The sequence below is a fragment of the Phaseolus vulgaris genome, chromosome 2 (assembly GCF_000499845.2).
Source record: "Phaseolus vulgaris cultivar G19833 chromosome 2, P. vulgaris v2.0, whole genome shotgun sequence".
Classification (NCBI taxonomy): Eukaryota; Viridiplantae; Streptophyta; class Magnoliopsida; order Fabales; family Fabaceae; genus Phaseolus; species Phaseolus vulgaris.
In genome coordinates this window covers 28,394,867-28,466,955 of record NC_023758.2, presented here as the reverse complement: position 1 = coordinate 28,466,955, position 72,089 = coordinate 28,394,867, and the positions used below count along the sequence as shown (strand labels likewise).

At 30.0% G+C, this 72,089-nt stretch overlaps 6 protein-coding genes and 1 pseudogene across 11 annotated transcripts; 5 read left to right on the top strand and 2 right to left on the bottom strand.

The window, feature by feature from the left end:
- The first annotated feature begins 4,985 nt into the window (after positions 1-4,985).
- LOC137809678 (uncharacterized) lies at positions 4,986-8,893 on the top strand (annotated as a pseudogene).
- A 17,853-nt stretch (positions 8,894-26,746) lies between these two features.
- LOC137811247 (uncharacterized) lies at positions 26,747-32,629 on the top strand. Its single transcript, XM_068612915.1, is given in 8 exon segments — positions 26,747-27,325; positions 27,897-27,971; positions 28,076-28,592; positions 29,523-29,908; positions 31,085-31,320; positions 31,431-31,578; positions 32,173-32,202; positions 32,204-32,629. Coding segments are annotated over 8 exon segments (1,977 nt in total). The 5' UTR covers positions 26,747-26,857; the 3' UTR covers positions 32,321-32,629.
- A 4,782-nt stretch (positions 32,630-37,411) lies between these two features.
- Positions 37,412-43,758, top strand: LOC137811246 (pentatricopeptide repeat-containing protein At3g22470, mitochondrial-like). Of its 4 annotated transcripts, none has more exons than XM_068612911.1 (6): positions 37,412-40,050; positions 40,226-40,301; positions 40,961-41,216; positions 42,662-42,857; positions 42,970-43,117; positions 43,474-43,758. In XM_068612911.1, the coding sequence occupies exons 1-2, from the start codon at positions 37,609-37,611 to the stop codon at positions 40,277-40,279; spliced, it is 2,496 nt and encodes an 831-aa protein (XP_068469012.1). In that variant the 5' UTR covers positions 37,412-37,608; the 3' UTR covers positions 40,280-40,301; positions 40,961-41,216; positions 42,662-42,857; positions 42,970-43,117; positions 43,474-43,758. The 4 variants fall into 4 exon arrangements, with proteins under 4 accessions (XP_068469012.1, XP_068469014.1, XP_068469013.1 ...); XM_068612913.1 differs by having other exon boundaries at positions 37,422-40,050; positions 43,469-43,758; XM_068612912.1 differs by having other exon boundaries at positions 37,422-40,050; positions 43,254-43,758.
- Positions 43,759-47,626: 3,868 nt separating this feature from the next.
- LOC137811245 (heat shock factor protein HSF8) lies at positions 47,627-51,748 on the top strand. 2 transcript variants are annotated; one of them, XM_068612908.1, is made up of 2 exons: positions 47,627-48,146; positions 50,180-51,629. In XM_068612908.1, exons 1-2 carry the CDS (start codon positions 47,910-47,912, stop codon positions 51,413-51,415), a joined length of 1,473 nt encoding a protein of 490 aa, XP_068469009.1. In that variant the 5' UTR covers positions 47,627-47,909; the 3' UTR covers positions 51,416-51,629. The 2 variants fall into 2 exon arrangements, with proteins under 2 accessions (XP_068469009.1, XP_068469011.1); XM_068612910.1 differs by lacking the exon at positions 47,627-48,146 and adding an exon at positions 48,302-48,441 and having other exon boundaries at positions 50,180-51,748.
- A 4,006-nt stretch (positions 51,749-55,754) lies between these two features.
- LOC137809676 (mitogen-activated protein kinase kinase 10) lies at positions 55,755-56,999 on the top strand. The gene has a single exon (XM_068610777.1). The coding sequence runs from the start codon at positions 55,770-55,772 to the stop codon at positions 56,793-56,795; it is 1,026 nt and encodes a 341-aa protein (XP_068466878.1). The 5' UTR covers positions 55,755-55,769; the 3' UTR covers positions 56,796-56,999.
- A 1,954-nt stretch (positions 57,000-58,953) lies between these two features.
- Positions 58,954-61,645, bottom strand: LOC137811244 (protein SAMBA). Of its 2 annotated transcripts, none has more exons than XM_068612907.1 (3): positions 61,257-61,645; positions 60,557-60,655; positions 58,954-59,392 (listed from the first exon to the last, which is right to left on the bottom strand). In XM_068612907.1, exons 1-3 carry the CDS (start codon positions 61,417-61,419, stop codon positions 59,331-59,333), a joined length of 324 nt encoding a protein of 107 aa, XP_068469008.1. In that variant the 5' UTR covers positions 61,420-61,645; the 3' UTR covers positions 58,954-59,330. The 2 variants fall into 2 exon arrangements, with proteins under 2 accessions (XP_068469008.1, XP_068469007.1); XM_068612906.1 differs by having other exon boundaries at positions 60,557-60,667; positions 61,257-61,643.
- Positions 61,646-66,751: 5,106 nt separating this feature from the next.
- LOC137811240 (syntaxin-22) lies at positions 66,752-70,105 on the bottom strand. The gene is made up of 7 exons (XM_068612903.1): positions 69,668-70,105; positions 69,403-69,496; positions 68,966-69,105; positions 68,391-68,465; positions 67,799-67,956; positions 67,583-67,683; positions 66,752-67,116 (listed from the first exon to the last, which is right to left on the bottom strand). The coding sequence occupies exons 1-7, from the start codon at positions 69,853-69,855 to the stop codon at positions 67,051-67,053; spliced, it is 822 nt and encodes a 273-aa protein (XP_068469004.1). The 5' UTR covers positions 69,856-70,105; the 3' UTR covers positions 66,752-67,050.
- Between the last annotated feature and the right edge of the window lie 1,984 nt (positions 70,106-72,089).

Below are 72,089 nucleotides of genomic sequence, written 5' to 3'. Positions count from 1 at the left end.
TCTTTGATTTCCCAGTATAGAACTTGGTAACAATAGGCACTGTAGAGGTATCCATGGAATGGAAAAGGTAATTAAAGTTTGGATCTTTTTTCATCCTAACCCTAAATATTGATTAAAGTTTCCATTTTTAAGTGTTTTAAGTTCACAGATTTAAGGTATATACATTTCATAAAAAAAATGTGCTTATAATAATTATTTTAAGTTCTGTTTTAGTGAAATTAGTAAATACAAAATGAGAATATCTGTTTTAGTCACTTTTTTTTGCGGTATACATATACTACATGTTCTTGCATGTTGTGTATTATTTCAGATATATCCAATGGAAGGATTCCTTTTTTTTGTTAAACAGAAAAGCTGTTCTAGAATGGTGCAAAAGAAAGTTAGCCAAAGTTCCTTTTTTTTGCTTAATAGGGTTGTCAGATCAGGGTATATTTTTTAAATTGATGTACTTTATGTTTCTGTTTTTGGAGGTTGCTTCGTTCTTCTGTGGTTTAAGAGATGATTGTTCCTAGATAAATGTCCGTCCAGATATATTACTATATTTATTATTTACTATATATATTATTATATATACAATCTGATAAATTTATTCCCTACAGATTTCCTTTTTCAAAAGTCAACCAACAATTCATTAATGAGAATGCTTAAAGTAGAACGTTGTTCTTTTGCACTGGAATAGGAAATTGTTTTCATATCTTAAAAGTTAAGTTCCCCTTTTTCACAACAACTTCTACATATGCATTGCATGACCTTTCTTCATCGAACATTGATACTACCTAAATTTTTAAATTTTTTATTGTTCTTACATTTCGAAGTTTGATTGTTTATTATGCAAAATATAGAAAAATTGTGCAAGTGTTATCCCTTTTGAAAGGTAAATTTTTGGTTTAACATTTTTAAGTATTAAATATAATTATTATATAATTATATAAATAGATATGATTATTATATAAAAATATTACACATTTTTTTTCAATATTTTAATATTTAATTAATAAATTTATTATGTCAAAGTAATAACATAAAAGGGAGTTTCGTGCGTGACCATATACCGTCAAAATTGGCGCCAAAACAAACGGCCAAAACAAACGGCCAAAACAAAGCTACTGTGAACAATATATTTTACATACTTACTCCTGAAAACAGTACATACTTTTATGGCTGAAATAATTGTTCTTACTACAATACTCCCTAAAGTTCAATCATTCAACTTTCAATAGTTATGGAGAAACTGAAGCAAAATATTAATAGAAGAAATAGGATTGTTAGCCTTTCTCAAACAAATTCTAATGCATCAGATATAGCAACTACAATGTATATTTATATTTTTAAGTGTCATATATACATACATATAGATATAGATATATATTTCAAAATTATTTTCAGAAAACAATTTCATAGTCTATTATCATCTATATATAATCAACTATCACGCCAATTTATGGTAAAAATATATAAAAAATAAATGGTATGTTATAGTTCTTAATAGATTTATTGTTTGTTTATGATTTGACCTATTTTTTTAAATGATTTTTATTTTCCAGAGAGTCAAAATCCAAACACAACATGCATATCTGAATCCCGCAATGGTAAGCATAACTTTAAGTATATTGTTTACTTCAAAGTACTCTATGTTATTTATTTATCATTTTCACTGTAATTTTTTTTTTTAGTGCTCGCAGTTGATAAAGGAAAATATGCCAGAAGAAAAAGAAAAAATATATTGTATGAATTGCGAAGAGAGAATGTCAAAACAACATGTAGTCAACATAATTACCTTTTTTTTATCATTAATAATACTAAATGTCAAAATTTATCCATGTATTTTTATTTTGAAACAAGTTAATCCAAATGCAATACACTTAACTCATAATTCTATGAACTTAATTTTACTGGTATCTAATTTTTTTATTATATATATTTAAAAATTAGGTTCATAAAAGAAGTTAATAATCAGTTATGATGTAAGAGTGAATCAACTCTCAACACAATTTATGGTAAAAATATATAAAAAAATAGATTGTATGTTATAGTTTTTAACAACTTATTATTTTACATGGGTTTTATTCTCCAGAGAATCAAAATCCAAACACAACATGCATATCTGATTCCAACAATGGTAAGTGTAACTTTAAGAATATTCTTTACTTTCAAAGTACTTTATCCTATTTATATATGATTTTCGTTGTAATTTTTTTTTATTTTAGTTCTCGATGCTGATAATGGAAAATATAACAGAAGAAAAAGAAGAAATATATTATATGAACTGCGCAGCAAAAAAGTTAAAACAACAAGTAGTGAAACCTAAATACCTTCTTTTTATATATATTTAGATTTAAATTTAGATTTAAAATATAATTAACATTATTTGTCATCCCTTTACCTTATTTATCACCAATTCTGACTTATTGTTGTAGGTGGAAGTACTCCTAACTCATGTGAAGATCTTGGTTCTCCAACATCAGGAATTATGATAACAAATATCCCTGTTTATGAGAAGTTTACTCCCAACAATCAATTAATGCATTCAACAACCAAAGTATTGTCATCAATGAGTACTGTTAGTAATGTAGAATTGCTTCAAGGTTAGTGAAAACGTATTATAAATTTTATTCATTACAATTTAAACTAATACTACATCAATAAACATTTGAATTTTTATATATACTGTTTTTGTGGAATCAATTTTTTTTTTATATTAATCAGATGTTGCCAAATCTGCAAAGGTAGAAGGGGGAAACTTCATTTATGATCAGCGAGAAAAGGTTGATCAAACAAGAGGTAATAACAATGACATTTTATTTCATTTAACTCTCGCAATATGTCATTCAATGAAATTTGTAATTATATTACTAAAGTCAAATCTTATGCCTAATTTATTTTTTTGTAGGTCAAACTATTGTGAACTCAAGTAAGAAATTTTTGTGTCAAACTTCTCAAAATACAAGCATAAATGATTCTATCTGTGCAAAACTGACTCCTGATAATGAATTCAACACCATGCATTCAATTCCAAAGGTATTGTCATCAATGAGTACAATTAGTAATGAATAATTTGGGCTTACAGTGCAACTTCATGGTTAGTTCTAATGGATCATTCAACTGTTTTCATTACAATTATAGTATTATTACAAATATACAGAGAGTTTAGATTTATTAAGTATAGTACTAATTTATGTTTTACTATATTTTTTCTAAATCAGCTGAAATCATTAAGTAGTAATAATTATCATATATATATGATTCAAACACACTCAAATGCTAAAGTTCTTCAAATCATTTTTCAAAGATTAACTTTAATGTAAAATAATTTATAAGTTCTTATATACTGATGTTAATTGATTTATCTTATTCGATCACTCATTGAAAGTTTTTGTTGTAGGTCAAAGTACTCTTAAATCAAGTCAGGATTTTGCTTCTCAGACATCTGGAATTACAGGCTCAAATTTCCTTTCTTCTCATAAGCTTACTCCTAAAAATCACTTAAACATGATGAATTCTACTACCAAAGCAATGTCATCAATGCAAACAATTACTCATGGAGACATTACCCTCACTCAACTTCCTCATGGTTAGTTTACGATCAATGATTCGTTATATTTGATTACAATATCTAGCAATAACACATTATAATTTTATTTCTTTATTTTTTGAAAAAAATATTTTTTTTTTCTTTGATTTTGTGCACATTTTGGTAAAGCTGCAAAAGGGTGATCAAGCTAGAGGTAGTAGAAATATAGACTGAATGAAAATTCATTTAATGAAAAACACTTTTTTAACCAAAATCATTGTGTTTCGCAATCAGTGACCCCTAAGAATCATTTGAACGTGATGGATGCAACTTCTCAATCATTGTCATGTTTACAAACAATTTGTACTACCCCTAAATTTCAAGGTTAGTTCAGGAAACCAATGTAAATTATTTTTCGTTGATCTTTTTTGTCAATTAAATTTCAAAATCATACTCATGTTTTAGTACTAATTAATTGTTGCTTTGGAACATATTTTTTCCAGGTAATTCAGTTGCAGGGAGTTTAGGGTATGTATTTAGTAACACACTAAACTTACATAACAAGTCCGGTACACACAGTGTTGAAATCATTGAATCAGTGACTCAGAGATTGAATTTTGACGAAGATATCCAAAATGAAGAAAATAATGGTACTAAAAATTGTTAATTTATAATTCTTTTTTTATAAATTTTGTAACAACCACTTTCTTTTATTATTTTTTGTTTCAGATGACACCAGACAAGTTTATAGTTCTGAATTATATTCAAAAGCTGAAAATGAAGGTGCATATCTTTAACTATAACTTCTTCACTTCTTCATGAAACTAAATCAATTTATATCAGAAAAGTAATAGATCACCTTTCTTAATTTTCTGAAAATAGCTACTGTTGAATTTGGACAACCTACTATTCAATGTGAATACTGCTTGGGCGAGGTTTGGTATGAAGAAAGATCTCAGAAATCTAAGATTTATGTTAAGGTTGATTTTTCTATTTGTTGTCAAAAGGGAAAAGTACAACTCCCTTTCTTACAATAACCTCCTAAATTGTTGTTAGATTTATTAAATGGGAAAGATAGTCGAAGTCAACACTATCTACAAAATATTAGAAGTTACAATAGTATGTTTTCATTTACTTCAATTGGAGGGAATATTCACTCTTCGATAAATGATGGATCTGGCCCTCCTCAAGTTATTCTGCATGGACAAAACTATCATAGGATTGGAAGCTTGCTCCCTAATAGTGGATCATCTCCTAAGTTTGCACAACTTTACATATATGACACTCAAAATGAAGTGTCAAATAGATTATCTCACTTTGGGTATGCGTTATTTTTAGTTACTTTAATGACTTACTTTCTATTTACTGGATTAATTCAAAGATCATTTTTAATGATATATTTTTAAAAATTGCATGTAGGTCAAAAGTGAAAAATGTGAAGTTTGACAAATCCTTGATTGAAGATCTTACCAAGATGATTGATGACAACAATGTTTTGGCAAAAACTTTTAGAAGAGTAAGAGAATTTCTACATGATGATGTAAATTCAGATTTTGCATTGAGGTTATTTAGACACCGATGCAAAGATCCAAGAGTGTACAATACCCCCTACAACAGATGAGATAGTTGCATTATTGTGGGTGATATGAGCAACATGGATGTAGGGCGAGATATCATAGTGAAAAAAATATTCAAGACAAATGTATAGACTCCATGAAACACATACAGCCTTTATTCCATTACAATATCCATTAATATTCCCCTTTGGAGAGGATGGGTATCAAGAATAGATTCCAATACGAAATTCTGGAAGTAATAGCAGAGAACGTAAGAGAAGTCGTATTTCATTAGGGGAATTTATTGCATTTAGAATTCAAGAAAGAAATGTGGAGTTTGGGAATATAGTCCATTCACGTCGATTGTTTCAACAATTTTTGGTTGATGCATATACAATGGTTGAAGCTCAAAGATTGTCTTTTATAAGGCTAAACCAAAAAACAATCCGTTGTGATATTTTGCAAGGTGTACAAGAAGCAATGAATCGAGGAGAAACAAATTCTTCTGCAATTGGAAAGCGGATAGTTTTACCTTCATCTTTTACAGGAGGAATGAGATATATGTTCAACAATTGCCAAGATGCTATGGCCATTTGCAAAACATTTGGATATCCGGATTTATTTATCACTATTACCTGCAACGTAAATTGGTCAGAAATACGTAACTTTGTTACCTCAAAAGGATTAACTGTTGCTGATAGGCCAGACATTGTTTGTAGAGTTTTCAAGATGAAATTAGATCAAATGATGATTGACTTCAAAAAAATGACTATTTTGGCAAAGTTAATGCAGGTAATCCACATTAACCCATATTTAACAGTTTGTTTGCTATATTATTATGTATTACATTTTGAAGATTTTTTTTCATATTCTTTCAGGTATGTACACTGTGGAATTTCAAAAAAAAGGGGTTTACCTCATGCCCACATACTACTGTGGTTGGATGGAGAGAATAAGTTAAGAAATCCAACAGATATTGATGGAGTCATTTCTGCAGAATTACCCGATGCATTTTTATATCCTAAATTGTCAAAGGCAGTGACAACCTACATGATACATGGCCCTTGCGGTGTAAGTCGAATAAGTTCACCTTGCATGATTAATGGTAGATGTTCAAAATTTTACCCAAAGAAATTTAAACTGTTGACTACTATTGATGAGGATGGATATGCATGTTATAAACGTCAAGATAATGGAACATTCATTCTTAAAAATGGAATTAAGTTGGACAATAGAAATGTTGTGCCATATAGCCCTTTGCTACTACTGAGGTATCAAGCCCATGTTAACACATAATATTGCAACAAATCAAATTCAATCAAGTATTTGTTTAAATATGTGAACAAGGGTCCAGATAGAGCCAATTTGAAAATTACTACTGCTGATAAAGACTCTACAGAGACCCCAGTTATTGATGAAATTAAACAGTATTATGATTGTAGATACATATCTCCATGTGAAGCTGTGTGGAGAATATTTGCCTTTGATATCCATCATAGATGGCCTCCAGTTCAACGATTAACTTTTCATCTATTGTACGAGCAACCAATTCTTTTTAAAGACAATGAAGACATTGATGAAATATTGAACTTCAATCAACATAAAACAACAATGTTTTTAGCTTGGTTTGAAGCTAATAAAATTTATCCACTGGGAAAAAATTTGACTTACTGTGAATACCCTAGATATTTTGTTTGGATGGCAGACAGAAGAGAGTGGAAGCCAAGAAAAAATGGTGTTTGTATTGGAAGGTTAACATATATTCCTGCAGGGTCAAGGGAATTATATTATCTGAGGTTATTGTTGAATTATCAAAAGGGTTGCTGTAACTATGATAATATCAAAACTGTTAATGGTTTCATTCACAAAACATATAAAGAGGCATGCTATGCAATGGGGCTATTGGCAGATGATAAAGAGTTTATTGATGCAATTATAGAGTGCAGTGACCTTGCTTCAGGAAATCAGTTGAGAAGACTCTTTGTTACCCTTTTAATGATGAATACTATGTGTAGACCAGATGAAGTGTGGAACAAAACATGGAAGTTGTTATCAGATGATATTTTATACCAAAAAAGAAAGGAGTTTGTCCTACCAAGTATAATTTTTTTTTTATTTGAAATTTATAATTTTATAATTGCTATATGACATATAATTTCTTTTCTAGGTCTTAGAATTGAAGATGCTCAAATTCAAAACCTTTGTCTTCTACAAGTAGAAGAGTTATTAATTTCAAATGGTAAGTGTTTGAAAGATTTTCAAAGTCTGCCAGAACCTATTCATTCTGATTCCTTTATTTATCAAAATAGATTCATTATTGATGAATTGAATTATGACAAAATAGAAATGTCTGAAATGCATTGTTCTCTTTTTCAAACTCTTACTCTTGAGCAAGTGGAAGTCTATGAGAATATAATGACAACAGTCCTGTCACACCTTGGTGGTTTTTTTTTCTTATATGGTTATGGGGGAACTAGAAAAACTTTCATGTGGAAAACTTTGTCCACTGGTCTTAGATCAAAAGGGTTTATTGTTTTAAATGTAGCTTCTAGCGGTATAACTTCTTTGTTACTTCCAGGAGGAAAAATAGCTCATTCTACCTTTTGCATTCCTTTTGTAATAAATGAAGAGTCAACCCGCAATATTCCTCAAGGAAGTCTTAGGGCCAAATTGTTGATCAAAACGAAATTAATTATATGGGATGAAGCCCCAATGATTAATAGGTTATGTTTTGAAGCCCTAGATAGAACTTTAAGGGATGTCATGAGAGCTGTAAGTGAAGAAAATGCTCTTAAACCTTTTGGTGGTAAAGTAATTGTATTGGGAGGAGACTTTCGTCAGATATTACCTGTTGTCAAAAATGGATCAAAGTATGACATTGTGAAGGCAACAGTAAATTACTCTAACTTATGGAAACATTGCAAAATCTTAAAACTTACAGAGAATATGAGATTAAAGAGTGATACATCAATTCAAAGTAAAACATAAATAAAAGAGTTTGTTGATTGGATACTTCACATTGGAGATGGAGATATGGAGTTAAATGAGTTGGGACAAGGAATGATTGAAATACCGGAAGAGAATTTAATTTTAGATGTTGAACAACCTTTACTGCAGTTTTGAGTTTGTTTATCCCTCCTACATAAACAATGTGACATCTGATGATTCTTTTGATGATGGTGCAATATTATGTCCAACAAAAGAATGTGTGGATCAAGTGAATGAATTCATTTTATCATTAATACCAGGATCTGAAGTTACTTATTTAAGTTCAGACAGTCCTTGCGAATGTGAAGAACAAGAAAATGCTCAAGCTGAGTGGTTTACAACTGAATTTTTAAATGAGATCAAATGCTCTGGAATTCCCAATCACTGTGTTAAATTAAAAGTCGGAGTTCCAATAATGCTTCTAAGAAATATTGATCAAGCCAATGGACTTTGCAATGGAACAAGATTACAAGTAACTCACTTGGGGAAAAATGTTATTGGTGCCAAAGTTATTACTGGGAAAAATATAGGTGATCAAATATTTATTCCGAGAATGAACTTGACTCCTTCAGAAACAGGTTTGCCATTTATGTTTCAAAGAAGGCAATTTCCAATATCTTTGTGTTTTGCCATGACAATAAATAAAAGTCAAGGTCAAACTCTGAATAAAGTTGGTCTATATCTATCCCGTCCAGTCTTTACACACGGACAATTATATGTTGCTCTTTTAAGAGTAAAATCTAAGAAAGGGTTGAAGATATTGATTTTGGATGATAATGGTATTGCCACAAATTTCACTACTAACGTGGTTTACAAAGAAATATTCAAAAATGTTTGAAGTATTAACTTACAGCGTTACATATGAGGTATGAAAATTATTTAATTATTTGAAATATATTTTTATTTATCATATATTTTTTTGTAATATATGAACAACAATTTAAGAACTGATATACACTATCTCTGATAGGTTTTGATCAATGTTTTAGTTTGACACAAATATTCTTGGTCATCTTGAAAGTATGGTACGTATTTTTTATCAATTTTAGAATGTGTTAGATCTTATTTTGACATATCTTTGTCAAGGTTGGTTAATTTAATTAATGTTTTACATGAATTACTTATAAGAAGAAATAGTTTTGTAAAATTAAAGTTCAGAAATGATGAATCTCTAAAGCACTTGATGAGGTATGCTTACTTAAATTATTAATTTACATAATTTATTATTACTATTACAAATTTCGTGTATCTATTTGTGTACTTAATCTTTTATTCAGGCTCTTGAAAGGCAATGTGAAATTCTTGATTTATGGAGTCAAATTCTATTGAGGGTTGCGTACTGGATGATCATATCTCATTCAAGATATTAAGGACAAATATCAACATTGATTCAAAAGGAAGTAATTTTAATGAAGAAATTTGATGTAGTATTAGCACTGCTTGGACAGTTTTACAGTCTATTCGTTACTCTCTGCATATTATTTAATTTATATTCACACTATATTTTGATGATTTGTAGAATTACTCTTTCACATTTCTTTGTATAATGTTTCGGTTTCATCACAGGACACAATGTTTCAGGTACTCTTAATATTAGAGTTAAAACAATTTCTTAAATTTCAATACGTTTATATATTATATATATATAAATTTTTATTATTATCTTATTTTAATCAGTATTTTTTTTTATAACTGATATAATAAATTTTTATCTTGAATATTTCAGGTGAGTTATTTGTTTCAAGAACCTTTATAGGTATTGTCATCATTTTTGTGTACATTTTAACAGTTTATTTTAATAGTAATAACTATGTGTTTTATTAATTTTTAGCGGTTTTACTATTTGGACAGTTTTAATTTCTTTGTGTAATGTGTTGGTTTCATCATTGGACAAATTGTTTCAGGTCTCCTTAATATTGCAATTAAAACAATTTGTTATAGTAATTACGTTACTTTAAAAAAATTATTTATAACTGATATAATAATATAATAAAATATTTTTCTCAAAATTTTATGTAACATTGTTTATCTTTAGAAACTTTACAGGTGTGTCAATTACATTATAGTTATTCTTCAAATACATGTACTAAATTGAATAATTAATTATTATTTAAATGGTCGATAAATTGAATATAATATTGTTACGACAAATTGCATGCTCTGTCTAACAATGATTTGTTATTTAATCATGTTCTGTTTTTATTACTTATAACTTATACCTTAAATGATTATATAAGTTATTGTGCTCATATTATATCAACATTATGGTCAACAAGATAAAAGGTAGATCATTTCTTATTTTCAAGCCTTTTGTTTATTGATACATGGTTGCATTAAATAGGTATCAGAATAATTAACTCAATAATTTATTTTATTCTTTTTGAGATAGAGTGTGCCCTTTGTATTTTCCTGATACACTTTTTTCGAAATTTAATTGCTTTTTCCTATGTAAAGTTGATGAAGCAGGTAATCATTTCATCTCAATTTCCAAATTTTAGGATTTCAAAATTTATTTTTTTACAAAATAATTTATTTTAAACATTATTTAAATTTTAACCGTTGGATTTACATGCTTATTATTATTATTATTTATGTCAAATAATTATATGTTGTGAGAATTGATTTTTTTTCTGGGACGAATTCTTTTTATGTTATATTTCTCATCATCAAACTTCTTAAAAATGAACAAATTCATTATTCAAAAATATTTATTAAATAAAACAATTTTTTTAAATAAAAAAAAATATTTAAAGGCTTTATTTATTGATACATGCGTGTTTTCCATATATCTGATAGCAATCAACTCACAAATTTACAGATTGTACTTTTTTAGATTGAGTCTGACTTACTTGATTTTGTATTTTTTCAGATACACGTGGCTAATGTAATCTCTCTTACACAGTTGTCAAAATATTCATTTCTCTTCCCTTTTGGTAGATATAGATAATCATTTCAACATTAAACATTAATAGTTTAAATTTAAATTTCGCTTCCCAACAATCATTTCTTTATATAATTAAAATTTAATTCAATTTCAATATTATTTAAATTTAACTTTATTCTTATTATAATTAAATATTAAAAAATTTATATACATAATATATAATGTTATATATATATATATATATATATTATAATTACGTATTCTGTATTATTATATTGTAGTATGTCTGTTATAATTCAGTTTAATTGTTATTTTTAATATTATTAAATGATTATTAATTAATTAATGATGTACTTGAAATGAAAGATACACTGGACAAACCAAAGGTCATAACATTGTGGTGTTTTTTATTATTCACAACCGTACTCATTTCTACCAAATCTTCTATAAAATATCCTCCTCTGCTACTTTTTTTCTGGTGCTCTACTACTTTCTTTCTAGTGGTTTCTCTAATATTCTTTTTCTCTCCTACTGAGTTCTTGGTGTTTTCTCCACTACTCATTTAATGGCGCCCAGTGCTGAAGAAATCATTAGACTTCAAACAAGAGGAGTCTTTTGGTGCATGAACAGCCGTGGTGAAGTATGTATATTTATCTTTTTTTCCAAAATTTCTTCTTTTCAACATTTTCTTCATTTCCTGACATTTTTTTTCTTTATTTCATAAAAAATAGCTTGGTTATTTAGATCGGGCTTTCGCCATCGAGTTTCAAAAAGAACTGGGAAAGGAGTGGACCCTGGCTGATTCAGAAGGAAACCTCCATATAGTGGAATATAACGAAAATTTATTGTCGCCGAAAATATTGAGTGGATGGTTTAATTTATTTGATTTTTATGGTTTCATAGATGATAACTACATTTTATTCCATTATGTGGGTCACAACGCCTTCCATATAACTGTTTATATGGATGACGTCCCTCAGAGTGGAGTAAATCGTTATTTGGAAGAAATTGAAGGGAAGGAACCCTTAAGCATTGGTCCCTTTGATCATTTTTCCATAAAGTTGTCTCGATTAAGTATCAAACTCAGTTATCTGGTTAGTATAAAATTGATTTATTTAAAAATGTTTTGTATTTTATTCTACTTCATTTCTATTTTCTTATTATTTCAATATTGTTGTAGGATCTTCCTGCTAAATTTTCACAATATATTCGACAAGGGAGATTCAACAAGGTTACTCTGCATGGTCTACTAATGGATGTGGAATGCAAGGTCTTGAAAGGGAAGCCTCCTTCTAGACGGATTAAACTTGGAAAAGGGTGGAAGAATTTCTGTAGTCTTCATTCTTTTCGTGAAGGAGACAAGATTATCTTCGAATGTGATACGAGAAATCCTTCTTCTCATATCAGGGTTTTGTTACTTACTTCTATTCACCATTTAAGTTATCCTGCATAATTTCGTTTATTATTCTCATAGCATAATAGTTACCAGTGACTAAGAAAGTTCATACATATTTATGTTTCTGCTTGGACTTTTTTGGAAAACTGAACAGTTAGGTACTCTTTATGTTTATATTATATTCACTATATGTTTCTATTTAGTAGTGTTCATATTCTATTTGTTCCTCTGTTTATTACAAATTTGTTTCATTATCTGGTATATTTATAATAGGTTGGCATTATTACATATGCTTAACACTATAACAATTGTCAGTATATTAAAGTCAGAAAAATCTTTTATCATATTTTTTATTATATATATTTTGTGTTAATATTACAGAATGCTTATATTCGTTTTATTCTTTGTATATTGTCTATTATTAATTAGTCATTCAAGTATTAATTGTTGCTTTTTTTATATATAGAAACCTAATGATGTATATATGTTTATTATTGTTGTATGGTTTTTAAGATCTTTAGTTATTTATATAATAGTATTTCATTATGTTTTAGTTGTATTATATTACATTACATTTTAATTTAATTTATATCATTAAAGGTGAATTCATAATTTAATATGATTTTGCCTACAATCTGTTTATTGAAGAAACACACATTTACTTATAGTTTTTTGTAATAATTGTACTTGGTATCTCCTTAATTCTATTTTTTAATTGCAAAGATTTTTTGGAGAGTTTATTCTATTTTTTAATTGCAAAGATTTTTTGGAGAATTTTTTTGCAGATTAAATTACAGTTTGAAGATAGGTGAAGAGGACTTCACCATAAATACGTAATGGATACATAGTATTAGATAATTGTTTATATAATAATGTATTTGTTCAAATTATTTTATTGTATTGATATTGTATTGTAATGTATTTATTATGGCCAAAATATATTCATGAATTTTTAATTACTTATGTTATATTATATTAAATTCATTAATATACTAAAAGTATATAAATTTATACTATTGCAATATATTTAATTTCATTTCATCAACTTAATAATTTATATATATCTAAATAAATTTATTATTTTTAATATTAATATTTAAATATAAAAAATTTGAAAAAGTCACGTGCGTTGCACGGGTCAACGTACTAGTAAATATAACAAATAGAAGGCACTTCCGGGGTAAGTTTTAAAAAAAATTCAAAAAGAAAAAAAATCAAATTTTAACTAAAAATAGCAAACTGAAACTCATTCTGGGAGTAACAAGTGGCACTCTATATGACTTACACGTGTGCAAAACCCCATTTCTTTAAATACTCCCTTTCTTTATACACACTTTCAGCGTTTCTCTCTCCTATTACTCAACTTCCCCAGTTTCTCTTCTCTGGGTTTCATGTGGTTCTCTCATATTTCTCCAGGTTATTATTTATTCTTTTTGGGTTTTTCTTATCAATCGTTCTTTTCATGTTTCTGATGATTATTTTCTTCTTTGGGTTTCCTGCATGGTTCTTCTCTGAGTTTCCTATGGTTCTCTCCTATTTCTCCAGGTTATTATTTCTTCTTTTTGGCTTTTTCTTATCAAAGTTTCGTTCTTTTCATGTTTCTGATGATTTTTTTCTTCTCTGGATTTCCTGCACGGTTCTTCTCAAGGTTTCCTGCGGTTCTCTCCTATTTCTCCAGGTTATTACTTCTTCTTTTTGGATTTTTCTTATCAAAGTTTCGTTCTTTTCATGTTTCTGATGATTTGTTTCTTCTCTGGTTTCCTACACGGTTCTTCTCTGGGGTTTCCTGCTGTTCTCTCTTATTTCTCCAGGTTATTATTTTTTCTTTTTGGGTTTTTCTTATCAAAGTTTTGTTCTTTTCATGTTTCTGCTTTTTTTTTTTCATCTACATTTCATTTCAGTTTCTTTTTTTCATCTACATTTCATTTCAGTTTCTTCCGCAACCACCGCAACCAGTAGTGGAATGGATTTTCGTTCATATCCATTGTATGTTCAAGCACCAAGGTAAAATCTTTTCCAGGGTTTGTCCTCATGGTTTGGACTTCCACTCAGAGATATTTTTTTGGGATTTGCTTATCAAAGTTTTGTTTTTTTCATGTCTCTGCTGATTATTTTCATCTATTTTACGGTTTCTTTGCTTCTTTGTTCTTGACATTGTTGATTATGTTTTTTTTTTACGTCTCATGGCATAAAAATGATATTTTTTTTTTCTTATCAAAGTTTCAATATTGTCATGTTTCTGCGGATTATGTTCATCTCTTTTACCGTTTCTTGCTTCTTTGTTCTTCACATTGTTGATTCTGTGTTTTGTTGTTACGTTTCATAACATAAAAATGATATTTTTTTTGGTTTTTCTTATCAAAGTTTCATTATTTTCATGTTTCTGCTTATTCTTTTCATCTCTTTTACCACTTCTTTGTTTCTTTGCTGATAAAATCGTTAATGGAGTTTTTTTTTACTTAGGATTTGGACTTCCACTCAAAGAGATCTCCTTTTTGTTGTTAAACTTTCTTTGGCAAATTTTTTACACCTTTTTTTCATCTATATTTCAGTTTGTGCAGCTTCCTGTAGTGGAAGTGGAATGGATTTTCGTTCATATCAATAGTATGTTCAAGCATCAAGGTGAAATCTTTTTCTTCCTCTTTTCTCATAGTTGTTTTCATTGTTCATTTTTTTTTCTGATAAAATCGTTAATGAAGTTATTTTTGGGCTACTTAGGGTTTTGACTTCCTCTCAAAGATGTGCATGCAGCAAAATTTTGTTGGGATGGAGGATATTTTGTCAAATCCATGCACTTTGTGAAACCACAAATTGATCTTTCATAGTGGAATTCATATGATGGTGTTGTAAGTGCTGTGAAAATTCAAGATTGTATTCTTCTGAATTTAATTTTCCAAAGACAATGTTTTGATTATAGAGATTCCATTACTATTATAGAGTTATGTAATTTGCAAATTGTTGTAATGTCCACCGGAGAAAATTAATTGTTTACTTTATTTTAGTTATCAAGTTTTGTTTAGATACATGGTCAAATTTTATAATTTCATATTAAATATTATTATGGAATGTTATTTTGTATTTTTTATTTCAATATTTTACTTTATAGTTTACTTTGAAAAGAGACATGAAATGTGTGTTATTTGTTTGTAATAATGTGTTGGCATGAATAAGTTAAACTTCATAAAAAATTATTCTTCAATTTAATGTATTTAATTATATTTAATGTATTTAATTTTATTATTCGCATTAATGTATTCTTCCGAAAAACTTTAACGTTAAGATTATTCGCATTATATTATTCTTCAAAATTCAAATTTCAAAATTCAAATTCAAATTCAAAATTCAAATTCAAAACTTTAATGTATTTAATATTCAAAATTTAATATTTCAAGATCACTAATTACCTTTCTGACTCATATCTTCTTTTTTCTTACTTATTCTGTTGCACACTTATTTCCAATTACAAGATTATTATTATTAATCTTAAAATATTTTCAAATTTTACAATTCCAATATCATTAATTACCTTTCTGATTCCTATCTTCTTTTTCTGACTTCTTCTGCTGCACACTTATTTCCAATTCCAAGATTATTATTATTATTATTAATTTTAAAATATTTAATTTTTCATATTTTCAAATTTTACAATTCCAAGATCATTAATTACTTTTCTGATTCATATCTTCTTTTTCTAACTTCTTCTTCTGGCACACTTATTTCCAATTCCAAGATTATTATTATTATTAATAATAATCTTCAAATATTTAATTTTTCAGATTTTAAAATTTTAAAATTTCAACAACATTAATTACCTTTCTGACAATACTTTCATTATGTTTTCTTACTATTTTTGTCCTGTTATTTATTTTCTACTTAAATAAAAATATAAAATTTATCAATTTTTCAACATCCTAAATAAATATAAATTCACTCAATTTTAATGACATTCTTAAATAAAAATCGAAAATCAATAAAGTTAGTAGATTATTCAAAATTCTAAATAAATACATATCTCAAATAAATAAAACATTTATAAGTTTTCAAAATACTCAATAATAAAAAAATATTAAATTATTTTATTTCCAACTTAAATAAAAAACTAAAATAAAGGAAATTTATAGGATTTTCAAAATCAAATAAATATAAGTCCAAAAAATATTTAATGTCATTCTTAAATAAAAATTCAAAATAATACAATTCCTAAATCATTTAATCTCATTCTTAAATAAAAACTGAAAATCGATAAAATTTCTAAATTATTTAATGTGATTCTTAAATGAAAATCTAAATTAATTAAATTTTTATGTTTTTCAAATTTCTAACTGAATACAAATCCTAAATAATAAATAACATTTATAAAGTTTTAAAAATCCTAAATAAATACAAAATCTAAATGATTTAATATTTTAAATAAATAATTTTTTAAAATAAATTAAATTTCTAAATTATTCAAAATCCTAAATGGAAATAAAAAATGTCATACTTAATTTAATGGAAATAAAAAAAATCCTAAATTATTTAAAATTATAAAAGAAATACAAATATTAAATTAATAAATGTAGTACTTAAATAAAAATTTGCAATAAATAAAATACATAAATTATTGAAAATTAGAAATAAATACAAATTCTAATTATTAATGTCATACTTAAATAAAAATTTATAATAAATAAAATTCTTAAATTATTTAAAAATATAAATAAACACAAATCCTAAATTATTGAATGTCATACTTGGATAAAAATTTATAATAATAATATTTTTAAATAATTTAAGAATTTTAAACACATAAAAATCCTAAATTATTTAATGTCCTACTTAAATAAATAATTTTTTAATTATTCTAAATATCAAAATAATAATAATTATTATAAATTATTTAATCCCTATTTAAATGAAAATTTGAAATAAATAAAATTTCTAAAATATCCAAAATCTTAAATAAACACAAATCATTACTTATGTCATACATAAATAAAACTTCAAAAGTTTTTTAAAATCCTAAATAAGTATAAAATCATAAATTATTTTATTTCCTACTTAAATAAAAATTTAAATTGTTCAAAATCTTAAATAAATAAATATCTAAAGATTTGTAATATCATTTTAGGATAAAATCAAAAAATAATTAAAATTTATAAATTAATCAAAATTCTCAATAAATTCATATCCTAAATTATTTAATTTCATTCTTAGATAGAAATATAAAATTAATAAATTTTTACATTTTCTAAAATCCTAAAGAAATATAAACCCTAAATTATTTTATCTCCTAAATAATAATCTCAAAGAAATAAATTTTCTCAAATTACTTATTTGAATATACTTATCTTTATTTCTTATATATTAATATTTCCATTGTATTATAGGATGAGTCCTTTTTTACATATAACTGTTTATTGTTACTAACTTTCTTAACAAATTTTGTCAGTTTGTAATACTTTAATTATTTATCTCTCTGTATTATTTAGGTTCATGTATTGTATATATTATTTTAGTCTGTTTATTTATTTATTTATTCGCATATGCTAATGATTATTTCTTATATATTTGTAATTTTTTTTATTTTGTCACTTACATATTTATATATATATATATATATATAAAATAAATACAAATACTAAATAAGTGAATGTGATACTTAAATAAAAATTTACAACATATAAAATTTCTAAATTGTTTAAAATTTTAAATAAATAAAATTCTAAAATTATTCAAAAAAATATTTATAAATAATATTTCTAAATTATTTAATACCCTACTTAAATAAAAAATTTAAATAAATAAAATTTCTAAAATATCCCAAATCTAGATATACAATATTTTTCTGGAAGAAACACACATTTTTTATTACTTTTACTGTAACTGTAATTGGTATAATATAATGAATTAATTTTTTAATTAAAATAATTATTCTGAGAGATTTTTAAATATGAACGTAACATGAAGTTGGTGAACAGTACTTCGTAAATATCTTATGGGAACATAATATTAGATAATTATTTATATAATGTAAATTTGTTAAAATTATTTTTTTCTATTGTAATGTATTTGTTATGGAAAAAATTTATTCATTCCTTTTTATTTATAATTAATTTGTGGACTATTAATCTATTTAGCATAGCCACGAACACGGGAACACGTGGACACGGGAACACGAGGACACGGGGACACGGGACATGAGGCCACAGGTACACAAGGACACGGATCTATATATTAAATAATTGTGAATTATATAAATTGACAATAAAGATTTATGTGCACAAATATTAATTTATATGACAAAATGTGACTTCATAATTTAATATGATTTTCGCCTACAATATGTTTCTGGAAAAAATACACATTTTTTATTACTTTTACTATAACTGTACTTGGTATAATATAATGAATTAATTTTTTAATTGCAATAATTATTTTGAGAGATTTTTGCATATTAATTTAACATGAAGTCAGTGGAACGTACTTCATTTTTTTCGTAAATATATTATGAGAACATAATATTAGATAGTTATTTATATAATGTAAATTTGTTCAAATTATTTTTTTCTATTGTAGTGTATTTGTTATGACAAAAAATTATTCATTCCTTTTTATTTATAATTAATTTGTGGACTACTAATCTATGTAGCATAGACACGAACACGGGAACACGAGGATACGGGGACACACGGACACGAATCTATATATTATATAATTACGAATTATATAAATTGACAATAAAGATTTATTTACACAAGTATTAATTTATATGACAAAATGTAACTTCAAAGTTTAATATGATTTTCGCCTGCAACATGTTTCTAGAAGAAATACACATTTTTTTATTACTTTTACTATAATTGTACTTGGTATAATATAATGAATTAATTTTTAAAATGCAATAATTATTCTGAGAGATTTTTGCATATTAACTTAGAATGAAGTTGGTGAACAATACTTCATTTCCTTCGTTAATATCTTATGGGAACATAATATTAGATAATTTTTTATATATTGTAAATTTGTTCAAATTATTTTTTTCTATTCTAATGTATTTGTTATTAGAAAAATTTATTCATTTTTTTTTATTTATAACTAATTTCTGGACTACTAATCTATGTAGCATAGACACTGACACAGGGACACGGGACACGGGGAAAAAGGAACACGGGGACACAAGGACACAGATCTATAAATTATATAATTATGAGTTATATAAATTGACAATAAAGATTTATGTGCACAAGTATTAATTTATATGACAAAATGTGACTTCATAATTTAATATCATTTTCGCCTATAATATGTTTCTGGAAGAAATACACATTTTTTATTACTTTTACCATAACAGTACTTGGTATATAAAATTAATTAATTTTTAATTGCAATAATTATTTTGAGGGATTTTTGCTTATTAACTTAGCATGAATTTGGTGAAGAGTACTTGATTTTCTTCGTAAATATCTTATGGGAACATATTATTAGATAATTATTTATATAATGTAAATTTGTTAAAATTATTTTTTTCTATTGTAATGTATTTGTTATGGAAAAAAAATTTCATTCCTTTTTATTTATAATTAATTTGTGGACTACTAATCTATTTAGCATAGTCACGGACACGGGAACACGAGGACACGGAAACACGAGGACATGGGGACACGGGACTTGAGGACACAGGTACAAGAGGTAACGGATCTATATATTAAATAATTGTGAATTATATAAATTGACAATAAATATTTATGTGCACAAATATTAATTTATATGACAAAATGTGACTTCATAATTTAATATGATTTTCGCCTACAATATGTTTCTGGAAAAAATACACATTTTTTATTACTTTTACTATAACTGTACTTGGTATAATATAATGAATTAATTTTTTAATTGCAATAATTATTATGAGAGATTTTTGCATATTAATTTAACATGAAGTCGGTGAAACATACTTCATTTTTTTGGTAAATATCTTATGGGAACATAATATTAGATAATTATTTATATAATGTAAATTTGTTCAAATTATTTTTTTCTATTGTAGTGTATTTGTTATGACAAAAATTTATTCATTCCTTTTTATTTATAATTAATTTGTGGACTACTAATCTATGTAGCATAGACACGAACACGGGGACACGAGGATACGGGGACACACGAACACGGATCTATATATTATATAATTATGAATAATGAAAATTTACAAAAAAAAATTATGTGCACAAGTATTAATTTATATGACAAAATGTGACTTCATAATTTAATATGATTATCGCCTACAATATGTTTCTGGAAGAAACACACATTTTTTATTACTTTTACTATAACTATAATTGGTATAATATAATGAATTAATTTTTTAATTGCAATAAGTATTCTGAGAGATTATTGCATATTAACTTAGCATGAAGTTGGTAACCAGTACTTCATTTTCTTCGTAAATATCTTATGGGAACAAAATATTATATAATTATTTAAATATTGTAAATTTGTTCAAATTATTTTTTTTCTATTGTAATGTATTTGTTATGACAAAAATTTATCCATTCCTTTTTATTTATAACTAATTTGTGGACTACTAATCTATGTAGCATAGACACTGACACGGGGACACGGTGAAACAGGGACACGGGGACACTGAGACACACGGATCTATGTATTATATAATTATCAATTATATAAATTGACAATAAAGATTTATGTGCACAAGTATTAATTTATATGACAAAATGTGACTTCATAATTTAATATCATTTTCGCTTATAATATGTTTATGGAAGAAATACACATTTTTTATTACTTTTACCATAACAGTACTTGTTATAATATAATGAATTAATTTTTTAATTGCAATAATTATTCTGAGAGATTTTTGCATATTAACTTAGCATGAAGTTGGTGAACAGTACTTCATTTTCTTCGTAAATATCTTATGGGAACATAATATTAGACAATTATTTATATAATGTAAATTTGTTCAAATTTTTGTTTTTCTATTGTAATGTATTCGTTAAGGCAAAAATTTATTCATTCCTTTTTATTTATAATTAATTTGTAGACTACTAATCTATGTAGCATAGACATTGACACAGGAAAACGGGACACTAGGACACGAATCTATATATTATATAATTATGAATTATATAAATTGACAATAAAGATTTATGTGCACAAGTATTAATTTATTTGACAAAATGTGACTTCATAATTTAATATCATTTTGCCTTACAATATGTTTCTGGAAGAAACACACATTTTTTATTACTTTTATTATAACTGTAATTGGTATAATATAATGAATTAATTTTTTAATTGCAATAATTATTCTGAGAGATTTTTGCATATTAACTTAGCATGAAGTTTGTGAACAGTACTTCATTTTCTTCGTAAATATCTTATGGGAACATAATATTAGATATTTATTTATATAATGTAAATTTGTTCAAATTATTTTTTTCTATTGTAATGTATTTGTTATTACAAAAATTTATTCATTCCTTTTTATTTATTATTAATATGTGCACTACTAATCTATGTAGCATAGACACTGACACGGGGACACGGGGACACAAATCTATATATTATATAATTATGAATTATATAAGTTGATAATAAATATATATGTGCACAAGTATTAATTTATATTACAAAATCTGATTTCATAATTTAATATGATTTTCGCTTACAATATGTTTCTGGAAGAAACACACATTTTTTTATTACATTTTCTATAAATGTACTTGGTATAATATAATGAATTAATTTTTAAATTGCAATAATTATTCTGAGAGATATCTGCATATTAACTTAGCATGAAGTTGGTGAACAACACTTCATTTTCTTCGTAAATATCTTACAGGAACATAATATTAGATAATTATTTATATAATGTAAATTTGTTCAAATTATTTTTTTCTATTGTAATGTATTTGTTAAGGCAAAAATCTATTCATTCCTTTTTATTTATAATTAATTTGTAGACTACTAATTTATGTAGCATAGACAGTGACACGGGGACACAGGGACACGGGACACGTGGACACAGATCTATATATTAAATAATTATGAATTATAGAAATTGACAATAAAGATTTATGTGAACAAGTATTAATTTATATGACAAAATGTGACCTCATAATTTAATATGATTTTCGCCTACAATATATTTATGGAAGAAACACACATTTTTTTTATTACTTTTGCTATAACTGTACTTGGTATAATATAATGAATTAATTTTTTAATTGCAATAATTATTCTGAGAGATATTTGCATATTAACTTAGCATGAAGTTGGTGAACAATACTTCATTTTCTTCGTTAATATCTTGTGGGAACATAATATTAGATAATTATTTATATAATGCAAATTTGTTCAAATTTTTTTTTCTATTGTAATGTATTTTTTATGACAAAAATTTATTCATTCCTTTTTATTTATAATTAATTTTTGCACTACTAATCTATGTAGCATAGACGGTGACACGAGGACACGGGGACACGGGACACGTGGACACAGATATATATATTAAATAATTATGAATTATAGAAATTGACAATAAATATTTATGTGCACAAGTATTAATTTATATTACAAAATGTGACTTCATAATTTAATATGATTTTCGCCTACAATATGTTTATGGAAGAAACACACATTTTTTATTACTTTTATTATCACTTTAATTGATATAATATAATGGATTAATTTTGTAATTGCAATAATTATTCTAAGAGATTTTTGCATATTAACTTAGCATGAAGTTGGTGAACAGTACTTATTTTCTTCGTAAATATCTTATGGGAACATTCTATTAGATAATTATTTATATAATATAAATCTGTTCAAATTATTTTTTTTCTATTGTAACGTATTTGTTAAGGCAAAAATTTATGAATTCATTTTTATTAATAATTAATTTATGGACTACTAATCTATGTAGCATAGACATTGACACGGGACACGGGGAAACTGGATCACAAGGACACAAATCTATATATTACATAATAAAGAATAATATAACTTGACAATAAAGATTTATGTGCACAACTATTAATTTATATGACTAAATGTGACTTCATAATTTAATATGATTATCGCCTACAATATGTTTCTGGAATAAACATACACTTTTTATTACTTTTACTATAACTATAATTGGTATAATATAATGAATTAATTTTTTAATTGCAATAAGTATTCTGAGAGATTATTGCATATTAACTTAGCATGAAGTTGGTGACCAGTACTTCATTTTCTTCGTAAATATCTTATGGGAACATAATATTAGATAATTATTTAAATATTGTAAATTTTTTCAAATTATTTTTTTTCTATTGTAATGTATTTGTTATGACAAAAATTTATCCATTCCTTTTTATTTATAATTAATTTGTGGACTACTAATCTATGTAGCATAGACACTGACACGGGGACACGGTGAAACAGGGACACGGGGATACTGAGACACACGGATCTATATATTATATAATTATCAATTATATAAATTGACAATAAAGATTTATGTGCACAAGTATTAATTTATATGACAAAATGTGACTTCATAATTTAATATCATTTTCGCTTATAATATGTTTATGGAAGAAATACACATTTTTTATTACTTTTACAATAACAATACTTGGTATAATATAATGAATTAATTTTTTAATTGCAATAATTATTCTGAGAGATTTTTGCATATTAACTTAGCATGAAGGTTGTGAACAGTACTTCATTTTCTTCGTAAATATCTTATGGGAACATAATATTAGACAATTATTTATATAATGTAAATTTGTTCAAATTTTTGTTTTTCTATTGTAATGTATTCGTTAAGGCAAAAATTTATTCATTCATTTTTATTTATAATTAATTTGTAGACTACTAATCTATGTAGCATAGACATTGACACAGGGAAACGGGACACTAGGACACGAATCTATATATTATATAATTATGAATTATATAAATTGACAATAAAGATTTATGTGCACAAGTATTAATTTATTTGACAAAATGTGACTTCATAATTTAATATCATTTTGCCTTACAATATGTTTCTGGAAGAAACACACATTTTTTATTACTTTTATTATAACTGTAATTGGTATAATATAATGAATTAATTTTTTAATTGCAATAATTATTCTGAGAGATTTTTGCATATTAACTTAGCATGAAGTTTGTGAACAGTACTTCATTTTCTTCGTAAATATCTTATGGGAACATAATATTAGATATTTATTTATATAATGTAAATTTGTTCAAATTATTTTTTTCTATTGTAATGTATTTGTTATTACAAAAATTTATTCATTCCTTTTTATTTATTATTAATATGTGCACTACTAATCTATGTAGCATAGACACTGACACGGGGACACGGGGACACAAATCTATATATTATATAATTATGAATTATATAAATTGATAATAAATATATATGTGCACAAGTATTAATTTATATTACAAAATCTGATTTCATAATTTAATATGATTTTCGCCTACAATATGTTTTTGGAAGAAACACACATTTTTTTATTACTTTTTCTATAAATGTACTTGGTATAATATAATGAATTAATTTTTAAATTGCAATAATTATTCTGAGAGATATATGCATATTAACTTAGCATGAAGTTGGTGAACAATACTTCATTTTCTTCGTAAATATCTTACGGGAACATATTATTAGATAATTATTTATATAATGTAAATTTGTTCAAATTATTTTTTTCTATTGTAATGTATTTGTTAAGGCAAAAATTTATTCATTCCTTTTTATTTATAATTAATTTGTAGACTACTAATTTATGTAGCATAGACAGTGACACGGGGACACAGGACATGTGAACACAGATCTATATATTAAATAATTATGAATTATAGAAATTGACAATAAAGATTTATGTGAACAAGTATTAATTTATATGACAAAATGTGACTTCATAATTTAATATGATTTTCGCCTACAATATATTTATAGAAGAAACACACATTTTTTTTATTACTTTTGCTATAACTGTACTCGGTATAATATAATGAATTAATTTTTTAATTGCAATAATTATTCTGAGAGATATTTGCATATTAACTTAGCATGAAGTTGGTGAACAATACTTCATTTTCTTCGTAAATATCTTATGGGAACATAATATTAGATCATTATTTATATAATGCAAATTTGTTCAATTTTTTTTTCTATTGTAATGTATTTTTTATGACAAAAATTTATTCATTCCTTTTTATTTATAATTAATTTTTGTACTACTAATCTATGTAGCATAGACAGTGACACGAGGACACGGGACACGTGGACACAGATCTATATATTAAATAATTATGAATTATAGAAATTGACAATAAAGATTTATGAATTATACACTTTCATTCTTCTCCAGTCACAACAATAAAGCAATTTCATCAATTAAGCATGTGTGAAAGAGTTGACGAGAAGATTCATTTGTATTTGACGTTTAGAGTGTGTGAAAATTATTATTTTTTAGTTTTGTATTCAATTTTTGCACCTTGTTGGGGTTTTTCTTTTGGTTAGGTGGTTTCTAGAAATATGAAATAAAAATAAGGGAAAGAAAATATATCTACCACCAATAAAAACATCACAAAACTTATATCAATTATCAATGTTCACCATCAACCACCATTATTTGAAAATGAAGAAAAAAACATCATACTCTCCATGAATAACTATTGTTAGAATTTAAAAAAATATGAAAGTACACTAGAAAGATATGAAAGTGTAGGAAGAATTTATGATGTAGTAAATATATCAATAAATAATTGAAAGAGAGGGTAATACACAAAGTTTTACATAGATAACATCACTTGAAAATAAAGAAAAAAATATCATACCCTCTATTAAGAAATACTCTTAGAATTGAAAAAAATATGAAGATGCACGTGAAAGATATAAAAGGGCAGAGAGAATTTGTGATGTAACAAATATATCAATGAATAATTGAAAGAGATTAATACACAAAGTTTTATATAAATGATTGTATAATGGTCTTAAATAAAATAATCTTTTTAAGATTCTGGACCATCTTCAATAAAATTAAATTACATTTTTAAATTTGAAATTTTATTTAAAGAATTTGAGTAACTTTCGACTTGAACAAATAATGAATTGGTAATTTTCTATACAATTTGTTAATATAATTTATCATTTATAAACTGTGTTACTTAAATTAAACTGTATTTAGATGTTCACGAAAAGCTAAAAAAAATAGTTAATTAATTCTAAAAAAAAAGTGAAAGCCCACATGGTAAATTAGTTAGGGTTAAAGCCCAATTGAAAGAAAAGTAAACGACGAGGCAAAACATAAGGCGGCTAGTAATTGCAGGTCAAAAGTTTACTTTTAGGAGGTGCCAGAACACAACAACCTCATCTCGCACAAAACAGTCTGAATATTAATCCATGGTGATGGAATTAAGATATTTTATAACTGAAAACAGAATAAGTTGCAAATGCAACGGCATAGTTCACACCACAGTAACATTCCTCCAATTGGTTCTCCATGAGAGGGAAACAGCAACGTGGAGCGGAAGACTCGTTCTTCGCTCCAAACCCTTCTGCCACTCAGCACAATTTGGGCTTACCAAACCACCGCAGGCCCGCACGTAGGAACCGAGGCCCACACCAACCGAACTTGAAATACCGTGTCGTGAACAAGCCCGAAGCGGTTTCTTCCTCCAACTCTCACTCCGTTGAGGATGCCAACGTGGACGTTACTGTCGCATGCCTAAATCTCCATGGCGAGGACGCTGGCGGCGCCTCCGAGCTCAACATCGTTGACGGCACCGACCGTGTGGCTTGTTTCAGCAAGGTCGAGGAAGGAGGCGGCAATGATGATGATGATGATGGTGGTGGTGGTGGTGATAATGACGATATTCAGACAAGGCTTGATAAGCTGCTCTGTGAAATTGAGGAACCTGATTTGTCCGAGGAGCAGATCAGAATCAATGATCAATTGCAACAAGATGAGGTAGAGATAACGCTGTAGAAATTGAATCTTTGATCGCTTGGTTACCGTTGTTTTGTGACATTAATGATTTGGGCAAAACGATCGGAATTAATGTTTTATGCTCGGGACAAAACTTAGGTGCTTTTGGAAATGTTCTTCTATAGAGTTGTAGTTACAGCTCTATTTGCATTGAAGTTGACAGAAAAACTAGGAATAACTTTTTAGGCACATCTACAATGTTCTCTTATTAGAATTGTAGTTGCACCTCTATTTGCATTGGAGTTAGGACAACGCTACTAAACTCTTAGGTGCTTTTAGTAATGCTCTCTAATTTCAGTTTATTTCGGTAATTATGTTAATTAGTAATGTGAACTTTTATCACGAGGATTGGTGAAACTTTAATTTGATTGAGAACAACACCAAAAACACCTCAAAAGCTGCAAGTAAGTTTGCTTTTAAAGTTAACATAGGTTGCCAGTTAAAACCCAATTCTCACTGAAAAACAGCAAAAAATAACGGTTAAGAACTTCATTAAGTTTGGATGTATTGCTTTGAAGCAGAATTATTATGGCATGTGATATCTATGTTGCAGATACTTGTGGTGGAGTCAATTTATGGAGAAAATGTTTTCGGCCTTGAGAGATGGAAAGGCTTGCGTTGTTTTCAGGTCTTGCTATAAACCTAATTATTCAGTTTTGGTTTTGTTTCGTTACAATGCAAATTTTCTGAAACCTAATACTGAGTCTCTCTTTTCTTTTTGCCTTCCCTCAGATACATATACACATTGATGTTTTGGGTGAAATTGCCATCACTGCTAAGTTGAACTGTCTTAATCGACTTGAGACTGTAAGCAGCAGTTCAGATGAATTCTTATACACTTTCAAAGTCCAATATCTTCCACCGATTGTTTTGACTTGTTTATTACCTAAGTCGTACCCTAGCCACCAGCCACCAATTTTTACACTCTCTGTTAAGTGGTTGGAACCTGTGAAGATTCTGAGACTGTGCTCCAAGTTGGATTCAATATGGGCTGAACAACAAGGGCAGGAAGTAATTTACCCTTGGGTAGAATGGTTGCATGGTTCTTCTCTTTCTCATCTGGGATTTGATGAGGAAATAACACTTGGGCCTTATGGCATGAACGTTGTTCAGGATGAGCATGTTGTTTCAGGTGCTGAATGCATTGATATGGATATTCCTTTTTTACGAAATTACAATGATCAGAGACACAATGAGAACTTCCTCAAAGAATTACATCAATGTAACATTTGCTTTGGTGAATATACAGGTAATTTCCTATTTATGCCTGACATAATTTATAAACATTATCACTCTGCATGGGAAAGCCTGACTTAGTCCTTTACAAAGATGCAACTAATTTACCTTCTCTTGTTGAGACTCAAAACTGTATGTCTGATCATCTCCATTCATAAAAAGTTTCTTTGAACTTTATTGGTGGCAAATCATTAACAGTTCAATTAATTTTAATAATTGGAGCTCTATTACTTAGCAGATCATCTATGATGCACGGATACAATATGGGTATTGAAAACGATTAATCTCTTCTTGAAAAATATAGGCGATGATATGTTTAGTTACTTTTAAAGTATATATTTATGCATATGCATACTTCACAAAATAAAATAAATGTTATTGTAATTTAAAAAAAAATTACTAAAATAGAAACTTATTACTAATATTATTCAAATTGAACATACTAAATACACTAAACTCAAATGTATATATGAACTAGAAATGATAAAGAAATGAAATGCACTTTGTCATGCACTCTTCTTAAGAATTGAATACAAACACCCCTTCAAATAATTTTCTATTCTATACAGCTTCAAATCATTTTCATTTGCTCACCATTTTCGTCTGTGATGTTGCTTTTGACCTAAATCCCTTTACAGTCTTTGGCTCTTTGCTATGATAGAAAACTGAATCATACTCCTTGTCTTCTCTATAATTTTTGCTCCAACTTACGGACTTAGTAGAGAAGCTAATGCTGTATCACATCACTGCTTGAGCTAATGCGGTCCTACTTCTTTCTATTGACAGCAAGGATAATATAATCTGCATTGTTGATTTCTAAAGACGTTTTCATTCCAATATGCTTTATTATTTATATGCATGACCTGATTCTAATTTTTTCAGTGTTTGGTCAAATAAAGTTAATATTGAACATGGTTCTTATGTCTGCCACTTTATCTATCAGGTTCTGAGTTTATCCGGTTACCATGTATGCATTTTTTTTGCCTCAAGTGTTTGCAGACCTTTGCCCAGATACATGTAAAGGAAGGCACTGTTAGTAATCTTCAATGTCCTGAAGCAAAATGTACAGTCATGATTCCACCTGGCCTTCTAAAGCACTTGCTAGATGACAAAGATTATGAGCGCTGGGAATCCATGATGTTGGAAAAAACACTTGCTTCAATGTCTGATATTGTTTATTGTCCAAGATGTGAAACCCCCTGTATAGAGGATGAAGACCAGCATGCTCAATGCCCAAAATGTTATTTTAGCTTTTGTACCCTTTGCAGGGAACGGCGACATGTTGGCATAGCATGCATGAGTCTAGATATGAAGCTTCAGATTTTGCAGGTATGTTATTTGGATCCAAAATTGAATAAATGGTTTAGTTGTTAATTGTTATCATAGACTCACACCTATGAAATGTCCTTTTGGTGAATACATAGGGGTATATACTTTTATAACCAACATCTAATTATATTTTAAAGGCATATTATTACATTAAAATGTAGTTGAATGATGACATTTTTTTAACGTGATCTACTTGTGAGAACTATTAAACTAATGTTAGATTGATGAAAGTCAATGTCAATAAAAAATTACTGAGTGGACTAAGTATAATGATACTGATAGGAAGGGAAGTATCGAGAGGGGTTGGAAAGTGTATTATAGGAAGAAATTTAAAAGTAAAAGTAGTTAAGAAGTTAGTTGTTATGGGGTGAGACATTTTTAGAAAGTCTATATACAGTCTTATCTTGTGGGCAAAAGTAGGTTGGAAGGATGGGCCAATGAACAAGGTTGTTGTAGAGTTGAAAGCAGATATGGCTAGAATGAAACATAGCCTGCCAGACATTAAAGAAATCAAAGAACTTCTATCTGAAATCAAGAAAAATGAGAAGTTGTTAGAAGGAGGGGAGAATTCAGTTAATGATGAAGAGAAGAAGGAAGAAGGATCTGTACATGGTAACAATTCAGATGAGGAGTGAGGGAGAAGAATTGTTGAGGTGAGGCCTTGGACTAAAAGGGTGGAATTGCCCACTTTTGAAGGGAATGATCTGTTAGGATGGATAACAAGAGCTGCGTTAGAAGATTGCCCAGCTGCGTTGAATAGAAGATTTGGAGGCAGGGAGCGTAGTACTATTTTTGAAAGTTTAACTGCGATAAGACAGGATGAGAAGGTGGATGATTACATTCAGGAGTTTGAAATACTGTCACAAGCTCCACATACATTTGAAGAACAACTGTTGGAGTATTTCTTTGCAGAAAGGTTGAGTGAAGTGGCATAGTGCGGTCACCTCTACGGCGATGCATGATAGGGACTTTGTGTTGGGAATCTCTACCATGACCTTTTAGTTTCTTGGTCATTTCTTTGTCATGATGTGAGTCTAGTATGTTTGCTAGTTTGTATTGCTCTTTATGTTCAAAAGGGCATGTGTTTTGAGTTGCGTTTTTTCTATTCTATTATCATTTTTCTTAATTTTTAACCAAAAACAGGATTCCAGTTTTCTGATTTTTATCTTACTATAGGACCGTCAAAATTCATCCCATTTAAAGGAAGATCAAAAGCGTAGGGAACGTGAAAAGATTAATGAAATGCTCAGTATGAAAGAAATTCATCGTGATTCCAAGCTATGCCCTTCTTGTGACATGGCAATTTCTCGAACTGAGGGTTGTAACAAAATGAAATGTGGTAACTGTGAACAATACTTCTGTTACCGCTGCAACAAGGCAATTGATCCATCAGATCCGTATGGTCATTTCAGGTATTTGGCTTTTTAAACGTAATAGCACTTGCAAAATTCTATTGCATGATTTGCATCTGCCAGGATTCAAATTGCTAATTCTTATGGAACCCATTTTTCATTCTTTCAAGGGATGGTTCATGTGAGCTGTTTCCACGAGAAATGGTTGAATCCTGGCAAGAGCGAATAAATCATCGCCAGGCAGTAGGACAATTACAGGCTGAGCTTTTTCCTCAACGAGGCTTGACATGTCCTAATTGTCGTCAATTTAATGCAAAGGTGAGTAAGGCTTTCTGTTTGTTTCTTGCAAAAATATTACATGAAAGTGTCTGTTTTAATTGGATGAGAATTGTTGAGTTACTGAATTAATGAAGTCTATGCGTTGATTGAGATTATAGATTTGATTAGCCTGTGACACAGCTGAGAGGAGCTCTATTTTAATATCTACTACAGAAGTGACCTTCCAGTTTTTATAGTGCATTATATATTTTGACATACGTGTAGTACAAGGAAAGAACAGGAAGGCACCCTCGTGCATTATACTTGAAATTGAATATTCTTATGTTTGCCTCCATTTACACTAGATCTGCTATTTCTTAGAAATCATTCAAGGATTTTCCTATTCTCATTGTGTACTTTTGCATCTCTAAGGAATACCTTTTGTGAATGAATGTTATGGTTTCAACTTACGAACTCGTACAATATGACCAAAAACCTGTTACCGGTAGTAAATTGGTTTAAGGAGGGTTATTCCAGGGCAAACTGCTCATTTCGGGGTCTTAACAATCGAAGAGTCCCTATTTTGTTGTTGGAAGATAGTTTGTTTGTCATCACTAACTACTTTCTCAATTGCCATTTTGAATTTAAAAACAGATTGGAAATAATAATCACTTGTTTTGCTGGGCATGCCAAAGCCACTACTGCTACTTGTGCAAAGAGATTGTCAGGCGCGGCACCAAGCATTATGGACCCAAGGGCTGCAAACAGCATTCCGACGGATAGTATAAGCATAATGCCTTAAAAATTTTGTTATGTTTTGTTTACTTTTGGCACTGGGAAATGCTGCAGGTTCAATAGGTTTTTCCAGACTGGTGAAGCTACCGTGATTGAATGCATAGGTCGAAACCATCTCCAGTGAGTTCAATTCTATTTTGCAGCAAAATAAAGTATAGATAGGATGTGTTTCAAATTCATACATTTTTGTTTTCGCAAGAGGAAAAGTGTAAAAGGAAAAAGTGTCAATCTTTTTTCATTTTTTATTTTAAAAAAAAATCCTCTACACCAAATTACATTATTATTTTGTGAGAAAATATTACAACTTCATGGAATATGTTGGTTGTATTGGAAGTGTTCGATATCTGTCTACCATGATACTTGGTGATAAAATTCTGCGGGTGGCCTTTGCCCAGGATTTCGTACTCTCAAAAACTCATTCTATAGATTCACAAACGCACATGCAACACCCAATTCATCTAAAGTATCTAAAATTTAAAAAACCTATTCACACCATGCTAGGTAGTAAAAATTACGAATTCTTAGATGTTAAACTTGATGGTTTTTTTGAATAATTACTTAAAAAATTTTAAATCAACAATATATTTATTTTATCTTGTTTATTCTTAACTTAATCATCAATATATTTTGATATCAATCAAGGTTTTGTTGATTGGATCTTGAGTTTAATTTTTAAAACTTTTGTAAAACATTTATGTAACAAAGGAGAGACTAGACATTTTCATCGAACAGAAGGAGGTCTTGTTCAGATCAGATCTTGAATGGATGAATTTAATTTTTTATCTCCATTAGATTTATTGGTGTTTTGTAAATTTACAACTAATTGATCACGTTATTTTCTTTAAAATTTTAACTTGAAGCATACATTTTAAATAGATCATATATTAAGATATTAAATATATATTCATGCAATACATAATAAATTGAAAAAGTTAAGAATAAAATCATAGTTATAGTTAAATGCATACTTTGAAGTTCGTTATTTAATTATTTTATACTATAAATATTTTAACTATTAAAATAATATTTTATATATAAAAAAATGTAAATTAATATATAAAAAAGAGGACAGTGGTATAAGTTCATCAGTTTGGATTAGTACTTATGAGTTTAAATTTATCCCTTTAAAAGACCTCATACTCATAAATTTTAGAAGAACTTTTTTAGTTAGTTGTTGATTTTGGCTTAATCCCAAGTCCCACATCGGTGGGTTCATTGTTTGGGAAGGAGGTTTGAGGGTTATAAATTAAACTCTTCTCCTTCACTGTTATATATCCCAATTTGTAATATCTTCTCTCATAGTAATAAAAGGGAGTTGTTTTTGCTGTGCTCGGAGATTAGGCTAAACAGGCCGAACTCCGTTAACAATTTTCGGGTGTGTTTTTTCCTCTTTATCTCTTTTATTATTCCGCTTTATTTATTCAATATTATTTGTCGGGTAGCTCTGTTAGGGTTTTGTTTTAGTGGGAAAATTACCCGTTTTTCCCAACAAGTGGTATCAGAGCCGAAGGTTCGCCTTGGGTTGTTTGAAATTATTTGTAATATTGAATATTATATTGTGAGTCTGTAATGGCAAATTCGGATCAAGAAGGGAAGGCTCTGCAAGATGCAAATGTTGCAGAAAGCAAAAGTGATGTGTTGATTGTCTCGCTTTCAGCATCATTGCATCCAGATGAGTGGATATTGGATTCAGGTTGTACCTATCATATGTGTCCCATTCGGGAATGGTTCTTTGATTTTCAAGAACTCGATGGCGGGGTTGTTTACATGGGTAATGATAATCCATGTAAGACAGTCGGGATAGGTTCAATCAAGTTGCGGAATCACGATGGATCCACCAGAATTTTGCGGGATGTACGGTACGTGCCAAAGTTGAAGAAGAATCTCATCTCATTGGGGGCTTTAGAATCTAAAGGCCTAGTTGTGACGATGCGAGATGGAATTCTTAAAGCAACTTCAGGAGCACTGGTGATGTTGAAAGGCGTGAGGAAGAACAATTTGTATTACTACCAAGGTAGTATAGTGGTGGGGACAGTAGCGGCAACAACTTCTAGCACTAAGAAGGATGCTGAGGCAACGAAGTTGTGGCATATGAGGTTGGGACATGCTGGAGAGAAATCCTTGCAAATTCTTACCAAGCAAGGATTGTTGAAAGGTACGAAGGCTTGCAAACTTGAATTTTGTGAGCATTGTGTTCTGGGAAAGCAACGAAGAGTGAAGTTTGGCACTGCAATTCACAATACCAAGGGTATTCTGGATTATGTGCATTCAGATGTGTGGGGACCTGCCAAGACTCCGTCAATCGGAGGTAGGCATTATTTTGTCACTTTTGTTGATGATTTTTCCAGAAGAGTTTGGGTGTTTACTATGAAGAACAAAAATGATGTGCTTGGAATTTTCCTTAAGTGGAAAGCTCAAGTTGAAAACCAGACAGGAAGGAAGATTAAGGTTCTCCGAACAGATAATGGAGGAGAATACAAGAGTGATCCGTTTCTGAAGGTATGCCAAGATTGTGGCATAGTTCGGCACTTCACTGTTAGAAAAACACCACAACAGAATGGGGTTTCGGAGCGTATGAACAAGACACTTGTGGAGAAAGTTCGTTGTATGTTGTCTAATGCTGAGTTAGGCAGAGAGTTTTGGGCTGAGGCTGTGACATACGCTCAACATCTCGTCAATCGTTTGCCATCATCTGCTATAGATGGCAAAACCCCGTTAGAGGTATGGTCTGGAAAACCTGCAACTGATTATGATTCTTTGCATGTTTTTGGTTCTATTGCATATTATCATGTGATTGAATCAAAGTTGGATCCACGGGCAAAGAAGGCTCTTTTCATGGGCTTTAGTCCTGGAGTGAAGGGATACCGTTTGTGGTGTCTAGAGGCAAAGAAGACGATTATCAGCAGGGATGTTACCTTTGATGAATCTGCCATATTAAAGAAGGTAAATCCAGAAGGAGCTGATAGTACTCCACAACAGGTGGAGTGTGTTCGGAAGCAGGTGGAGTTTGAGCCGACAGTGGTGATCCCAACACGAAATACCACAAGTGACTCTCCTATGGCAGAAGAAGAGTCAGATGAGGAAGAGGTTCCTACCCAAGAATCTCAACAACAATCAGCGCCAATTGCAGTTAGAAGACAAAGACGAGATATTCAGAAGCCTGCTCGTTTCATGGATATGGTTGCCTATGCACTTCCAGTTGTTGATGACATTCCATCCACTTACCCAAAAGCCATTCTGAGTTCAGAAAGTGGTAATTGGGCGGGTGCGATGGAAGAGGAGATGCAGTCTTTGAAGAAGAACAAGACGTGGAAGTTGGCACAATTACCAAAAGGTAAGAAGGCAATTGGGTGCAAATGGGTATTTGCAAAGAAAGAAGAATTTTCTAATAAAGAAGATGTTTGTTACAAGGCAAGGTGGTTACAAGGGCCAAGTTTGAATATTGTTTAGACTTGGTTAATATTTTGCACATTTGAAGTTGGCGCCCGGAGGCGCAAATTTGAAGCACTGTAAAGTTTGTTTTTTGTTATGTTGTGAGAAGATTTGTTTTAGGTGGGACTTGAAATTAAGCCAAGGTGGAGATTTGTTGATTTTGGCTTAATCCCAAGTCCCACATCGGTGGGTTCATTGTTTGGGAAGGAGGTTTGAGGGTTATAAATTAAACTCTTCTCCTTCACTGTTATATATCCCAATTTGTAATATCTTCTCTCATAGTAATAAAAGGGAGTTGTTTTTGCTGTGCTCGGAGATTAGGCTAAACAGGCCGAACTCCGTTAACAATTTTCGGGTGTGTTTTTTCCTCTTTATCTCTTTTATTATTCCGCTTTATTTATTCAATATTATTTGTCGGGTAGCTCTGTTAGGGTTTTGTTTTAGTGGGAAAATTACCCGTTTTTCCCAACATTAGTTGTATCAAAATTTTGAATATTTGATAGCGTAAATCCTTAGGAATATGCTTGTTGGATAAAATCTAAAATTAAACCTATATATTTTGATTCAAACTTTTTCTAATAAATTAAATCCATTATTTGTGTTTTAAGTGAAATTTTGTTTTATTTTAAAAATCTTTAAATGTAGTATAAAATCCATATATTTTATCTCATTCTAATATATATGACAAAAGTGCTAGCAATAAAATACTCTTCTTTGATGGAATGCGAAGTAAGAAACCAAAACCAACTTCTAATCTTCGAATTGAGTCCGAGTAAATAAGATTGGGTTGGATTTATTTTAGAATTTAAAACAAAAAAAAAATTAATGAGGAAAAAAATTTACAAAGGAGAAGAAACATGTGAAAGGAAAAAAAAATAGAAGATGAATAGTGATTTGGATGAGTAATATGTGATAAAAATTAAAAAATTAACTCTATTTATGGATGTATAAAAAATATTATAAAATTTAAACATAATTAAGTATGTTGTATACATAATTATTATTTTCTAAAACCAACAATTTTTTTTAACTATAATTTATTATCTTTATTTTTTTTCTCTTTTTATTATTATCATTAATAATAAATAAACTATTAATATTAATAATAAAGAAATACAATCTGTATTTTTATTTATTTCTTTCTAACTACATATCTCTTTTCCTTTTTTTATACATTTATTTCTTATTTACTTTTGTTCTCTCTTTATTTTCATGTCTTCTTTCAATCTCCCCGTATCTAAACCAACAGGAAAAACCTTTTGAAACTACAGTTTTGTTTCTACATCCTTATAACAACCCTGGATATACGAAAAAAAAAATTAATTAAAATATGAATTAAATTATTGACTTGTAAAAGTAATAAATATAAGTTTGTAGAGCAGTGATAAAAAAAATTGTGAGGAGTCAACAAATGACAGTCCAAACCAATAATGTTTGACAGAACAAAGTACAGGAATACATGACATAAGGGTAAAACTGTAAGTATCTTGATATTTAAAAATCTAACTTTTTTTATATATCTACTTAACAATATTATTTTTTAATTATTTTTATATAATTTTATTACAAATTCACTTTTTATTATATATAATTTTTTTTAAATCATCACATCAAAATTTTGTATACAATTCTGTTAGTATCAAACATTTAATTTTTTTCAAACCCTAAACATTGGGAGTTCTGTTTTCACCCTTTTACACAAATTTGTTCAACTTCAGAAAAACATATTTTGTTTGTTTGTTTAAGATAACCCTCTTTGTATCTCTTCTTTTGTTTCAACTACAGTTCTTCTATATTATCAATGTTCTTCTATGCCTTGTGCTTGTTTAGTTGTTCCAACTGGGTATTGATGGGTGTATCTTGATGTCGGTAATATGCGTTCATGGGTGTGGTTTGCTCCGCCGCCAACGCCAAGGCTTGTTCAGTTTATTTTCTTCCTCTGCTTCTTCTGCACTGCTGACGGAAGACCACATGTTTGATGAAAGTCCAAAATCTTATGCTAGTTTTGTGATTGATAGGTCTGTGCCCCATGTTCCCGTAACAAGGAGGGAGTATTTTCCTTTAGTGTCTAGGGTGCTCAAATCACTGAGTTGGAGGGTGGCTAGGGAAGTAAGGTTTGGGAGTTGGGTTGAAAGTCATGGATTTTCTCATTCAATCAATTGCTTTAGAATTATCGTTCATGCGTTTGCTTTGGCGGGGATGCGTTTGGAAGTGTTTGCTTTGCTTAGAGATGTTGTTGGGTTCTGTAATGAGGCCAACTATGACACCTTTGAATTGTTTTCAGTTTTGCTGGATTCACCCCACCATGTTGAAAGATCCGGCGTAGTATTTGATGTGCTTATAAAAGTGTTTGCGTCCAACTCTATGTTGGAAAATTCTCTAAATGTGTTTGTGAATGCTAAGCATGTTGGACTTGAGCCTAGTATAAGGACCTGCAATTTCTTGTTGAAATGTTTGGTTAAAGCGAATAGAGCGGAGTGTGTTAGATGGTTTTTTGAGGAATTGAAGGACCGTGGTCCATCGCCAAATATCCACACCTATACAATCATGATGAACTTTTATTGTAGTTATGTTGTGTGTGATTCAGATATGAGACGGGCTGCTGTGTTTCTAGGGAAAATATTTCAGATTGGGGAAAAACCCACTTTTGTTACATATAGTACTTATATTCATGGACTTTGTAAAGTTGGTTGTGTTGAGGCAGCGCTGATGTTAATTCGCAACTTGTACACAAAAAAACAGCTTCTCAATAGTCATTCTTTTAATTCTGTAATTTATGGGTTTTGTAAAAGAGGTGACGTGTGTGAGGCTTTGCAAGTTTTGGTAGAAATGAAGAGGTATGGGATATTGCCAGATGTTTACAGCTACAGCATATTAATTGATACATTCTGCAAGAAAGGGGACCTAATAAAATCTTTTGACTTGTTGGAGGAAATGCAACGCTCCCAGCTAAAACCATCCATTGTTAGCTACACCTCCCTCATCCATGGTCTGTGCAAGAAAAATCTGATACAGCATGCAGTGGAAATATTCCGCAGTATGGGTGCTTCTAGTGTCAAATATGATCAGATTGTTTATGAAACTTTAATTGATGGATTTTGCACGCAAGGTGATGTTGATTCAGCCATCAAGCTTTTAAAGGAGATGACCAGCTATAATTTGGTTCCTACTGCTTTTAGTTACGGCAGTCTAATTAAGGGATACTACAAACTAGGACTCTTCGATCCGGCATTGGATGTTTTTGAAACCATGGTACGATATGGTATTTGGCCAGATACTAGCGCTTGCAATTATATTCTTGGTGTATCTTGTAGGGCAGGTTACCTCAACGCAGCCTTGACGATGTTGGAGAACTTCGAAGAACATGGATTTAACCTCAACCCACATTCATATAATGCAATCATCAATGAACTTTGTAAAGAAGGCTATCCAGAAAGAGCATTGGAGCTCCTGCCAAGAATGCTTAAAAGGAATGTACCTCCGGTAGCTGTTAATTATATAAATCTTATAACTGGCTTTACCAAACAGTCAAATATAAAAAGGGCTTTGAAGTTATTCAAGAGAATGACAGAACTGGGGAAGACTTTCAACACTGTCACATATACAATTCTTATGAGTATATTTAGTCATTGTAGCAGAATGCATGAAGCATATGGCATTTTTAAGGAAATGAAAGAGAGGGGTTTGCGTCCAGATCAGATTTCATATACAACTTTAATGGCTGGCTTTGGTAATATTGGAGAATGGAAAAAGGCCTGGGCATTATTTGGAGAAATGTCGAGGGAAGGCATTTTTCCAAATGAATTTACTTATACTTGCATGATTGATGGATTTTGTAAGTCAAACCGAATAGATTTGGCCACCTGGCTGTTTGATAAAATGAACAGAGATTCAGTTATTCCTGATGTTGCAACTTACACTGTCCTCATTGCTTGGTACCATAAACATGGATACATCGATGAAGCACATAAGCTATATGATATAATGAAGGAAAAGGGTGTTTTGCCAGATGTATTTACTTATACTTGCATGATTGATGGATTTTGCAAGTCAAACCGAATAGATTTGGCAACCAGGCTGTTCGATGAAATGAACAGAGATTCAGTTATTCCCAATGTTGCAACTTACACTGTCCTCATTGCTTGGTACCATAGACATGGGTACACAGATCAAGCACATAAGCTATATGATATAATGAAGGAAAATGGTGTTTTGCCAGATGATATAACTCGTAAGGTTCTAGGTATGAATGTGCAGTTCACGAAGTCTAGGAAGCTGTATCAGGGCTCCCATGATATCAAGCTGGTATGTGTTTTGACATAATTTCTTGTATTTGACATTTTTATTACCATATGACCTGTTATAAAAAGCTTTTCTGTTAATTGATAATGATAATCCACTTCAAATAGAAGTACTAAAATTATTACTATTAATCTACTAGTATAATTGTCAGCATTTTGGCTTGCCATGTGTGTCACAGGATAAGAAGATTAAATATTTATTTCTGGCACTGAGATCCAAACGAGACATGTAGCTGGTAAAGAGAGTCAAATTTGGTAAGTTATGTGGCAGCCTATCAATACATCGGTTTTATTTGGTGATTTCATGAGTAAAAGTAATTTGTCTTACCATCCAAACAAAACTCATTTTTCCATTTTTTTTGTTTCCAAAGTTGATTCTACTTAAAAGTTCTAAACTGATTATCCAACCATACACATATCTGACTAACTAACCTTATGCTGTAGTAGGCTCATATGAAATGGTTCATTTTGTTAGATGAAATGTGTTTGGCTTGTTTTCTTCTTAATCAAGTTCGTGGCTTGTATTACTTTTGACCTAAATCCCTTTACAGTCTTTGGCTCTTTGCTCAAGTGGAAAAATGGATCTCATTCCTGGTCTACTCTATAATTTTTGCCCCAACTTATAGACTTTATAATTTTGATATGTGGAAAAGCTAATGCTATATCACATCACCACTTAAGCTAATGCAGTGCTACTTCTTTACATTGAAATCAATATCTTTTGCAGTGTTGGCTTCTAAAGACATTTTCTTTCCAACATGCTTTATCATTTATACGCATGACTTGATTCTACTGTTTTCGATGTTTGGTCAAATAGAGTTAATATTGAATATATTTCTTATATCCGCCACTTTATCTATCAGGTTTTGAGTTTATCCAATGTAAGCATTTTTTTTTGCCTCAAATGCTTGCAGACCTTTGCCCATATACACGTAAAGGAAGGGACTGTTTGTAATCTTCAATGTCCTGAAGCAAATGTACAGTCATGATTCCACCTTGCCTTTTAAAACACTTGCTAGATGACAAAGATTATGAGCGCTGGGAGTGCAGGTGTTGGAAAAAACACTTGCATGAATATCTGATGTTGTTTGTTGTCCAAGATGTGAAACCCCATGTATAGAGGATGAAGACCAGCATACTCTATGCCCAAAATGTTTGGTGAATGCATAGGTAATATACTCTTATAACCACCATTTACTTATATTTTACTGGTATACTATATACATTATAATGTAGTCGAATGATGATGAGATTTTAAAACTTGATCTGCTTATGAGAACTATTCATCTGTTGTTAGATTGATGAAAGTCAATGTCAATAAGAAGTTATTGGGTGGAGTAAGAGTAAGTATCATACTTAATTTCTTAACCATAGTGCCACCCATTCGTTGGTTCTTTTGAATTCTTAATTTCTTAATTACTAGCTTAGTCTTTATCCTTTTTTTTCATCTGCTAGATCGCAACAGAAAAGGGAAAGATAGAGAAAACTAGTAAGGGAGATTGATTGAAAATGAGGGTGATACAAAACCATCTGTGATTATTTATAGAGCTTTTATTATCAAATGTGGCGGACAATATCAAATGAATTACATTCAAAATCATAGGTAAGAGATACAAATATAATGGAGAAGCTGTAATCAAATTGGCCAATTACAAATCCCATGGTGGGAGCAATCAACAGTTACTATCATAGGCAAAATACTTAACCAGTAGGCATAGCTGTTAATAGTGCTATTGTGTTGTTGTGTCCCCATCTGTTCCTGTAACCTCAGTCACCTTGCTCCTGACAATCATTGCTGGAGAGATGCTTTTCTCAGCAAAAATTGCAACCATTTGTATCAGATCCTGGCACTATTACTCTCAGTTGTTGCAGATCGTTCTGCCCCTAAAATCAGTGTTGTTTTATGGGGTTTTTTTTTTTTGGGGGGGGGGGGGGACTCGGAAACTTGCCCACCCTAATAATCTGACCACTTTTCTCATTACTTCTTTCTGCCCTAGCCTGTTATTTGTTCTGCCTTGCTCATATACATCTATCTAGCCTAGCTCTGTTATCTGGCTCCATCGCTGACTTATTAGTCTGTTGCTTCAACCCAGTTCACTCTCACTGTTCCTTGGTCTCTCCTAATTATTGTTGTGTTAGGATCCAATTTAAATGTGCGAGACCTGAGTCTCCTAATGCGGGGGGTTAATTAGGCCTTGCCTCTTCAACAACAACAACTACCTTTTGATGCAGTTCTCTCCTAAGGTTTTTATCAGTGGTATCAAAGTTGGTTGGTAATAACTTTGAGAAGGCTATCTATTGAGGGGCTCAGCACAAAGGTTGAGTGAAATGGCTTATAGTGCAGTCGCCTCTAGGGCGATGCAATGATATGAACTTGTGTTGGGAATCTCTAGCATCGGATTGTAGTTTCTTGGTCATTTATTTGTCTTGATGTGAGTCTGGTATGTTGCTAGTTTCTATTGCTCTTGATGTTCAAAAGGCATGTACTGTGAAATGTATCTTTCTATTCTGTTATCCTTTTTCTTGATTTTTGGCTGTAAATTTTTAAACAAAAAAGGCTTCCAGTTTTTTGCTTTTTGTCTTACTATAGAACCGTCAAAATTTATCTTATTTAGAGGAAGATCGAAAGCGTAGGGAATGTGAAAAGATTAATGAAATGCTCAGTATGAAAGAAATTCATTGTGGTTCCAAGCTACGCCCTTCTTGTGACATGGCAATTTGTCGAACTGAAGGTTGTAACAAAATGAAATGTGGTATCTGTTACCGCTGCAACAAAGCAATTGATCCATCAGATCCGTATGGACATTCCAGGTATTTGACTTCTTAAAAGTAAAAGCACAGTCAAAATTCTTTTGCATGATTTGCATCTGCCAAGATTCAAATTACAGAATTCTTCATGAACTCACTTTTTCCTTCTTTCAAGGGACCGTTCATGTGAGCTGTTCCCACGAGAAATGGTTGAGTCCTGGCAAGGGCGCAAAAATCATCGCCAGGCGGTAGAACGTTTACAGGCTGAGCTTTTACCACAGCATGGCTTGGCATGTCCTAATTGTCGTCAATTTAATGCAAAGGTGAGTAAAGTTTTCTGTTTGTTTCTTACAATTACATGAAACTACATGTTGGAATGAAATGATCATTGTTGAGTTACTGAATTAATGGAGTCTATGGATTGATTGAGATTATGAATTTTGTAAGCCTGTGATACAGCTGCGGGGAGCTCTATTTTAATATCTACTACAGAAGTGGACCTTCCAGTTTTCTCAACCCTCGGTGTTAATCTTCTTAAAAAAATACTAAAGAAAGAACAAACAAGTGATGATTCCTGAATAAAAATTCTATATCAATGAAAAAAACAAAAGGAAAAAATTTATTCAGAATTCTATTGTTACCTACTTACCTTCCTTTCTTTGCAACATCACAAGTGCAGATGGTTTTCGAGGATAAACTAAGGCAAATGTGGTTAGTGGAAGGAGATATTTGCTGAATCCCAAATTATTGTTCTCCAGAGTTGCCGTATACACACACATATATGTTTCTCCCTTTTCTTAAGGACAATTTTTTTTTTGAATGAAATATGTTCAGAGGTGTATATATGTATGAACATGAAATTATTCCAGTACCTGTATATTTTTTTCGAATGGGTACTAGAACGGTTATATTATTTAAATGTATATAATGAAATTAACACTAATAGTGAATTTACAAAACTTAATTTGATTAACCCTTTTTAGCTGGTAGGAATATGGTTGGGACAGAGAAGTTGAAAGAAACGTATTGATGTTGTTAATTTCAGTTAGGTGCAAGTAACATTATATCTAAAACCCTAATAAGAGTCTAATGTTGTTATGTTCCATATTACATAATGAGACCAGAATTCAGGCATCTGATTCAAGTGAGGGGGGAGAGAGAGAAGAGAGTTTGCAATGATCTTGCTGGCCCGTTAAGTACAATCGAGTAAATAAAAGCGTATCAATAAAGATTTTCAGATGCTTATACCAGCAAAAGGAATATAAGTGTGAGAAAGCTTGAAGTTTAAATATTTTATGCTTCCGAATTTGAAAATTTAATGATTGTAACCACAATCTGCTATATTGATACAGATTTAAGTGTTGAAAGTGAGATATCATGTAATTTGAGGTTTAATTGGATTGTAAATGGTTTTTTTATTCTTGATCTTGTTTTGGTTAAGTAGATAATTCATTTGAAAGCGTTTCAGTAATGTTAAATTATGTTTTAGTATATTAAAGGTGTTTTAATCCTTTAAAATGTTTTTAGACTTGTTATGCTCGTAAGAAAAAACATTTTAATTGATTAAAAATATTAAATTATGAATTAAAACCATTTAAACATTTTAAAGTCTAAAGGTGTCCTTGTTTTAATTAATTGAAAACAACATTTTAATGGATTAAAATCACTAAAAAGTTGTGAAATAGAAAAAATATATAAGAATTGGAAGTTAAATCGTGTCTTTAAGATTTTTAAATATTTTTGTAGAATCACTACTTAGACAATCTTGTAACTTGACAAATGCATTGGGAAGAGGTTTTTGTAAGATTAATGTATTAGAAGATGGTTAAACGCAATTTTAACGTGATACACGTATTGTTAAAAGTTTTCCTAAATCTCGTTTAAAAATAATTATCATTTAATCGGTTGCAACTAAAAGAGATTTAAGTAAATACTATATTAGTTTATTTGTAAAATTAGATTATATATTTTCTTACATATCAAGTTTTATTGTCAAACTATTGTTACAAAGTACAAGATGAATATTCTTTGTCAAACTATTGTTACAAAGTACAAGATGAATATTCTTTGAGCCTCAGTCACTCTCATATAAAACTAAGTATTATTTAGAATGCAACCTCTTTTTGAATAAGATTGATATTATTTAAAAAATAACAATTTTTGATTAAGACTGAGTATTATTTAGAATGCAATCACTTATAACTAAGATCGAATATTATTTGGAATGCAGTTATTCCTGCCTAAGAATAAGTTTTCTTTGGAACATTGTTACTCTTTGCTAAGGCTAGATATTTTTTGGATCATAGTCACTCCTAACTAAGAATGATCATTCTTTGTATCATAGTCACTCCTAATTAAGAATGATCATTCTATGGATCACAAACACTCCTAATTAAGAATGAACATTCTTTAGATCACATTCACTCCTGGTTAAATAACTGTTTACAAAGAAAGTGATATAAAATATCACAAGTTCATTCACTAAAAGAGGAGTAATGTCCTTAGACGAATACAAATGAAGTTCATTATTCTAAATTAGTTAAAGAACATAAATAGTGTTCTTTCTCACAACTAGGGCACAATGATCGCTTAAATATTGCAAAAAAATTTAAAAATGTTATCGTTGCCAACATTTCTTCTTCAAGGGTATCGGATTTGAAGAAAGAGTCGTTGATAATTATTTTCTAACGTCTTCATATAAATTTTCTTCTTCATATTGCATTTGTCCAAGTTCAAACATAGAGATGCATTAGATGTTTTTCATTTGACGTTAATTGCATATCTCTTTTTCAAGCAACATTATGAGGACCTAGGTTAACTCTTATCCAAACTGGAGTAAAGCACGAAACTGTACAAGGCTTCGCAGAGCTGACATTCCACTTTTTCAAAAAATTTGTTCGCGTGAATGAGTAGTGCATTCTTCAAAAGATATTTGATGTTGGCATGTCTTTGCAAGATCCTCTTGCATGTAGAACAAAAGAGACACTATCTACAATATAGAATAAGCATCTATAATATTCAAGTTAAACCATGAAATGTTTAAAACTACGTATCTCTATAGTATGGTATCTTCAAGTGTTACTTTATCAAATGAAGATATGTATACAAGATGTTATGCATTTATTTGTTAGAAGAATCACTTGTATTTGTCATGATATAATGTTGTGACAAAAAAAATCTACACGTTCTATATTTTGTTTTATGATACTTAATATAATAAATTGGAGTTTGATGAACTTTTATCAAACAGAAATTACTTTATTTGATCAAAAATATGTTTTAATGGATTAAAAACTTGTAGCCAAGACATTATTATCTTATGGATTCAAACAAATTTTAATCTATTAAAACCAATAATTTTATGTTAGAGTTATCTTAATCAATCTATGTACAATCTATTTGAAAAATTAGTTGAAATAATTTCTAAACATTGAGATAAGTTTTACAAATTAAAAAAAACATTTCTTGAAGTTATTTTATTTAACCAATTTAAGATCATCAATTGAACAAATTACATTATGATCAACTTTGTATATTTTCTTCTCATCTTGAGCTACAAGTGCCAAAAGATCTTGTTCGGGTCAAGATTTCTTTGTATTTTTTGTTTTTTTAAACATTTTTATAAATTTTAAAATATGATGAATTTGTTTAAGTAGATTGATTAGATAATTGAATATATATTATAATAGAGTGAACAAATATTTGTGTTTTTCTCTTTTAAAATATCTTTATAATTGATATATTTTTCATTACATTTTTGTTTTCTTAGAATTTAAAACATTCTTAATACTACATCTCAAATTCTAATAAAACTTGTTTTAAAAATTTTAAAATTAATCATTTAAAAAAAATGATTTCGTAATTCATTTCCCTTTTACTCTATATTTATTTATTACAAGAGATATATTAGAATGTGTGTCATAATTATCACCCATCATCATTAAAGAGAAAGAAGAGTTGAAAAACAAGAATCCATCATTTCTCATTGATGGTTGACAATTAGTTTTTGTGGGATCCTTGAATCAAGTTACTCTCTACAACAATATTGTTTGTGTACTTTGTTGGGTGTATATGCATGTGAGTGTCTTAATATGTTAATTACATTTTTGTACATAATACTTTATGGTGTAGGAAGATCTTGTGGAGAGATATTTTTTGAATCCATAACATGTTGCTTTATATACATTCTCCAAGCCAACAATTCACTTGGAAAATGAGTAAGAGTATTTATATTATTATTAAATATAATAGTAAGTACATTTTATATCTTGGAAAAATAATAATAAATACTTTCTTTGTTTAGCACCCATTAGTTTCAAAGTTGTCCTTGCTTTCACATTCTTCTATTCCAAACTCGTTTACAAATTTTGAGTTTTATTAATTTTTTATTTTACTTACAACCCTATTTAAAATAAATAAATTTATCTTTATGAGAAATTCATCCCTTACAACTTTTTTTATAATTTGTTTACGAAGACTATATAAAATCTTGCATTCACATATTATATTAAATAAGGATATTTTAGACTAGGTATATTAATGCTTTATATCTATTATTCAGTTTTCTTTAACCATTTCACAAACAAAAAGGAATTGACGATTTGCATGCTTTTTCGTATTATTCTTGAAATTATCATTCTTTTAACATCTTTCTATCTAATTAATTCATCTATCTTTACTTAAAGTATTACTTAAAGTACCAAGGACAGTTATGTTTAACATTACTAAATTACATACAATACAAAGGTTCCTACATTTTCATTTGGTAAAAGCTACTTAAAATAATAGTAATAATAATAATAATATATTAAAAAGGCATTGGTATTATTTGTGTAGCATGGGCACGAAACATTTGAATGTATAAATATGATGTAGGTATGTTGGGAGGATACAGAATGAGTAATTGGAGGGCACAAAGTCCTTAATTCAATCCATTTACTATTCCTCTTCAAACCCATTCCTTTTTCTTTCCTTCTCATTCTCAAATCTAATTAATTCAATTCCTCTTTCTTCTCCAACAACTTAGGGTTTCTTTTTTTCCAACAATGCCACGCATATTTCCCTAATTATCCTCTTTTCCCCCTTTTTTTTGTTACTTAAATTCAATTTCCCGACATGGATAGCGGTGGGTCCGCTCCGGCGGCGCCGATTCCGAACGCCAACGCGCCGCCGCCGTTTTTGAGCAAGACTTACGACATGGTGGAAGACCCTTCCACCGACGCGATCGTGTCGTGGAGCGCCACCAACAACAGCTTCATCGTGTGGGACCCACCCGAATTCGCCAGAGACCTTTTGCCCAAGTACTTCAAACACAACAACTTCTCCAGCTTCGTTAGACAGTTAAACACTTATGTGTGTTTCTTCTCCCTCTCTTTTTTTCTCCATTTCGCTTTCTTCACTCCACTCTGCTAATAGTGGCTGATTGCTTTCTATGATGCTGTGTTGTTTATTATTATGATTCATAAGTTTGATGTTTCTAAATGTTTGTTTGCCATATAATATATGGAGGAGTGCTGTGGTGGGATAAGGATTTGTGATTTTGTTTCTTTTTATGAAAATAATGACAGCAGTTTTGAGATCTTGTCCTCCTTGTTTCAGTAAATAGATGAAGCGGAAGATGAAAATAAACCAACAAAGCTGTTCTGAGGTTAATCAGTTACTTTGTTATTGGTAGTTTAGTGATGAGTTGTATATCAGGTTTCACATATTGTGTGAAGGATAGACCTGTCACCTAACGAATTGTTGTGAAGAGGAATTGGGGGTCTGTGGAAAGATTCTTGCTATAAAGTTATGATGATATCCACAGATCGTTCTATGGTTTGCTGGTTTTTTTTTTGTACAATTACATTAGCCCTTTGTTTCCAGAGGCTGTGTTTATGTTTCTTTATAGATACTTGATTAATTTTTGTGAAGCAGAAACTTTTGATACTTGGTAGTGTTGTTATCAATTCAATTTTTATAGGAAGAATCATAAAGATGACCAGAGGATTAGGATTTGTAAACAACAAGGCAGGCCTGTTTGATAACTGATTGCATTTAGGAAGAGTGTGCAAACTTTGCAACTATGTTGTGGATTTTATCAGTTGTCATAGAGGTAGGTCTGTGTGTTTCGGATAGTATGAAGATGTTGTATTCATATGAACTTATGAAGCACAAATACATCTCTTGATTGAAAAGTTGCAGTTTCTCGACGTGTTAAACACTCTTCAATAGGTGTCCAATTAAAAAAAAAATTGTGTGCTCAGACACTTGAGTTGACACTATAATAAGACTTGGATACTTAAGTCAATACTTCCATGTGATTATTATTTAAAAAAAAATCAAACTTCAGAAAAATCAACTTAAAGTATGCTATGAACTATTAAAAAATTATGTCTTACTCTTACTCTTTTGTGAGGCTTATTATCATAGAAAAAGTTGAGTATACAAGAATATGCAGATATTCTTTTGTTAATTTTGATATTTGGTTATATTGTGGATATTTCATTTCATTTTAGTGCCTCTGTGTGTATGAACAAGCATATTACTTTTAAACTACTAGCAATTTTCTTATAATAGGAGGATAATACATATGTAGTCTCTTGCTGAGTTAAGCATAATTTATATTATCAAAAAGCTATTGAGGCCTGAATCAGGGTTGCAGTAAGTTCTTTTAGTCTTCCCGTTAACATAGAAAGCTACCTACCTGCCTGTGTATTTTGTTATTGCCACTACTTCAGATTTTCTGAATTCTGTTGGAAGAGGAATTTGAATTTCATTTATTAGTTTAGTTCCTTTCTTCAGATTCCAGATCAGTTTCACATAAATAATTTATTTATTTTGGTGGGGATTTGATTAGCTATGTCATATTTAATTCCTGCAGAATTCTTGAAAAGGCTGAAGTTGTTGAGACATGAGTTCCATTGCTTCTTATTGCAGAAATGAATTGACCTTAAATGAGTTAACTAATAACTAGTGAAAATAAGATGTATACTCAAGACTGTCCCCAGCCTAATTGAGTAAATAAGTGGCAGACTTTTTTGGTTGTAAAAGTGGTCTATATGTATATCCCTTGTGGGTTTGGTAAACATCTACGTCTAGATTATCCCCTCTCTGAACCTGGGTTGAGAGTTTAGTGCATAACATTTCAGCTTTCATTTAAACGTTGGTTCCAGGTGCACAACGTTTAATTGAAGTTAGATTTTTTTTTTTCATAGTTAGGCTTTCTTGCATTCTTGTGCTATATTGTTGTTGAACTTTGTTTATCATCTAAATCTATTTTTTAGGTTTAGCTATGCATACTTTACTGTTTTATATAACAATCAAGTTCTGTGCTGTTTCTGAGTGTGTCAACGTCTGTCCTGTCTTTTTCCCTCACTAACAATCAATTCATTATCATTATGCAGGGTTTCAGGAAGGTCGATCCAGATCGTTGGGAATTTGCAAATGAGGGTTTTTTGAGGGGTCAAAAGCACTTGCTTAGGAATATAACACGACGAAAACCTGCCCATGGTCAAAATCATCAACAGGCTCAGCAACCCCATGGACAGAGTTCATCAGTAGGGGCATGTGTTGAAGTGGGAAAGTTTGGGCTTGAGGAAGAGGTTGAGAGGCTTCAAAGAGATAAGAATGTGCTCATGCAAGAGCTTGTGAGATTGAGGCAGCAGCAACAGACCACTGATAACCAGTTGCAAACAATGGTTCAGCGTCTTCAGGGAATGGAGCAAAGACAGCAGCAAATGATGTCATTCCTTGCAAAAGCTGTCCAGAGCCCTGGATTCTTTGCTCAGTTTGTACAACAACAAAATGAGAGCAATAAGCGCATAACTGAAGTCAACAAAAAGCGTAGGCTTAAGCGGGAAGGTAATGCAGAAACAGAGTGTGCTGCTAATCCAGATGGACGAATTGTTAAATATCAACCTCTGGTGAATGAAGCTGCAAAAGCCATTCTCAAGCAAATCATGAAATGGGATACTTCTCATGTAGAATCTTTTAATAAAAACCCCGATGACTACATGATTGGTGATGCTTCATCATCTTCCAGTGGAATGGACAGTAGTGGCTCTTCAGGCTGGACTTCTGGAGTTACTCTTAAGGAGGTATCTCCAGCTTCGGTGCAGTCTTCACACGTTCCAGCTGCTACTGGGACCCAAGGGCATGTCCGCCCAACTGTTAAACCTGAAATTTCATCTGTACCACAAGCAGTAGCTTCTGAAAATGTTACAATGGATGGAGGATATGTTGCGCCTTCTATCCCTGTTTCTCGAGCAGATGTGGTGATCCCTGATCTTCCTCCAATAACACAGATGGTGACAGGAAATATTCTTGATATTCCCGAAGAAAATTATATGGCAACTGAGACGGATGAGGGATATATGGATCCTTCATTGGGCGCTGCTGGGTCATTTCCCATTGATTTTGAAGTCATTTCACCTGATAACATTGATGATTTGTTAGGAAATCCTTCTATTTGGGATGAAATTTTGCAAACACCAGTTCCAGAGGATATCGAGACCAGTATTGCCGATGTATCCAACGGGAATGAGGTCCAGCCAACGGAAAATGGATGGAACAAAACTCAACGTATGGATCACCTTACAGAGCAGATGGGTCTTCTTTCTTCTGATACAAAACGAGTATGATCATGTATGAAATTTATATTAATCTTTCATTTTGTCCAAGGCCTGACACAAACTATACACGACTGTAGTGATGTCTATATTATATATAATTTCACTCCCACTTGGTCACTGAAAGACAATGTTTTTCGTTTGGTCGTCTATGGATTTAGTCTGTCGTGCATTTAAGGCAAAATCTAACTATCTCGTTGATATAGACATACAAAGTCTTGTATTACATATGTGCTTTTACATTGATTTTTCATTTGACTTGGGTTGAAAACAAGTTACGAACTTGTGGCCTTGTCGTGGACTACTTGGGGAGTGTTTGTGGTTATCTGATCAGTTTTTCCAATGTTATAGGAAATCTATGAAGTTGACTTATATGTGAATTAGATTGCAGTTCTTTCTCCATTTTCCTCGTTTCTTTGGCGAGGAGGAAAATGGGAAAAAGAAAAGACGTTGATAATGATTACTCGATGTGTCTGAAAAATGTACGGTGGCTGACAGCAGTGGTACGATATTAAGCTGCCGGCCGTTTGTTTCTAGGTGATTCTTATTTGGTCCTCTCCATGGTTGTTTCAACTGATGGAAAATAGAAGGAATGAAATTGAAAGACATAAGTGGTTGCTCCCTCTTCCCTTTCTTTTCATTCTAACCAATTATATTGTGTAAGAAGAATTATGCATGTTTATTGTTTAACATGATAAATAATTTTAACATTGAATGAGTATATTTTACTCTCTTTTTTTCCTATTAGAATCTTTTAAACTTTTTTGTTATCAACTATTACGATTACGCGAACATGTTCTATTCAAGAATGTAGTGTATGAAGAATTGTAAATATTTTTTATCGAGATTACATGTACTGTAGTACTTTTTTTAATCTCGTAAGCAATATGAAATACTCCCTGATGCACTTTTATAAGTCACTTTTATAAGCCATGCTTTGAAAAAAAAAGTTGGTCTTTAATATAAACACTTTACAATTTCAATAAATGTAACTATTTATTTTCTTGATATGTTCCTATTAAATATATGATTATATGTGTCATCCTAATATGTGTATTACAATTAATTAATTTAATCATATTTAATAAAAGTAGAATTAGAAGAATAGTAAAAATAAGATGAATTATTGATTTTTTTTCTGCTGTAATATATATATAAATTTTCAATCAACTTTGTAACTGTTAAGGTATTATTATTGTATATTCATAGGTACCCTTGAGGCTAAAATTAAATACAAGCTTTAAAAGAGATTTCTAACTTCATTTGAGACTTTCTCAAATTAAAGATTGATCAAGTATGAGATGGGTAGGGATGATATCTTTCTAATTATATACTATATTTAGTTGACTAAGTTCAAAAAATTTGAAAGAATTAAACAGGTAGATTGGCTTATGTTAGTAGGGAGTTGAAACAAGGACAATGTTGATGTTGGTAGAAATATCTTTTGGAAGAAGAAAAATTAATATACTAGTAACTTTTCTATTTATATTGGGATACTATGTTGAATGTGTTGTTGACAACTATTGTGTGTTGAGTTTGTGTCAAATCTCCATAACCTATATGTTTTTGTTCCTTAGTACATTAAAGATTGTTAGATTAAATGTGTGGAGTTATAATATATTGTTAAAGTTTTTCATATTTAGATAAAAAAAAAAGCAGAGATAAGAATCATGTATGACTAATCTAATGTTGACAATATATTAGACTTCCTCTAGTATGATGAGTTACATCCTCCTGTTAGGATTAATCTTTATTTGAATAAATACAATTTTATTGAATTTAAGCTTTAGATAGTTGCTCTTTTGTTTTTTCATCCCGTACTTTTATATCTTCTTCTTTTTTTATGGTATTTGAGATATCAATCTAGTTAGGATTTCAAATTTTCTTAGTAATGTTGAGAATGTTTGTAGAAAATTAATATTATTAATGTATCATAAAAAAATTACATTATCATTACTACAATAATTATTTTTCTATGTAGAGACATCTTTGGAAGAAGAAAAAGTACACTACAAGAAAATCACGAAATAAAGACCAATTTTTTAAGATCAAAATAATTAGTTACAATAGAAACTAAAATAGAGACCATTTTAGAAACTAAAAAAATTAGTTTCTAAATTAGTTTATATTATTTTCTATTATTGTTAAATAGTTTCTAAATTGGTATCTGATTAGCAACTAAGGTTTTAGATACCAATTATTTAGTTTCTAAATTTAGTCTCTAAAACCTTGGTTGCTAATTAGATACCAATTTAGAAACTATTTAACAATAATAGAAAATAATAGAAACTAATTTAGAAACCAAATTTCTTTTTAGTTTATAAAATGGTCTCTAATTTAGTTACTATTGCAACTAATTATTTTGGTTTCTAGAAATTGGTTTCTATTTCATGTTTTTCTTGTAGTGGTATACTAGTAATTTTTTTATTTATATTGGAACAATATGTAGAATTAGTTGTTGACAACTATTGAGATCATTATGGATAATAATTTTTGTGAGATATATAAATTGAGTGTGACTCGAGTTGCAGTGTGTCAAGTCCTTCATAATCTATTGTATTTGGAGTTATAATATAATTTTTAAAGTTTCTCATATTTAGATAAATAAAAATAGAGGTAAGAATCATATATGATCAATCTAATGTTGACAATATACTAGATTTCCTCTAGTATGATGAGTTAAATCCTAATACAATTTTATTGAATTTAAGCTTTAGATAGTTGCTCTTTTGTTTTTCATCTCCGTACTTTTATATTTTTTTTTCTCCTTTTTTTATGGTATTTGAGATATCAAATTCCAAATTTTCTTAGTAATGCTTGAGAATTTTTTGTAGAAAATTAATATTATTAATGTATCATAAAAAATTTACATTATCATTACTACAATAATTATTTTTCTATGTATTAATTGAATCATCAAATAATGAAAGATTTTAGTTTCTTTGCATGTTAATGTAAAACTTAGTTTCGATTCGATAAGTATAAAATGCATGTCGGCTACATTGACAATATATTATTTTATGCAATGTATGTTTATGTAAAGATGCGTATTATTATTGTATTATTCCATTGACTTAGGAGTTTGCATTGATTGGGATGAATATCATGAAGTTAACACCCCCCATGTGTTCCACAGAGTGCCCAGCAATAATACTTTTTTTTTAATTTAAAAAAATGTTAAAATTGCATGTCTATATCTTTTATCAATTACCAATTTATGTTGAACAATTTAGTATTATTTAGTGGAGTTTTTCTCTTATCTACATTTTGTTTGATTTGCAAGTTTAAATTTAAAACGTGGCTTAAAGAATTTGAATCCAGTACCTTTTACATCAACAACTTAAGATTTGTACTGATATTTTTAATTTAACTTATTAAATGTATTCAGATTTTTGCACCTAACTTTTACCTTCAGAAACGATGCATATCTAATAAGAAAAAAAAATGCCAACAACATACTCTTTTAAACACTATTATTGACTGAAACTTTATTAAAATTACAGAAAATTATAAATCTCACTTCTTAACAAGTCTCTATCATCAGTTTATAATTTGTAATAAAATATATTAGAAGTGCCTTGAAAAATGTGTTGTTATGTAGTGAGCAAATATTCATAAAAAAATGTGTCTGCAACAACTATTATACTTGGTTTTCTTCTTTTCCCCTGCACAGTTATCTTCCATCTGAAGACAATTTGCTTTACTTTATATTTCCTTTTAAATCATGACACCATATTTTTCACCAAAATCTCAGTTTCCAGTAAAAAATGTGCAGAATTTGTAAATGGTGAGTGAAAAGCAGAATGTTATTTGGTTTGGCCTTGAAGTTAGGTTTATGATCCGAAAAATCTTATATAAGGATCCTGACTGCTCGGGAATTCTATTATTTCATCTGGGTTTATGTCACTGCTTTGCATGCTCATGACTTGATTATAGGCATCTCCATTCATCATTCCTTTATAATAATTTCTCCAACTTACACACTATAGTTAGGTGTAGATGATGCACACCTTCATCCTAACTTTAACAAACACCGCAGGGTTGAGATGCACATGTTTAACGAGAACCATGAAATTTGAGATTTTAACTAAATTTGGAACCTAAACTGAATTCAAGTAAATTGTTAAAAAAGATAAATAAACAACAATTATCACAACCATGCAGTGATAAGCTCTGATATCACCACCAAAACCTCACCTGTCCATCCATTTCGGTAACACTTGTCATCACTCTTATAAGCCAAACTTTACAGACAAGCACGTGGCTTTGTTTTATGAAAAATTTCCCATTCTTCCATTCTTTAAACCCCATGTTTCTTTTTCTTTTGTTTAGGCTCAGAGAGTGTTTTCAAGTGTGAACCAGGTAAATGACATTGGTTATCAGAGAGAGAAGACACAAGCAAGCTCTAAGCCTTTCATTACCAAAATCTCCTTCGATTTCAATTCCATCACATTCAGATTTCCCTCACCAAATCCACGTACCAGCACTGCTCACATCCCCGTCTTCCCATGTAGACTCTTCTCCAGGCATTATCAAGGACCTTTCGGACCTTGAGAAGCTTTCAGTTCTTGGCCATGGCAATGGTGGCACAGTCTACAAAGTTTATCACAACAGTAGCCGCTCCTTCTATGCCTTGAAAGTGCTACGCTTGAATGAGAACGATCTTGGCATTCGAAAACCCGCTACACTAGAGGCAGAGATTCTGAAGCGAGTGGATTCACCATATATAGTAAGGTGTCATGCAGTTTTTGAGAATGGTTATAGCAATAACAATGATGGTGACAAGGGAGGTGACATTAGGTTTGTTATGGAATACATGGAAGGAGGGTCGTTGCATGATGTGTTGAGAGAGCATCATAGACTGCCAGAAGAGGTTATCTGTGTTTTGGCAAGGCGTGTTTTGGAAGGACTTGGGTATCTACATGGCATGAACATTGTGCATAGAGATATTAAACCATCAAACTTACTTGTGAATGAAAAAGGGGAGGTAAAGATTGCAGATTTTGGAGTGAGTCATGTGGTGGAAGGTAGGTTTGAAGGAAATGAGTATGATGCAGGGACTTGTGCTTACATGAGTCCAGAAAGGATTGATCCAGAAAGATGGGGTGGTGAGAATGCAGATGAGTTTGCAGGAGATGTGTGGTCAATGGGAGTGGTGATGTTGGAATGTCTTTTGGGTTATTTTCCATTGATTGGTGCAGGGCAGAGAGCAGATTGGGCAACTTTGATGTGTGCAATTTGCTTTGGTGAGAAGCTGGAGATGCCAGAAAAAGCATCTCCAGAGTTTCAAAATTTTGTGAGGAGATGTCTTGAGAAGAATTGGAGGAAGAGAGCAACAGTATTAGAACTTCTCCACCACCCTTTTCTCACTCCAAAATTCCGTTGCTCTTAGGGGTTAAGTTCACTACATTTTTATTCTTATTTTTAACTTTTACCAATACTCTTCACTTCATTATTTTCTACACCATCACAAAATAATTAGGGTTCACAAATAGGGTTCAGATTTTGGAATTTTGAGGACATAATATTAAAAACTTACTGGCAACAATTGTGGAAATTACTGTCAGCAAATAAATCATGTTTTTTGGACGATGAATTGAAGAAATAATTGCCTTAGCAAATTGCTTCACCCACCTACCAAATTTTAACATGCACCCTATTATTGAACTGAACACCCTATCATTGAACTGAAATAACCAAAATATCCTTGTAGTTTTTAAATAATAGTGAAGGACGTTGGTTAAATGTATACTGATTTGTTATTCCAGAGTAAATTTCTGGATTTTGGTATTTCATAATATATTTTTGGATTTTTTTTTTATAATATTTTTGGATTTTAAATTTTTTCAAATTATCTTTCTAGATTTTTTTTAGGAATGTATTTTTTTTATTTTGAAATTACTTTTCTAAAATGGGATTTAGATTTTCTAATTCTATTCTAGAATTTCATTTTTTTTAAATTATATTTTGTTCAGAATATATTTTTAGTTTCGGATTTTGAATTTTTTATTGTAGAATGAAAGACAATTTTAGAATTTCAAATTAAGACATTAAAAAAATTAAAAAATATCTTAAAAAATACAAATATAATTAATAATTTTAAATTTAATCAAATAAAATATTACTATTTTTTTATTCTGAAATACTTTTCTTTTCTAGAATGAGATTTTGGTTTTCCAAAGTTGGAATTTTATTTCTAAAATACGAAAAACTTATTCTAGATTTCTTTTTCCAAAATATATTTTTTGATTATGGATTATCAATTCTAAAATGGAAGACAATTTTAAAATTTTAAAAGTTCATTAAGATATTAAAAAAGATTATTAAATAAAAAACGGTATTAAATGTTTTAAAAAATACAAATATAATTAATACTTCTAAATTTAAGCAAATAAATATTACTATTTTTTTATTCTTAAATTACTTTTTTAAAATGTGATTTTGATTTTCTAATTTTATTTTTAGTAATAGATCTTTTTTTTCAAAATATATTTTTTAATTTCGAATTTTCAATTCTGAAAGGGAATTTTAGAATTTCAAAAGTATATTAAGACATTAAAAAAGATTATTAAATAAAAATACGGTATTAAATATCTTAGAAAATACAAATATAATTAATACTTTCAAATTTAAGCAAATAAATATTACTAATAATTTTTTCCGATCTTTATTATTAGACACATTTGAAAAAAATTATACATTTTTAAAAGATATTTTATAATTTTGATACTATTTTAAATTTATATATTCTTTTAATACAAGAGTATTTGTGTTTTTATTGTTGAATAGTTACAAAATTGTAAAATCATTAATAATGAAAGTTAATTTAATACATTGATATTTTTAAAAATATTCAACTAAATTAATTACTTTTATTAATATCCGTGATCAAGTTAGAAGTTTCTTTTGTATATTATTTTATTCATTATAATATATGTGCTATTAACTCAAGGACATTGACCTCCTTCCAAAAAAAAGAAATTGATAAATTTCAGAATAATAATGATTAACAAACTTATTTAAATCTATAATTAAATGACAATTTCATTTTATTAATTAGTCGTTTCTTTATATTATTATTTTATTATAATAGAGTTGTTGAGAGACGACTTTAGTTATCAATTTCACCAAAATTTTAAAAAAGTTGAAACTTTAAAGAATGTTGATATGTTAACTATCCATCATCATATGACAAATAAAAAAACAATTTTTTTCAGATAAGAAACAATTTATAAATTATATTGATTAAATCACAATTATAAAATAATATCTTTAATACAGTTATTAAAGTAATATTTTCCAATTTTAAAACAAAGTATCGCCAATTACTTTTAATCATAAAAAAAGAAAAAAAAAATTGTTGACACTCTTTCAAAAAAATAACATTCGACAAACCACTTTTATAATATAATAATATATATTCAAATTTTAAATTAAAGATCAATCAAATGTTTTTAAAATATTATTATTTAGAAATGTCATATTATTGTACAGTGCCAAAAAATTTGTGTCCACGCACAAACAACAGGAATGAATTCGTTAGCCACTCGTAAATAGTAATGTTAATCTTTTCTTTATAAAATCAATAGTCTAGCTTATACATTAAAATACCTTCAGTTTTGCAACAATCAACTGCAATTATTAATTGATCCCTCAAAATTAGAACAATAATACCATACTGTATAAATATTAAAAACACTAGCTTCCAATGCAGGCTAGAAAGACTAACACAAAATGTGAGTGACAATCTTGCATGGAAAGAACCTTCGTTTGCAATAATCATGCTCTTCCAGAGTCTGAAGATGTAGAGTAACAGCTGTGTTTTCAGGTGAAAAACAAATATGGCTTAAGAGTTCTTATCTGTTTCCAGATCACAGCCATAATCAATTCAGAATAGAAGAATAGTGCTTTGAGGTGAGTGTTCCAACTATTTTGGGGGAGTCAAATTCCAATTCTTTGAAATTTCTGTGGGCCTATAGAGATGACCACCTGCAAAAAAATGTTCACCACAAACAAAGCCTAAGTGTCAGGCTCGGGAAAAATGGGATACGTTCGTCTCCTATCTATGACATGAAAAGGAAACGGATACTCAACAACACAAACCATGATGCGAGGACCATAAAAAGAGCTATACATGGCTACATATCATTCTACTTATGTCAAAGAAATCAGCAAATGAAATGTTATGGTAAACGTTGAAAGCAAAGTTGAAAGTTTAGAACACGGATTGATAAGCGTAAACTAATAAAAGGGAATTCTTTTCTTATTTTATTATTACTGATAACAGTTCTTACACAGGACAAGTTATTTTCTATCAAATATTCTAACAATACTATACTGCTTATAGGTCCAAACTTCTGCCCATAACTGCTCCTAAGTCACATGATTAGTGACTACTACTCAAGAATTATGATAGTTATTATCAGTCCCCATCAAAAAACTTTATCACATGGAATTTTGATATGAACAGATGAGTTTAAAGTAAATATCACAGCACATGTTGACAATCATCAGTAATACCAGATTTCAACCATGTACCAAGAAAGTATATATTTTCAAGACTTCATTATTATATCATATAATAAATATATTAGGTATGTTTGGATTCCACTTTGGGGTGCTCCATACTCGGTTTGGATAGTTAACTCCATTTTGTGACACGTTTAGTTTTCCTCAAAAGTACATTTGCACACTAAAATTTTGCCTGAGGCCAATTTTCCATAAAAGCAAAACTTGGGTATCTTGGATATTTGTTGCAGACTCAGTTTGCAAAATGAAAACTACTTCAAGACTAGGTTTCCCAACTTTAACCCAAATACACGCTTAGTTAGGGAGCCAAACTAGGTGGGGAACCTTGAGTTGAGCACTAGGCTGCCCTTGCTATGCCAAATGCATAACTGCATACGTATCACAGGAAAATACACATCAATACTGATATTTAACACCATGAAATCAAGGATATGAGCATCAAGCCATCGACTGAAGTAGGTAGCATCAATTGATTAAATCCAAGGATAAACTAAGATTTTATGGTGGTCACATTTTATGTTTTAATCAACGGAACAAAAAAGTACCTAAATATTGTTCTAAAATATTCCAAGAAACTTAGAACATATCATAACAAAATCATTAAGAGATCGATAAACAACCCACCTCGATGTGATACAAGGTGAATCCGCGAACGAGGCCCTTCAAACTTCCAGTTATCTTCAACCAACGATTTAACCTCCTTGTCAAGTGCAGCCATGAGATCTGATTTCAGAACTGTGAAATATGAATCCAGAATGACAAAATGAATGCCTCATACGCAAGTTCAGGAAGAACAGACAACCGAATACACTCTAATTTTGATCCAAAACTACACGGAAAGATGTTGCACTCCAAGTGAAGCAAAGTTTATCTTTCCCTTTCCTTCTTTTCAAAACCAATACATGGTGAATGAACATAGGAAACCAGATCAGAAAGGCCAGGCTGGTATAAATCCTACCCAGAATGTAATTTAAGACCACATATTAATTCAAACCCGAGAAACCCCAAAGGAGAACACAAAGAAAATAAATAAATAATCTATATCCAACGCCAAAATCATTAGCCGTAAACAATAATTGAGAGTAACTCAGGAATCTCAGTAGTTGCAATGCTAAATAAGTACAGCAGAAAAGAAGGAAGTAAACTTGAGACTAAAGACACTGAAAAGAAATCACATTAAAATAAAATAGTCAGAAAGGGACAGTTCGAAGAACTTCACCCTAATAGCTAACGGGTATGATATACATGTCAATGGTGAAATGACCGCAAAGGTTCAATTTTGAAAGAAGATCACAACAAAGGAAGTAGAATGAATGAAGCCCACCTATCATGGTTTCGTCTTTACGCTCTAGCGATGACATATGATCAGACGGAAAAATAAAATCGTCACCGGATACAGTCGCGTTGCTGCCGCCGCCTCCTCCTCCTCCACCACCTACAACTGCCGTCGTTGATAGTGAAGAATGAGCCGGTGATGAATTATTCATCGTTCCCCCAAAATTGATTTTTCAGCGGTTGGTCTTCTGAATATGAATAAGAACCAGTGTGATACTGATGCTTTTTGAGCTTGCGTTCAGATTCGAAACTGTGTAATCAAGTTTTGCTTTGATCGTGGGAAGGATCGAGCCACCAAGTTTTGAAATTTGAATCAACCCTTTTTCCTTTTCTTCCACCCACATCCACACAAGGCTCTGGCCAAAAGAACAAAAATGCTTTAAATTTTTGAAAAGTAGTTATTTTAAATGAAACTAAAATATTTGGTTTTATTTTAAGAATAGAAATTTTTTGAAAAAAAAATGTTTTTTAAACAATTTCGTATTTTAAAAACATTTCTAATAAACTATAAAAAATGAGTTTATTAATTTCAATTCCTTTACTTCAGTTTCACCAGGGTGTATAAATTATTATAAACTTTAATTATATGTATTCAATTATTATAGATGAAAACAAATCTCTGTCCTTTTTTTCCGGCTTATAACATTTTGGATAATAATATCTTTACATCACTTCCATCCACTTTACATAGAAAAAATTATTACTTTATTATAATATAATTTTATTTCAAAAATTTGAGTGGTTACTATTATAATTAAAGAAACTTTATTCTAATATCTTTATGTAAAGTTGAAGAAATTTTATTCTAATATCTTTATGTAAAGTTGATGTTGTGGAGGCAACTATCACTCCCAGGTGATATTCATATTTGCATTTAATAAAAGAAAAGCACTTTTTGGACAATTAATTATTCCAATTAATAATTTAAAATGTGTTAATATAAGAAGAATATAGTCTGCTCTCAAAATAGTGTAGTGTGCATTCTTATTTTTGAGATAATGAAAGATAAATTATTCTAATATGTAATTTCTTTAAATATTTAACATTTAAGAAAGTTGTACAGTGTGACTTTTGATAATATATATTTTTATTGTGTTGTATATTTTACAATTTTTCTTTATATAGGATGATTCAAAAACTTATTCGGATTTATATTTTATCTTTAAAAACATTTCTTCTAATCATTGAGGTTTTTCTTTTTTTACTCTTTTTTTTTATGATTACGTAATTTCTTTTTAGGTGTTCCTTCATTCTCTTCTTTAAAAGAAAGGAACTAAGACAGAGATAATAAATCTGTTTACCTCTTCTAAAAACTCCCTACGTTTAACATCTGAATAATTCAAATTTGAATTATTTATTAAAAATGTTATACCATTAATGAAATGAGAAAAGAGGAAATTAATTTAATATCTCTAAAATAATTTTTATAACTTTAATATATTTATAACCTAATAATTATCGCATTATGTATCTTTTCACATTATGTATCTTTTCATTAAAGTCACTATACAAATTATATGAATCATTATTAAATTAAAATAATTTAACATTATTTCGCTTGATTTGTGTAATGACTTGAAAATCCAATATTAAATTTTAAGTGTACATATTATATATATTGAAGTTTCATTAAATTAATTTATATAATTATATCATGATGATTCCAAGCCATAATATGGTTGGAGTTAAAAAGTTATACTTAAGTATTTATTAGTATGAAAAATTTATAATTAAACACTAAAGTTTAATATTTAAAAGTATAACACAACTTTGTGACTTGTCCTCCTATATATATTATGTAAACAATATATATTATTTTCAACAATATTTTTCTAATCAATTGGTCGTTAGAAATAATTGATATTATTCACAACAATTTCTCCATTAACAATGTACTTTGAGAATCAAATTTGTTACATTAGCTTTAATACCTTTTATGGATCTCAAATCATTCAATTTTAATTTATATTATAATATGTATTTTAATTTTCTTTCAAAAGACATATCTTATCATTTAAAAAAAAACAAAAATGTATATAATGTAATGTGAATGAAAAAAAAACGAGTATAATTAAATCGAGAGCAATACTAACATAACAACTTCAAATTACATTATCCATATTATCATTTTAATATGATGAATTAATATTTTGGATGATAGACATTTAGTTAACACTATGCTATTATTAAATAAGTATGTAATAATATGCTCAATTGTACTTTTTTTTATGTAACACATGCTTCAAGTTTATATGTTTTACTCTTTTCAGTATTTATCATTCTTAGAAGAAAGAAAAACAATTACAAAATTATTATAATAAATTTTCAACGGTCTCGTTACATTGTCGAAACTATCAAATTTTGAAATAAAGTTATGTCATCACAATGCTAGAATTGTGCCTGACATTCTTCCTCCATGACAATGAGAGATTATTTTGCATTTTTCCATGATATCACTCCTCGAGCATAAAGAAAGATGTATCCAAATATAAATTTTATTAATCCACACATAACAAACTGCAATGCCTATTTTACAGGTTAGGCTTCCTCCAAAAGATAATAAAATACTGGATAATTCTGTATTTTCCTTACTGTCAAAGTTTCCATACATATAACCAAAACAAAACAGAAACTACCAACTCAGCAAAACAGAATGACAAAACAAAGAAAAAAAGATATGCCTCAAAAGAAAAACAAATCTATAGAATCCTAACAATTTGGGAAAATACTACTCTACTTTTTGTTTCAATTCAAATTCTCAACCATTACTTTCTTTTGCCTTTCACAATACAATCATAATCATCAAAATATTTAAGCTTGGTGCTTTGTCTTTTGGGTCTGCTCTTTGCTATTGGGTTGCTCATTGATGTTTCATCATGATCTTCAATTGCATTCTCTTGGGCCATAACATTCCCTTCCTCTTCAACAAACACCTTGTCCTCAAGGTGCAATGTTGGATAATCCTTAAGTGGCGTCTTCAGGGTACAAATCTTGCCACTGAACTAATATTTTTGTTGCATCAGAAATTGCAGAAATTCGCCAATCAAGTACAACAAGGGGTTGCACTTTAGGTTGATTATTGAAAATTGTTGAAGGGAGTTCCAACTGAGGTGTCTCATTTCGATTATGAAATAGTTCCAGCTTTGAAATATGAAAACATGATGAATTTGAACTCATGGAGGTAATTCCAATTCAAATGCCACTTCCCCAATTTGTTTGACAATGCGAAAAGGACCATAAAATCGTTGGGCCAACTTTGAGAATTGATAGTTTCTTAAGTCACATGTCGATATGGTCGCAACTTAACTAGCACTTGATCACCCACTTTGAAAGGGTGAGGCAGTCTCTTCTTATTAGCATAATACTTCATGACAAATTGCGCTTTGAGTAATTGGGAACGCAACTTATCAAGTAACTTTTGCCGCTTTGTAAGATCTACATTCACAACCTCATTGCGACTAGTTCCTATGACATATTGGGGCAACGAAAGTGGCGTTTGACTATAAACAATCTCATAAGGGGTAATCCCAATGGAGGAATGCTTGGCTGAGTTATAGTGTCACTCTGCCCAGTGTAAATATTTTCCCCACAACTTCGTTTCAGCATGGACGAAGGCTCTCAAATACTGCTCCAACATTTTGTTAATTGCTTTCGTTTGTCCATCGTTTTGCGGATGATAAGCTGATGACATTCTCAATTTTGTGTCACTCATTCGAAAGAGTTCCTTCCAGAAATTACTCATAAAGACAAGGTCCCTATTGGATATTATACTTTTAGGCATGCCATGCAATTTGCACACCATGGAAGCAAATAATTTAGCAACCTTAACAGCTAAAAAGTTTGTTGGAAGCATGCCAAAACGAGTTTCCTTTGAAAATCTATCAACAAACACTAGAATCACAGAGTAATTTTGGTAAGAAGGGAGCCTTGTGACAAAGTCAAGGTATATATCTTCCCAGACTGTAGTGGGAAGAGAAATTGGTTGTAATAACCCATAGGGTAGCTGTGTATGTGACTTGATTTGCTGACATATGACACAACCTTTAACAAATTCAACCACGTCTTTTTTCATTCATTTCCAAAAGAAATTTCACTCAATTGCCCATAAGTTCTATGTATTCCAACATGACCAGCCATTGGATGGCATGAAATTCCTCCAAAAGGACTTGCGAAGAGGGGATTTGCAAGGAATGTAAATCTTGTCATGATAAAGGATAATTCCTTTAACAATTTTAAATCCTGGATGTTCCTCTGGGCAACCAAGCACTTTTTGGTACAATTGTTTGAGTTCTGGATTTGCACTATAAGTTTCTTGTTTCTTTGATATCAAATCACATTGTGGCACAGTCAACCCCATCATTTGTAATAAACTCCCATTTGTCTTGTTAAAGGCATCAACTACTTGTTAGCTGCTCCTGGTTTATACATAATTTCATCCAAGCAACTTGGACAAATAATACTATTTTTCAGGCGTTTGCACCACTTGCATCATCAATTCTCGAAGACTTCATTGATTCGTATGAATGATGAATTTTCTTCCCAGAAGATAAGTATGTCATTTTTTGCCATCTGAGTTCCAAATTGGTCATGCGAATATTCATTGCTTCTTGAAAGGTTTTCTGGCTCTCTCTAATAATTGCATAATAGAATTTATTTTTTCATCATTCTTTGACGCAAGCATGGCGTCTCTTAGTGTTTGTCTCTCAATGAAAGCACCAAAATGCAATGCCTATTTTACAAGTTAGGCTTCCTCCAAAAGATAATGAAATACTAGATAATTCTCTCATTTCTTTATTGTCAAAGTTTCCATACATATAACCAAAACAAGAACTACCAACTCAGCAAAACAGAATGGCAAAACAACAAAACAACAAATTTATGGAATCCTAACAACTTGGATTCGGATTCTCAACCATTACTTTCTTTTGCCTTTCACAGTAAAATCATAATCATCAAAATACTTAGGCTTAGTGTTTTGTCTTCAGTTGCAGTGTTTAGGGTTCAAGTTAAGTTAACAAAGAGTGATTCACTTAGAGTCTATTTAACTTGCAGATTTTGTTGAGTTAAAAAAAGGTGATTTAAATTAAAGCGAATCATCTTTTACCGGTTATTTAGCATGCTGTCTATTTAACTCAATCTAAATAGGTTTAAATATATTTATATAGATTAAAATCGAATTGATGCACTCATTTTATACAATAATAACATGTCTTTTAAAGATAAAAATATTATAATAAAAGTATAGAAAAATATAATATAATTTATATATTAAATTATTATATGTATATTAAAATTAATTTTATTACTAATTCATAATCAATAAGTGGTTGGAGAATTGTAGAACGATTACAAAGTTCAAATTTGGGAAAAGAACCCTAGATAGAGAAAAAACAACTCTAAGGAGGAACAATGGGAAAAAAAATTATCCTAGATAGAGATACTGCTAAGAGTCGGTAATGCTAACTTTCAAGTTGCATTTACAGGTAAAGAACAAATTAATATTTGTTTTATTAAGGAAAAAAAAGTAACACAACAAGCAGGTTGGGACACATCCTTAAAAGGCCCAAGCACCAACAAAGAACAGAGAAGATATACCCTAAACAAAATAACGATACACTAATGTTAATATTCCCACGTCATGTACCGAACCTGTGAGACAAGGTCCCGGGGTCATTCATGAGATCTGGTAAATCATCACTCAGTGTTAATCATCAGCGAGGGAGATCCTATCTGCAGTTCTGTAAATAGTGCATCTGATTCATGATAAAATTGATAGTCTTTGACTAAGCAGCAAGGACAATGATGACGATTAGAAGCACGATCCCAAATATCACCAAAAGCAAGCAGGTCTACATATAAAAAACAAACAAGAACATTCGTGTTTAACAAAGAAAAATACATGAAGCTTTAAAATGATAAAGAAAAGTTAGGATCAAAGATCAAGATATTGTATCCATCATTCATAATTTGAAATTGAACCTAAGGAAATTGTTATATGATCAATCATCCATCACCATGCCATAACCCAGCTCCCTAAAACAAATGGTATCCACTATGGAAACAGAAAACCTTCCAAGTGGCGACCAAAGCCCAAAATATTGACTTAAACGGTGTATAACAAGGCCTCTGTCATTCTTATAAATATGAATCATATATTGCCTTTCGAAAGTTCAAACTGAAGTCATGAAGGCTTCAATTCATTTAGCCCCTGACATGTATATCTGTTCAATAAATTATGCATCTAAATTTATGCGATGAGCACAAATGGGGTCAAAACCCAAAAACCAATAATAGATAAGAGATATTATATATTACCAAAGATGAATTTGATCTTTGCGTCTTTGATGCTTTGGCAAGTTGAGATTTTGCTTGTACAGTTGCTTCATGAGAATGCTCAATATTGGACCCAATATCATCTGCAAAAGTGGAATTTTTTTACATCAAATAACATAATCAAGTCTAGACATTAAAAATAGATTTAATACAGGAATAAGTGCAATTAGAAAAACGTAAGGGCGAAAACTAAGTTACCAATCACTGTTCCTTGCTCATGGACAAGCACAGCAAGATCTTTGAAAATCTCATTCACTTCACCAATTTGCTGCTGGATTTCTTGAATGCCTTGATCTCTTTCCTCAATGATAGCCTCATTAAATGCAATCTCATTATCTAAGAATAATACCTCCTGTCTGTGTGGCATCAATAATACAAGAGCTTAGAAAATAAAATAATGCGATGGTCAAATTTGAAGATTATTGTCTTCAAATATTACAATGTTCAGTTTTTTTATCGAACTTAGTAATATGTGGCAGAATCCTGCCTATAACCATATCACCAAATCCTTTGTCACACCAAGGTAAAACAGAAGAAGACACTTTCTAGTAGCAATGCCATTACAGATGAAACGTGAAATTAGTTGAATTTGAAAAGAAACCTTCAGATAAATAATTTGATGTAAAGTTATTTAATTAAATAAAATGATGAGTGGATCCTGCCAGTTATAATTTTTCCATTTTATCCAATATTGATAATAGAAATAGAGCTCTTAATCTTAAAAAAAAAACAATAATCTCATGAAAATAAATCTGTAAATCACCCATTCACTATCGATGAGAGAAATCACCTTCTAGATTCCACAAGAAGGGCCCGCTCTTCTGGAGTCTTATCAGAACTAATGGCTATTTCGCCAGCTGTATAGCTGCAAATAGGAAGGAAAGTCCATATCATTAGCATTCTACGGATAGGTAATGAAGATTAGAAACAACACCAAACAGGTAGGCACTAAAGAAACACAACTGTTCACCAAAAAGAAACCTTTTAGTTCATTGTTCCAAACCAGTTCAACCAATAAAGTTGCTTCCGTATAAGTCACATACACAAACACAAGGAGCATCTTGCCTCATACACAGTTAATCTCCAACTAGGAAAACAATTATGCGCATAATTTTTCAGTCAAACAGTATGTCCCTCTTATAGAGAGGGGAGAATAATGTGCCTTAATCGCTGATTATAAAATGGAAAGAAAATAGATCTTCCTATGATCCTATCAGAGAAGTAAAGGCCAGTTCTCTAATTTACAGAATATTTACAGCTTAATTTAATCAATCAGAATACTTACTCAGCAATAAAACCAAATCAATAATAATTAAAGACATATTATAACATATATTGGCTGATTCAAACAATCAATTATTATACCTGGATGGAAGAACTGCTTGTGGAACAAAAGATGTATAAGCTGTTTCCCTCTCAGCTGCAAGACGCTGAGTCTTCTGAAACTCTTTCAACACCGCCTGAAAATCTTTTGCAAGCTTAGCATCTGCTATCTTCTTATTCGCCTGCAAATACAAACAAGACATTGAATCGCCACATTTTCTTTCCTCATTCTTTCCTCAAGGAAAACAAAAATCAAGATCACACCACCGATAATTCAGTAGATAGCTATCAAAAATACAACAAATGCATCCACTCAAAAATAAACCCAAAACTACTTTAATCTAGACTGCGTTCTATAAAAGTGCCAGCTCAGCAACAAACTCAGTAGTTTGCAAAGAAGCTCACCCATTACAGAATCCGATCAAGACAAAAACAAGTCTAAGATGCTATGCATGCTGAATTAAAGTACAAGGCATTACATTAACTTCAGCATTGTGATCAATCTCACTAGCTTGCTTAAGTTTATTCGAAGTATCCTTCACCAATTGTCCAATATGCAGTCTTGTCTTATGCCTGCAAGATGCTAACACGCATCAGCCACGTGACCGTGATAGAAACAAAGCTTAATCCAATCGTTATCTTAAGCGACAAGCAATACGCAATCCGATCAATAAAAAGAACATAATCGAGGCACATAGAGAGAAAGAGAGAGTAAAGAAATTATGATGATGATGATGATCTTACAGCTTCTCGCGGAGTTCGGGCGTGTCCTTGGGGGTTCCGAGGGTGTTGACGAGTCGCTGGAACGTGGAGACGGCGGTGTTGATCTGAAATACGCCGGAGGCCACCGCATGCGTAGGGTCTTGTTTGCCGTTGATCAGGTTGCGCCGGGAAGCGAAAGGCCGGCCAGCCTCGATGTCCTGAAAGCTCATTTTTGTATAATTAATAAACTAAATAACTGTGCGTAACCCTAAGTTCTTTTTTGTATTCGAGGAGAAGATTCTGGAATTGGAAAGAGAACTAAGGTGGGTGTTTGGTACGTATAAAGGGGGAATGTGGCGAATTTAGAGGCTCTGGTGTCCAAACCCACAGGGACTGAGATTCGAAGTTTGCAATGAAGATTGTAAACGCGATTGAGAGAGAGAGAGTTGAAGAATGTTTGTTTGGTGATGATGAGTGAGTGAGGATTTCTTCGGTATAAGTAATAATATGGAAGTCTTCGTTGTAATTTCGTCGGCACGTCCACGTGGACCCACAAAACACGTGTTTCTTCCAGCGGAGCACATAATAAATACATGAGTCTTTTCTACTCTCGTTTTCGAATAAATTTTTTTATATAATAAAAGTTAAATATATATTTACTTTCTGAATTTGAATTTGAATTGAATTTTTTTTTTCTTTATTAAAAATATAATGTTATTGAATTTTTAACTTTAAAAAGTGTTATAAAATATTCTTTTAGTAGAAAGAGTTAATGACTTTGACACATAATAAATGAAGTTTCAATAGATAAGATGTTTCAACTCTTATAAACTCTTATAAAAAGAAACATAATACTAGTATAGTTTACAATTCAAATTTATGCCTCAAAAAATAATAAAATAACAATCTAATGATCATAAAACATCAATTTTATAATAACGTATTAATTATATTATAACCTTAAAAAAATAGTTTGGGGTCAATTGGTCTAAATAGAAATTAATTACACATTCACAAAGCCTTACACTAAAAATTAAAACATAATAGTGGTTGGACACATTACATTCTTGTTTAAATTTTTTCAATTGAATATTTCTATGTAGTGTGTCATAATCTTACTGAAATATTATTTTAAAATGGAAGAATGGTTGAAAATAAATAGTTTAATTTAAGAAGGGGTTGGATAAAAATAGAAGGATAGTTATTAAAATAAATGGTATACAAACAAAAACTTGACCTGAACCCTAAATTCTAAAAGATAAATCCACACATTGAAGACTTCATAATTATAAAACACTCTTTTCATATCTTAATATAAAACTTAAATGACTATAGTAAGTAACACGTGTAAAATATGTTTATATTCTGCATATATCACTTTTATTTATAGGTATTGGATAAGATACTGTAATTTTGCATGCAAATTTTGTTGGCACGTGTCAAAGTTGCACTAGATGTTGATAGTCTTCTAACTAATAAAGATTTATGTTGCATTTAGCTTGTTATGCTTCAAACAATATTGAATATCACTTCTTTGTTCTTCTAACAACACCAATTTTAATCTAATACTGCGCAGAGAGTTTTTCTGTTGTACCAGTGACTTTTCAAGATGATTTGTAAATTCAAATCGAATTTGCCTTTTAATATAGAATTTTGAGTTTTTTTATTCATCTAGAAGTAGTACAAGATAATATAATTGTATTTATTTTCAATGAACATATTTAAAATAAAAATATTAATTTGTTAAAACTAGACATTATTTATTATGATTAAAATTATGAATTTTTTAAATAGATTTTATTTATAAAAACTAAATTATCTTTAATTAAACTGTAAAAATAACATTGTTTAAAACGTATCGCATAATAATACGATAATCTCAATTACCAAACATTATTTTATACTTGTAATCAATAATGAAAAAAAAAATTACATTGAAAAAATGGATACATAATTAAAATTATAAGTACACTTTTTATTATTTTTAATAAAAAGCCATTTTTAGTTCATCAATCAAAATCGTTAAGACAGAACCCAAAAAGTGGCCCAAATATGCATAATTCAGGGGTGCCAGGCTGGGGAGCTAGGTGAGTAAAAGAGTAGTGGCCCAAATGTATAGAAAACTTGTGTTTCTTGTATTATACTGTGGCATTATACCAGTGGCGTGAAATAACAAAGATGTCCTCACTTATTGTTTAAATTGATTTCGAGATTTGACTCTTCTCACTTCGTGCGGTCTTTTATCGTTTCAAGTGTTAAACTGTTTTAAGTATTTGGTGGGAGACGTGAGTGTAGTTGATGCTGGTTAGGTTCATTTGCAGTAATTTGTTCAGTGCTTTTACAGTCTCTCGTGGTTGTTCTTGTCAAGAAAAAAAAATGAGTTTTTGATTTATTTTTAATTTTAAAATTTGGTTTTTCGTAATGGGGTTTAGGGTGTAATGGGATTTAAGTTACAAGTGAGGAA

Bases quoted from the DNA above. Each gene is read 5' to 3' on its own strand.
- LOC137811246 (XM_068612911.1), top strand. From the start codon at position 37,609: ATGTCGGTAATATGCGTTCATGGGTGTGGTTTGCTCCGCCGCCAACGC. The intron at 40,051-40,225 runs GTATGTGTTTTG...TGTGTGTCACAG, and splicing joins GCTCCCATGATATCAAGCTG to GATAAGAAGATTAAATATTT.
- LOC137811245 (XM_068612908.1), top strand. From the start codon at position 47,910: ATGGATAGCGGTGGGTCCGCTCCGGCGGCGCCGATTCCGAACGCCAAC. The intron at 48,147-50,179 runs GTGTGTTTCTTC...ATCATTATGCAG, and splicing joins TTAGACAGTTAAACACTTAT to GGTTTCAGGAAGGTCGATCC.
- LOC137809676 (XM_068610777.1), top strand. From the start codon at position 55,770: ATGACATTGGTTATCAGAGAGAGAAGACACAAGCAAGCTCTAAGCCTT.
- LOC137811244 (XM_068612906.1), bottom strand. From the start codon at position 61,419: ATGAATAATTCATCACCGGCTCATTCTTCACTATCAACGACGGCAGTT. The intron at 60,668-61,256 runs GTGGGCTTCATT...CATATTTCACAG, and splicing joins TAAAGACGAAACCATGATAG to TTCTGAAATCAGATCTCATG. The intron at 59,393-60,556 runs GTGGGTTGTTTA...ATTTTTTTGCAG, and splicing joins TCACCTTGTATCACATCGAG to GTGGTCATCTCTATAGGCCC.
- LOC137811240 (XM_068612903.1), bottom strand. From the start codon at position 69,855: ATGAGCTTTCAGGACATCGAGGCTGGCCGGCCTTTCGCTTCCCGGCGC. The intron at 68,466-68,965 runs GTATAATAATTG...TCCTATTTGCAG, and splicing joins CAAGCAGTTCTTCCATCCAG to CTATACAGCTGGCGAAATAG. The intron at 67,684-67,798 runs GTAACTTAGTTT...CCACTTTTGCAG, and splicing joins TGAGCAAGGAACAGTGATTG to ATGATATTGGGTCCAATATT.